Here is a 72,089-nt window from a genome sequence, read left to right on the forward strand (position 1 = left end):
GCGGAATCTGAAAATTATGAACTTAAGCACAACTACAAGCCGGGGTTAGCGTTAGAAGTAAAACCGAGTCCGAAAGAGAGGGCGAAAACAAATCAATCAAAGAAATAGAGTGGATGTGAAAGTGCATTCATCCCTTGTGTGAGTTTTGGTGATTTGGATAACAACACATTTAAAAGACTAACAAGTTTGCTAAGTGTTGAACAGGAAATTCAGTATGACGAACATACTTGAATAGTGTATAATGATCAGTGAACAAAGGTTCAACACAAGGTTAAATAACCAATGGGACAATGTAAATGGATATAATATGATCTCAATATTGGTTTGAATATATGGACAAGACCTGAGAAATCACTACATAGATATGATCAGAATAGAGGATTAAGTGATTAAGAGGATTGGTTAAGCCAAAGTGGATAAGATATGAGGAATCATGAATTGGCTTGACCATATTACTACCAGTCCATATATGCTTCTATGAGAATCAAACTAGAGCTTGATTGTTTTTAACAGTTATATCTAGAAGACATTCAAGCAAGGTTCACAATATTGAAGAAATGATTCTCTGAATGGATGCTCAATATGATGTGACTTAAGAATGGCTTGATAGGGTGAAGATAGCAAGGAAAGGGCTTCGAGGAACTAAGCGAAGGTGAAGGCCAAGCGATGGCTTGTGGATCGAGGTACCATGGCTAAGGTGAAGAAGGGAGTACTTGCACTAAGTCGATGAACTAATCAGCTATGAAGAGTTATAACATGTTGATGCATCAGTAAGGTGACTTGAAGCCATGATTTGAACTCATACATGGTGATATGGTACAAGTCACAGGGTTTGAGTTGTGTTTGCTTCAAAAGGTGAGACAAAGATGTTTGTGATCCTTATGAAGCAACGCCATGGAGAAATCACACATGAGACACCAATGACTCAAGGAGTTTACTTAATTAATTTTATTTAACTTGAGTATAGGAATCGTCATACTATAAAGGGGATCCAAAAAGAAGGTTGGTGTTTGCCAAAGCTCAAACCTCTATATTCAAAAGCTATTTTTGAAAAACAAAAATCTCTTTAACATTCTATGGTAGACCATGGTTAGGTTTGAGAAACCTAGAGTGTTCTTGTTGAAAAGCAGTTGAACTTCTTCAACTACAGCTGAGCTGAACTTCACCTGAGTTGAGCTTCTTCAGCTGCAGCTGAGCTGAACTTTAGCTGAGTTGAGCTTCTTCAGCTACAGCTGAGCTTTTCAGCTGGGCTGAACTTCAGCTGAGTTGAGCTTCTTTAGCTGCAGCTGAGCTGAACTTCAGTTGAGTTGAGCTTCTTCAACTGCAGCTGAGCTTTTCAGCTGAGCTAAACTTCAGCTGTGTTGAGCTTTCTCAACTCTAGCTGAACTTCAACTTCAACTGGGTCCAGGCAGGTTCAACCGGGGTCCAAGGCAAGTTCAACCGGGGTCCAGAGAGGTTCAACCGGGGTCCAGGAAAAGTTCAGCCGAGGTTTTTTCCCCGGACCTCACTGGTCAAAACCGGTTGAATCGGTCCTAGGGGAGGTTCAACCGGTGTCAGGGTCACCTGACCGGTCTGACCTCCTGACTGGCAGTCTGACTGCCAGTCTGACCCCCAGGCGGTTGAACCGGCCCTAGGGGTGGTTCGACCGGTGTCAGGACCTGTTTTTGCAATCTGACCTGCAGTCTGCCAGTCTGACTAGCAGACTGACTGTCAGCCTGCCCCAGGCGGTTGAACCGGTCCTAGGGGCGGTTCAACCGGTCCTCCACAGCCAAAATCAGTCCAACGGCTAGTTTTGAAGCCCACCTATATATACTCACACCTACCTCTCTCCCCACACAAGAGCACGATTTGAACTCCATTTCCAACTTGAGAAACACCTCCCACTCTCTCTCACACATCTCTTGCCTCTCCCATTTCAAATCTTTGGAGAGAAATCTTTGAGTGAGCTTGAGAGCTGCGGTTTGTGTGCTTCATCTCTAAATCTCTCTCGCTCTTCTTCATTCGAGCTTTGGTACTACATCGAGTTCTTTGTGGATTCATTACTCTTGGAGCTTCTAGCTCCTAGACGACTAGGTGTGTCTTGTGAGTCTCCAAATCTTGTGAAAGACCACAAGAAAGTTTGTATTACCCGCTCGTTTGAGCAAAGATTAGTGTGTGGGCTTGACCTTTGTGGTCGGCAAAGGGAGGATTAGGGTTGAAAGAGACCCGGCTCTTTGTGGGCGCCTCAACGAGGAAGTAGGGCACCCTGGTGGTGTGACCGAACCTCGGGATAAATCTTGTGTCTCTTGTGTTCTTGCTCATTGTGTTTGTTTGTGTTTTTCGTTCTCTCACCATTCCGTGAAAGATTTGTTTATATCATTTTGGTGTGTGAATTTTGAGAAGTGCCCTTTGTTGGGGCGAAGGCAAAGACGCCACCCTTCGCTCGAGGCCTTCGCTGCAGCCGCTGGTTCGACGGAGACAAAGCGGGCAGGGACACCCTTCGCAGGACTCGGCACTTTGACGAAGGCCTGCGGCGACGTCCTGCCACGGCGCGTCCTCGTTCAGTCCCAAGGCCCACGTGTGATCTGGCCCATTGTAACGGGCCCCGCGTGGCCGCCTCTGTATTACGGGCCTAACTTGTAAAGGAATACTTGTAATTACGGTTTGTAACCCTGCTTTATGGGAATATTCTGGGGATAAAATAGGTGTCTGGGGGCACATGCGTCCTTAACACAAGACGCTGGGCACTCAGATACCTATAAATACCCCCGCACAGTGCCCGTGAGAGGCTAGAAAAACAGAGCTATTGCCCCCGTGCACGTAACCCTGTTGTCACCACTGTTCACCCTTGTTGGCCTTCTTACTGCCGAGAGCGAGTGCCAACATTCGGCGCCCACCGTTCGTGCTACGACAAAACCACCCGCGATGGCACCCAAGAGAGCTAACCCCAAGGCTGACGAGGCTGCGAAGGCAGCACTGCTGGCCGCAAGAAAGGGCAAGGCCCTCGTCCTCACCCAATCCACCCACCAAGAGCCCACTGAAGACAATGTTCCCCACACCGGCGAAGACGACACCTTCCGCACCTGCGGAACCGAAGGACAGTCACAGCCGCCCCCAGGCTTCGCCCCACTGGAAGGCGCGGACCTCACCGAGGACGGTGAGGTCCTCGGCGTCTCAACAGAAGAACAGCTGCAGCTGCGCGCCCTGCGCCTCAGGAACCGCAATCTCCAGAGGCAGAAAGAGATACTGGAGGCCAAGCGCCAGCGTGTGTCCGCATTAGCCAAAGTGCGGCAAATGATACGCGACGAGGAGCAGAAAGCCCAAGACCTCGAGCGCGAGATCGCGCTGATGCAGCGCGAAGGCCACCTCGGTCTACAGCAAGAGCCACCCCTCCAACAGCGCACACAACCGGAGGACACGCGCGAAGGCCACCTCGGCCGGCAGCATGGCCCACCCCTGCAGCACCGGGCACAGCCGGAGAACCCGCGTTTCCCCCAGCATGACTACGTCTCCCAGCACGGCGCGCCATTCCAAGGGGTCAACTACCTCGACGAGCGAAGTCCCCTGGCGCCACACCTACAAGTGACGCCTTGGCCAGCTAACTTTCGAGCGGGGGCATACCCCAAGTACAACGGCAGCACCGACCCGGCGCAGTACATCATGAGTTATCAAGTCGCCGTTGCATCAGCCGGAGGAGACGACGCCACAATGGCGAAGTCTTTCATCATCGCACTAGAGGGCCCAGCACTCACCTGGTTCACCAGATTGCCTCCGCTGTCCATTGATTCGTGGAGAAGTCTCAGGGACAAGTTCCTCCTCAACTTCCAAGGCTACCGTCCAGACACCGACGCTTTGGCCGAGCTCTCGCTTTGCAAACAGCTGGAAAAAGAGACTGCGTGAGTATTACCGCAAGTTCTTAACACTCAAGTCACAGCTGCCCTCTGTCGACGATCAGATCGCTATCCACTACGCCATCAATGGCCTTCGGGCTGGCGTCCTCTACAGCCATTGTATCAGAGATCCACCAAAGAGCTTGCAGGAGCTATATCAGCTCTTCGAAAAATATGCCAAATCCGAAGAGCTCCACCAGCGCAAGGTTGAGTCACAGCGGAAGCCCAAAGATGCCCCGCAGTCCAGCCGCACCTGGACGAGGACTCCGCAACCAGACTCCGGTCGAGATGGCCGCAGTCAACAGCAAGTGCACAACATCGTCAACCAACAACCTGCTGCTGATCCCCCTCGCCGCCAGGAATATCCCCCCCAGGGCCGCGGAAACGGAACTCACGGTAGGGGTCGAGGGCGGGCGCAACAGCCGCCGCGCCGATTCTATTGCCTTTTCCACGGCGAAGACTGCGCCCACCAGACCAAAGACTGCCCCGAGACGAAGGCCACCAGAGACAGAATGGCGCGGGCGCAGCCAGCCGACAATCCCAGAATTGTCGCGCATAATTACCAGCCACCCCTCCACCATATATTCACGCTCCCGCTCCGCATCCACCGCACCACGCTTACCAACACCATCAGGAAGTACAAATCGTACCTCCTCCACCCCCACCACCACACCAGCAACATCAGAACATCCCCCATGCCCCAAAGCAGGAAGACTTCGCCGATCAACCATATCGCGGAGTCATTCACATGATAACAGGGGGGTCTAGCACTGACTTCGACACCAAGCGGCAGAAGCGGGACCACTACCGCAGCATCAACCATGTCGCCGTCACTGGCCCAGTCGTGCAGACGAAGTGGTCCCACATACCGCTAACCTTCGACGCACGAGACGTCGACCTGCGCAGCGCCCCCCACATCGACGCTATGGTCATCAATTGCAGCGTGGCAGGCTGGGACTTACACAAAGTCCTAGTCGACAACGGCAGTCAGGCGGACATCATCTTCCTCCACGCCTTCGACCGCATGGGTATAAGCCACAGCTTGCTGAAGCCTTCGGACAACCCGTTGTATGGTTTCGGCGGCAAGGGCACCTTTCCAGTTGGCAAGATAGAGTTGCCCCTCTCCTTCGGTGTAGCGCCCAATGCCCGAAGTGAGCAAGTAACCTTCGACATTGTCGACATGGTATATCCATACAACGCCATCATGGGCCGGGGCTCCATCAACAAGTTCGAAGCTGCCATCCACGGGTTGTACCTATGTATGAAGATACCAGGCCCGCTAGGCGCCATCACAGTCTACGGCAACCAGCAGACGGCGCGCAACATTGAGCGGGACTTCGTGCCCGGTCAGAGAAACGTACACTGTCTCACGACCCAGCGCGAGGTCCCTGCGCCGGCCAGCCCAACCGACAAGCAGCACGACAAGGCGCAGTTGCAGTGCCAAGACGGGACCAAGACTGTCCCCCTCGATCAGGCCACACCCAAGCAGACAGTAACTATCAGCGAAGACCTCACCTCACTTGAAGAAGAGAAACTTCTCTGCTGCCTGGCCAAGAATAAAGATGTCTTCGCCTGGTCTGCCCTCGATCTGGTCGGAGTCAGCCGAGCCATAATTGAGCACAGCTTGGGCATTGACCCTTCGGTGCGACCCAAAAAGCAGAAGCTTCACAAAATGTCAGACGAAAAGACAGAGGCCGCCAAGGCGGAGGTGCATCGCCTCCTGGAGGCTAAATTCATCGAGCCGGTGGCTTACCCCACGTGGCTCTCCAATGTTGTGATGGTGCAGAAAAAAGCGGAAAATGGCGCATGTGCATAGACTTCACCAGTCTCAATAAGGCCTGCCCAAAGGACAATTTCCCGTTGTCGCGGATCGACAAAATAGTCGATAGCGCGGCCGGATGCGAGGTCATGTCCCTCCTCGACTGCTTCTCCGGCTACCACCAGATATACATGAAGGAGGAAGACAAGGCTAGCACCAGCTTTATAACACCCTTCGGCACTTATTGCTTTGTCAGAATGCCGGAGGGTCTCAAGAATGCCGGATCCACCTTCTCCAGACTCACCAAAACAGTGCTCGAGGGGCAGGTCGGCAGAAACATATTCACATATGTGGACGACATCATCGTCGCCAGCAAGAATAAGGAGGACCATCTCGCCGACCTAGCAGAGACATTCGCGAACATGCGAGATGCACGACTCCGCCTAAACCCGGAAAAGTGCATTTTCGGTGTTCGCCAGGGCAAGATATTGGGCTACCTGGTGTCCCGCCGCGGCATCGAGGCCAACCCAACCAAGATCCAGGCCATCGTCGATATGTCGCCTCCGCAGTCCGCCAGGGACGTCCAGCGCCTGACAGGCAGGATGGCAGCTCTCAACAGATTCATCTCCAGGTCCGCCGAGCGAAGTCTCCCCTTCCTCAAAACACTCCGCGGCGCGAAGGACTTCGCTTGGGGACCGGAGCAAGCAGCGGCCTTCGCCTCACTAAAACAGTACCTGTCGGAGCTGGCCATCCTCACGAGCCCCGACTCCTCGCTCCCCTTATTGCTCTATGTCGCGGCTTCGCCGCACGCAGTCAGCGCGGCACTGGTACAGGAGCAGACAGTCGAGGGCGCAGTCAGACAGTGCCCTGTCTACTATGTCTCCGAAGTCCTGACACCGTCCAAATGCAACATGACAGAGCTGGAGAAGATAGCCTACGCAGTTGTTATGTCCTCGCGCAAGCTGCGTCATTATTTTGAAGCATTCAAGGTCCGAGTCACCTCAGACAGGGGGCTCGGCGAACTATTCAGGAACCCGGAGGCATCAGTGAGGATTGCCAAGTGGGCAGCCGAACTCTCCGGCTACCACATCAGCTTCGAGCCCAGAACAGCTATCAAGTCGCAAGTCCTGGCAGACTTCGTCGTCGACTGGACTGGGCCAGTAACGCAGCCGGACCCATCCACAGAAAAGGTCTGGACTATCCATTGCGACGGTGCATGGTGTCATGCGGGGGCAGGCGTCGCTGCAGTCGTCACCTCGCCAGCCGGAGTCAAACACAGATATGCAGCACGCCTCAGCTTCGCTCTGGAATCCGACAAATGTACAAACAACATAGCAGAGTATGAAGCAGTCATCCTCGGCCTCCGCAAGCTAAGGGCCCTCGGAGTCACCACATGTATCATCAAAACAGACTCCAAGATAGTTGCCGGTCAGGTCGAGAAAGACTATGCAGCAAAAGACCCCGCCCTCATGCAGTACCTCGCGGCTATACGAAGTCTCGAGAGACAATTCAAGGGATTCACCCTGCAGCATGTGGATAGGGCCAAGAACGAGGAGGCCGATGCCTTAGCCAAGGCCGCCGCCAGGGGCGAGCCCCTGCCCTCCGACGTGTTTTTTCACACCATCGGCACTCCAGCTGTCCGGAGCCCCGAAGGGCTCCAGATAACTAATGATAGCGAAGGCCACCGTATAGTCAACCTAATCATGACAGAAGACTGGAGGGCACCAATAACCCTGTTCCTACAGGGGTACTATCATCCAGCCGACGTCAGTGAGGCAAAGCGCCTCAGACATCGAAGCCGGGACTTCGCTCTGATCGAGGGCCAACTGTACAAGAAAGGGGTCAGTCTGCCAATGCTCAAATGCGTCACCGAAACCGAAGGCATGCAGATCCTACGCGAAGTCCACAGTGGCACGTGCGGCTCGCACGCAGGGCCAAGGGCCCTGGCTGCCAAGGTGATCCGTCAAGGGTTTTACTGGCCCGCAATGATCTGCGCCGCAAATCGGGTCACGAGGTCCTGCGAAGCCTGCCAGAAGTTCTCCCCTCGGTCAGGCAACCCCTCGCAATATACAAAGCTGATTGCCCATACATGGCCTCTCCAGCGCTGGGGCCTGGACATCGTCGGGCCCCTGCCCACCGCTCAGGGGAACCTTAAGTTCGCCTTCGTAGCTGTCGAATACTTCACCAAATGGATTGAAGCGAGGGCTGTTTCCACAATCACATCAAAGACTGCCCAAAAATTCTTCTGGCAGAACATCGTTTGCCGCTTCGGAGTACCGTCCGAGCTAACAGTCGACAACGGCAAACAGTTCGACAGCCAAGATTTCAAGGATTTTTGTTTTTCCATCGGCACCAAGCTTGCCTTCGCTTCAGTCTATCATCTGCAGTCCAACGGGGTCGTGGAGCGCGCCAATGGGAAAATATTCACAGCTGTCAAAAAGATGCTCCTCGATGAAAGAAAAGGCAGGTGGACCGATTTATTACCAGAGGCAGTCTGGGCGCTAAACACAACCGAGTGCAGAGCGACCGGGTTCACTCCTTTCCGCCTTCTATACGGATCGGAGGCAATGACCCCGCAAGAAATAAAGCATGGGTCCCCGCGTACAGTTCCGTCAGCCGTCCCCGACGTGGATGAGCCAACTTCAAAAGATCTCATTGACGGAGACCGGGTCTTCGCCCTACAGGCCCTAAACAAATATCAGGCCCAGACCAAAGCATGGCGCGACCGCGCAGTCATCCCGAGGGAGTTCAGCGAGGGGGACCTCATACTCATCCGAACAGCTCGGACGGAGTCCAAGGGCAAATTGGAGCCCAAGTGGGAGGGCCCCTTCATAGTCAAGTCAAAAGCTTCCCCCAGTGCTTACAGGCTCACAACGCCAAACGGCGAGGACCTAGAGCACTCCTGGAACGTCGACAACCTTCGCAAATTTTTTGTTTGACCCATTTAGGGCTGATTTCGCCCTTGTAATTCGCCGCAAACAATCTTGTACCGGCCCGCACTCTTTTCCTCCCGGGGGGTGAGGTTTTTAACGAGGCGGAGCCATATAATATATGTGAGAAAAATCCCCCGCAAAAGCATGTCGAAAAAAGACCGCAACAACGGTCTTCGGCATTCGACCAATTCGAAGTCACCGCGAGGCTAAGCGCTAGCCACCCTCGCGTGCGACCAATCCGCGCAGAAGTCGCCTAAGGGTGCAGCCGGACTTAGCACAACAAGTGCGCAAAAATCCGAAGTCTATCGCGAGGACTATCCGCGCAGAAGTCGCCTAAGGGTGCAGCCGGACTTAGCACAACAAGTGCGCAAAAATCCGAAGTCTATCGCGAAGACTATCCGCGCAGAAGTCGCCTAAGGGTGCAGCCGGACTTAGCACAACAAGTGCGCAAAAATCCGAAGTCTATCGCGAAGACTATCCGCGCAGAAGTCGCCTAAGGGTGCAGCCGGACTTAGCACAACAAGTGCGCAAAAATCCGAAGTCTATCGCGAAGACTATCCGCGCAGAAGTCGCCTAAGGGTGCAGCCGGACTAAGCACAACAAGTGCGCAAAAATCCGAAGTCTATCGCGAAGACTATCCGCGCAGAAGTCGCCTAAGGGTGCAGCCGGACTAAGCACAAGCGCGCAATAATCCGAAGCCTATCGCAAAGACTTCGCGCAAGAGCCGCCTAAGGGCGCAGCCGACCCAATACAACAAAAGCAGAAACGACACCAAGACCAATTACAATCATGCTGGCACAGCATAACCAATCACACCAGACAAAGTACACAGCCCTCGCAGGCACAGGCACGCGAGGGCACACAACTCCATTTTACAAGCCCTTACACATACACAAGCGAGGGCACCGCGCCCTACATCGTCTCAACCTTAGGAATAATCCCCATCTCTCTATAATTAAACAACATTATCCTAAGCTCCTCACCCGCAAAAAGGCTTCGCAGCTCCCCTTCCCCTGCACCAGCGGCAGCCGGCAAAGACAGCAGCTCCTGCCGACCAGCCCTGCTAACGCGAAGCCGGGCCCCTTCCTCCGCACTAATCCTACGCTTTGCAACCGCCCTTCGCCGTCGGTGCCCGGTGCTAGGACCGGGCACGTCTGGCGCGTCCGCAGCATGTGACGCAGCCTCCGCCGCAGCCACGTCCAAGGCCGCAAAATAATCCAAGTCCCCCTCCGAAGACTCCTCAGTCCACTCAACCGAGCTCCCAGAGTCAGTAAAAGCAAAAAACTCAGAAACAGACCCACCATATTCATTTCCATCTTCCGCGGTCGAAGCCGCCAAAAACTCAGTAGTAGCGGTTGCGTGCGCAGGCCCAAAATCTTGAACCTGCGCAGCAACCAAAATTCAGTACAACATCCAAAAATTCCTCAACCCTAAACACCACCTACGCCACCTGCGAAGGCCCTGCCGCTGCGGGAGCCTCCGCCGAGGCCTCCGCCGCTGCCTCCGCCCCCACCTCCGCTGGATCTTCAGCGCTCGGCACAGCAGCTGCGGGGGCATCGGGCGCGCCTTCGGCCACCTTTGGGGGAAGGTCTTCGCCGGCCGCAGCAGGTGCAGGGGCGCCTGGTGCATCTTCCGCGGTCTCCGGGGTCGGTCCCGGGGCGACTCCAGTCGCGGCCTCCGCAGGGGTCGTCTCCGGGTCAGGCGGCGCGCTGTTCAGCGCCCCGAAGTCGTCCACCCGCTCGCCGCGCTCCGCCTAAGACAAAACGCACAAAAATTCAGCAAACACACGCACAGACCGCATCCAGAAAACGCCGAGCAAACGACAACGTTACCTGAGCCCTCGCAGCCTCGGCCCGCGCCCGAACCACCTCACGACCGTATGAACCCCACATCCGGTCATAGAGGGCCCCGCCGGATTCCTTCACCACGGGGTCTTCGACCTCAAAGATATCTCGCCCAAAATCCTCATCTGCCTGGTCGAGGGCCTCAAAGTGCCGGCAGCCTTCGTGAGAGAGCGCGTTCATCGCCGCCTCGCAGGTGACCAAGGAGGTGAACGACATCAACCCCGCCAAGACAGTGGGGAGCTCCTGCAGTTCCTCCTGCACCCATTCCAGACAGCGAAGTCCGGCCTCTCGCTCCGGCACCTCGAAGTCACCCGTCCACACACCCAGCTCGCGATATGTAGTCATGAGCTGCGTGCGCGTCCGTTCGGCCTCCGCTCGCATCGCGGCCTCGACCCCCTCCGCGCGGCTCTCCAGGGCAGTAAGCCGCCACTGCAGCTCTCCGGCGAGCTCCTTGGTGATATTGCCTTCCGCCCGCGCCAGCCTAGCCTCCGCCTGAGCAGCCTGCTCTTTGGCGATGGCTTCGTTGGCCTCCCTTCTCTCCCCCGCCAGCTGGCGCCGGAAGTCAGCCTTCTCCTTCTCCAGGGCGGCCACCTTCTCCGCCAGTTTGCGGCACTTGCTGTCGGAGGCCGACTTCTCACGGACAGCGTCAGCATGTTGCGTCCGAAGTCTCTCGACCTCGGCAGACAAGGCTGCCGTAAGGGCCCCCGACGCGGTGCGGCTGGTGAAGTCAGCCACCTGCAGAACACACGTAAGGCCGTTACGTAAAAAAAAATGTGTGTATATCTCGGAGGGCGGAGAGGGAATAGCTCGGCGGACCTGACTCAGCGCCTCCGCCGCTCGACTCAACGCCTCCGTCGCTCCCTTCAGCCGGCGGGTCGCCACGCCCGCCTCGTCCCTGACCAGTGCGAGGGCAGACACCTCGCCTCCGGCGCCAAGGGCCTCTCCCCCCGCCTTCGGCGCTGGCGCAGCCGTCGCGATCGCCGCGCCAGGCATAACTAGAGCAAGCGGGCCCTCGTCTTGTGTGAATTTTGAGAAGTGCCCTTTGTTGGGGCGAAGGCAAAGACGCCACCCTTCGCTCGAGGCCTTCGCTGCAGCCGCTGGTTCGACGGAGACAAAGCGGGCAGGGACACCCTTCGCAGGACTCGGCACTTTGATGAAGGCCTGCGGCGACGTCCTGCCACGGCGCGTCCTCGTTCAGTCCCAAGGCCCACGTGTGATCTGGCCCATTGTAACGGGCCCCGCGTGGCCGCCTCTGTATTACGGGCCTAACTTGTAAAGGAATACTTGTAATTACGGTTTGTAACCCTGCTTTATGGGAATATTCTGGGGATAAAATAGGTGTCTGGGGGCACATGCGTCCTTAACACAAGACGCTGGGCACTCAGATACCTATAAATAACCCCGCACAGTGCCCGTGAGAGGCTAGAAAAACAGAGCTATTGCCCCCGTGCACGTAACCCTGTTGTCACCACTGTTCACCCTTGTTGGCCTTCTTACTGCCGAGAGCGAGTGCCAACACCCTTCTCAGATCTACTACTTTGAACCCTGTGGATCATTTAGAACATCTCATTTCCAAAGTTAACTGGGTGAATTTCGAGATCAATTTAGTTTTACCTAGTTTGCTTCTAGTTTTTGTTGAAAAAGTATTAACTTGCCTATTCCCCCCCCCCCTCTAGGCAACTTTCAATTGGTATCAGAACCTAATCCTCGTTCTAACGCTTAACCGCGTGAGGAAAAGATTATGTCGGGGGGGCTAAGAAATGAAAGTGCTTCTAAGCTTGAAAAGTTGAGGTTGCCTTGACTTCATCTTTTGGTGCAGATGTTTATCCTAGGACAATAGATCTTGCCATGAGAATCGCCGAAAGGATGTTCCTCAAAATGAAGGAAGATGAGGTGAAGAAGAAAATTGAAGAAGAAAATGATCGATGGAGACCAAACGACGAATCCACCTCTTCACAAGGTTCGTCTTTCAAATCCACTTCTCATATGTGCTTTATTGCTAATGGGAGTGACAGTGAAAGCGAAAGTGAGGATGAGGAGGAGCAAGAAAGTGGTAGTGAATATGAGGATGATCTTCAACAATTCTTCGCTCAGCTAAGCAAGAAAAATCGGATGAGCTTGCTCAAACTCATGAAAAGAGCGAAAGAACAAAAAGAAATGCTTCATAAGCAAGAAGACTTCCTCATCAGAAAAATCGAAGACTTAGAGAGGTTGACCAAAGAGCATGAGAAGTGTCGGTGTTTCGAAACCCCGGGGGGTCCCTGGACCGACGAGTGAATCGTCGCCGCGTGCCCCAGCCCAGATGGGTCGACGCGAGGCGGAACGCGAAGGGGGAAAGGAAGCAGCCGGAGGGAGGCAGGCGTGAGAGAGTGGATCCCGCGGCCTTCGTGTTAGCCCCGCGCCTGAGTCGGGTGCGCTTGCAGTAGGGGGATACAAGCGTCCACGCGGGAGTGGGAGCGAGCGGCCTTGCGCGAGCGCCGTCCGGTCCTTCTCCGCGCGGGCCAACCAACCCTCTGTAAGAGGGCCCTGGTCCTCCCTTTTATAGGCGTAAGGAGAGGATCCAGGTGTACAATGGGGAGTGTAGCAGTGTGCTAAAGTGTCTAGCGGTGGAGAGCTAGCGCCCTAAGTACATGCCATCGTGGCAGCCAGAGAGGTCTTGGCACCCAGTTCGCGTGGTGTCGTGGCTGTCGGAGGAGTGCTGGAGCCTGGCGAGAGGACAACTGTTGGGGCTGTCGAGTCCTTGCTGACGTCCTCTTGCTTCCTTAAGGGGGCTGAGAGCCACCGTCGTCACAGGGCATGCGGGGCGCCATCATTGCTCGCTTGGTGGAGCGAGCCAGATGGGACGCCGGTCTGGTTCCCCGTAGCCCGAGTCAACTCGGGGTAGGGTAATGATGGCGCTTCCTGTTGACGTGGTCGGTCCATGCCCTAGGCTAGGCGAGGTGGAGGCTCCTCCGAGGTCGAGGTCGAGGTTGCGCCCCCGGGTCGGGCGAGGCGGAGTTCGTCGTCTTCCGGGGCTGAGTCCATGTCCGAGCCCTGGGGTCGGGCGGAGCGGAGTTCGCCGTCTTTCGGGGCTGAGCCCGAGTCCGAGCCCTGGGTCGGGCGGAGCGAAGTTTGCTGTCTTCCGGGGCTGAGCCCGAGTCCGAGCCCTGGGTCGGGCGAGGCGGAGTTTCCTACGACGCCCGAGGCCGGCCTTGGCTGCTGTCAGCCTCACTCTATCGGGTGGCTCAGCAGTCGGAGCGGCGCAGGCGGCGCTGTCCTCTTGTCAGACTGGTCAGTAGAGCGGCGAAGTGACTGCGGTCACTTCGGCTCTATCGACTGGTGGGCGTGCGTCAGGATAAAGGTGTCAGGCCACCTTTGCATTAAATGCCCCTGCGATTTGGTCGTTCGGCATGGCGATGTGGCCAAGGTTGCTTCTTGGTGAAGACTGGACCTCGGGCGAGCTGTCAGTGTGCCCGTTGCTGGAGGGGGGGTCCTCGGGCGAGACGTAGGTTCTCCGGGGTCGGCTTCCCTTGCCCGAGGCTAGGCTCGGGCGAGGCACGATCGTGTCCCTTGAATGGACCGATCCTTGACTTAATCGCACCCATCAGGCCTTTGCAGCTTTGTGCTGATGGGGGTTACCAGCTGAGATTTAGGGGTCTTGAGGGTACCCCTAATTATGGTCCCCGACAGTAGCCCCCGAGCCTCCAAGGGAGTACTAATACTCGCTTGGAGGCTTTTGCCGCACTTTTTTGCAAGGGGACCAGCCTTTTTTGGTTGCATTCTGTTCCGGTGGGTGCGCGCGAGCGCACCCGCCGGGTGTAGCCCCCGAGGCCTCGGAGGAGAAGTTTTACTCCTTCGAGGTCTTAGTGCGTTTCGCAACACTTCGGCTGGTCTAGTTGTTCCCTCATGCGAGCTGGTCGTAGCCCGAGTGCACGGTCGGGTCCCAAGTTCTTGGGCTGGTATGTCGACGCTGTCAACGGTTTGGCCGGAGCCGGGTTTGCGAGAGCAGCCCTCGAGCCTCTGCACAGGGCGAGAGGACGGTCAAGGACAGACTCGTCTTTTTTACATACACCCCTGTGTCGCCTTTCCGCAAGGAGGAGGGGGGAAAGCGCCATGTTGCCCTCGGAGGGCGTCGAACATGGTGTTTCCGGTGAGCTGCTGGCGGGTAATCCGAGCGGACGCCCGTGTCCCATTTGCTAGGGGTCGGCTAGAGGCCCAGAGGCGCGCTCCAAAAGTACCTGCGGGTGATCTGCCGGACCCGGTCCCCTTTGATGGGGTCCGAGGGCTCGATGCCTCCCTCTGATGGGATTCCGTTACAAGATCGCTCCCGCTGGTCTCGGAAATGTCCTAGGGTACCTCGGGAGCGTAGCCCGAGCCTTGGTTATGTATCGAACGTACCCAGGGTCATCCCTCGCTCTGTGTCTGAGGCGACTGTGAACCCTTCGAGGGCCAGCCTACGAACCCCTGATCAGTAATGGGCGCGGAGCCCGAGTGGCCTGAGGCGACCGTTGAACCCTTCGAGGGGCCAGCCATCGAACCTCTGACCAGTAGTGGGCGCAGAACCCAATCGATCTGAGGCGGCCGTTCAACCCCTCCGAGGGGCCGGCCTTCGAACCTCTGATCAGTAGGGAGGCTCGGAGCCTGTTTCCTTCACGGAGAAGGGTCCTTTTCGGGGTACCCCCTTTCCCGGTCCCTGTTGTAAGAGAGAGAAAGAGGAAAAGAAAAAGGATGCGAAGTCGAATGACGTGGCGTACCTCTTTCGACGCGGTTATTATGGCGAAGGCGAAGCGTCGCTTGCTTCTCCCGCCTGAGGCGCCGCCTATCCCGCCGCGGAGTTAATGCGACGGGGTGAGTGGTTCGCGAGGCGGTCATTGCGCCTGCGCGCGCCGTTCGAGGAACAGATCACGGGTGCGCCGTCTTCACACCGTGAGAGAGGGCTCCCTCGCTGCCCCTGGATGGGATGTGAGCTTGGCTGACGACGTGACCGCTGCTTCTGCCCGCCTGTCACCGCCATTACTGCCGGCCCAATTCTGACCACGTTTGACCGTCGCGCTTGGCTGGCACTACAGGGTTGCCTCGAGTTGCGGTATTGACTCCGCAGTCGAGGAGGCGCGGTAGCGGTGGGAGTGGCGGTGCAGTTGCTCACACGTAGCAACCGGCGCGCCGGTTGCATGACGCGTGGGCCTGGACCTCCATGTTGGGCTCGTTGGAGTCGAAGGGGCGCGCCCACTTGGCACGGTTGCATTCCGCCTGCATGGCTGTCCGCCCTTTTACCCGCTGGTCTGGGCGAAAGTGGAGGAGTGCTTGTAACCGCCGGGTGGTTGCATGCACCGCGCGCGTGTGGCGGTTTGGCTTCTTCTCCCCTGGACCGGCTTGCATGATGTGAGGGACCCAGCCCCCGCGCCGTGGGGGGAGAATCTTGGAGCGTGTTGGAGAAGACTCAACCCGCAACGGTTGAGGGCGCAAGTGGGGAGAGTCGCCTTTAAAAGGGGGGCGACCCCCTTGGAGGGCAACCATGTCTTCGCGCTCCCCTCATGCATCGTGTCTTCCCACCTTCCGAGCCCCCGGGTGGGGGACGCCCGGAATCCTTTCGTCTTGTCGTCGGAGGAACGCAACTTCGTGGAAGTTGGTACCTTTCAGCCATCGTTCGGCTTCAAGGATTTTCATCATGCAGCCCGGCTGCATCCCCTCGCCGGTGGTCACCCAAGACGGTGACCACCAGCTTGATGGCGGGGAGAAGCGAGCCAGGCTGCAATCTTGGTCCCGCCCTCAGCTTCAAGGATGTTCATCATCCTCGCTGGGGCGGAGGCCAGGCTGAGCCGGAGCTCTACCTCCCGCACGGGCCGGCTGGTCACCTCCTCTTCCAGCTTCTGGTGGTGGAAACCATCCTCCAGCCTTGCGGAGGAGGCGTCCTCCAGCCATGCCGGGGAAGGCGAACTGTTGCTGTCCAGCTAGGATGCAACATTCCGTCCTTCTCCTCGCTTTCGTGGCGAGGACGGGAGTGGGGACCTGCCGGTGCGCCTTGCCGACCGTCGGCGTTGGTGGAGAGGCGAACGCCGCCGTCCGTGCTGATGTGGTGACAGCCGGAGGAAGCTCCCCCTCATTGAGGCCGTCGGCGCCGCCCACGGGCCGGCCCCCGGCTCTTTGGCTTTGATGTCTGTTTCGCGTCCCTTGAGTAGGGACGCGAACGAAAGCCTTCCGGTGGCCGCGTCCGTACTGGGACCATGGCTGCTGTTGTGGGGTCGGAACTGGAGTTCCATTTGTAATGGCACCTTGAGCGCCGGTGTTTTGTTCATTGCGGCTGTCGTGGCCTGAACGTGTATGTATTTTCGACACGGAGCCGTGTTTTTTCTTCATTTCGAGCACTAAGACCCGCCTTGTCGATTATCTGAACCGCTTCACCGAGCGTGAGTTGCCTCGTGCAAAGGTGACGAGTGAGGTATCCATATCCCGGAGGAGTAGGAGTCCCTCGGCTCGGTCGGCCTTGCTGTCCGAGGCCCCTCTTGCTTAGTTAAAGGAGCCCCTCGGCCGCCCTTCGATGAGTCAAAGCCGGAGGTAGCGGTGTCAGCACGGACGGAGGCAGAGTTGGCTTCGAAAAGGAGGTGTGGTTGGCCAGAGCCTGGCCGGGTCGTCCACTGGCGGAACCGACGCCGGAGTTGAGCTCCGAGGCCACAAGCTGAGCTGATGTCTTTGGGGGACAGCTGGCCGAGGCCTCGGAGTGGCCGGCCGAGCCGCCTGCTCGGGCCGGATTCTCGAAGAAGACCCTGGCGGCGATGGCCCAGGTGTGGTGCTGATGCCGTCCTTCAGAGTGGGGGCCCTCCGACCGCGTCGCCGTTCGAGGCTAGGTCAGACCCCGCCGAAGGTGTAGTTGATGCCGAGGGTGCTGCTGCCCCCTTCGGTTGTCGACGTCCGAGACTGCAGGATCAGGTTGTCTTGTAGTGTGTGTATGTTTTCTGCGGCCACCGAGGCCTAAACACACCGTCGTCGTGTTGTATAGCTGCGTTTCTTTTCCTCTTGTTTCGAGTATCTGGACTCATTTGTCGGTAACAGAATTGTTTGTGCGGGCGAGAGTTTCTTTTCACGGAAGGCGATGAGTGAGGTATCCGTATCCCGGAGGCGTAGGAATCCCTCGGGTCGGTCGGCCTTGCCGCTTACGCGCGCTCTTACTCGTTCATAGGGTTCCGTTACCGACGCAGTCGAGAAGGCCCGAAAAATCATTTCGGCAGAGGAGCTCTCGAGCATGAAGACTTGTTCGGTCCGTGGAGTCACTTATCCGAGCGTGAGTTACTTATCACAGAAGGTGATGAGTGAGGTATCCGTATCCCGGAGGCGTAGGAGTCCCTCGGCTCGGTCAGCCTTGGCTACTTACGTGTACTCCGTCGTTTTCAGGATCCACTTTTGAAGTAGTCGAAGAGCACGAAAGTCATTCTGGCAGAAAAGATTTTTTTTCTTTTTTCGAGGAAAATTTTGACGCAGAGGGGGTTGCCCCCTTCTAGCCCCCGAGGGAGGGTCGGGCTTTGCCGAGGCAAGGTCGACCCTTCCTTGACGACCAGACTTGGTGTGTGAACGAGGTATACGAGCAACTTGAAAGCATCTTAAGGGTAGAAGCGACGTAGCTGTTGGATGTTCCAAGCGTTGTCGTAGACCTTGCCTTGACTGTTGGCCAGCTTGTATGTTCCGGGCTTCAGAACCTTGGCGATGACGAACGGCCCTTCCCAGGGAGGCGTGAGTTTGTGCCGCCCTCGGGCGTCTTGTCGTAGCCGAAGCACCAGGTCGCCCACCTGGAGGTCTCGGGACCGAACCCCTCGGGTGTGGTAGCGTCGAAGGGACTACTGGTACCGCACCGAGTGTAGTAAGGCCATGTCCCGAGCCTCCTCCAGCTGGTCCAGTGAGTCTTCTCGGTTGGCTCGGTTGCTTTGGTCGGTGTAGGCCCTCGCCCTCGGGGAACCGTATTCTAGGTCTGTGGGCAAGATGGCCTCGGCCCCATAGACTAGAAAGAATGGTGTGAAGCCTGTGGCTCGGCTCGGCGTTGTCCTCAGACTCCAGACCACCGAGGGGAGTTCCATCATCCACCGCTTGCCGAACTTGTTGAGGTCATTGTAGATTCGAGGCTTGAGTCCTTGCAGGATCATGCCGTTGGCCCGCTCCACTTGCCCATTTGTCATGGGGTGTGCCACGGCAGCCCAGTCCACCCGGATGTGGTGATCCTCGCAGAAGTCCAGGAACTTTCTGCCGGTGAACTGGGTACTGTTGTCGGTGATGATGGAGTTCGGGACCCCAAAGCGATGGATGATGTTGGTGAAGAACGCCACCGCCTGTTCGGACCTAATGCTGTTTAGGGGTCGGACCTCGATCCACTTGGAGAATTTGTCGATGCCGACCAACAGGTGCGTGTAGCTCCTGGGTGCCTTCTACAAGGGGCCAATGAGGTCCAGACCCCACACAGCAAACGGCCAGGTGACGGGTATGGTCTGCAGAACCTGAGCGGGCAGGTGGGTCTGCCTCGCGTAGAACTGACACCCTTCGCAGGTGCGGACAATTCTAGTAGCGTCGGCCACCGCCGTCGGCCAGTAGAATCCTTGTCGGAAGGCGTTTCCAACGAGGGTTCGAGGTGCTGCGTGATGGCCGCAAGCCCCCGAGTGTATCTCTTGCAAGAGCTCCTGGCCTTCGGTGATGGAAATGCATCGCTGGAGGATGCCTGAGGGGCTGCGGTGATAGAGCTCCTTCCCATCTCCTAGCAAGGCAAAAGACTTGGCGCGCCGCGCCAACCGCCGAGCTTCGGCTTGGTCGAGGGGCAGCTCTCCTCGGTGGAGATATTGCAGGTATGGGGTCTGCCAGCTTTGATTAGGCGTGACCTCGCTCTGTTCCCCCTCGACACGCAGTGCCTCAACCTCGGGGGCCGAGGGTACCTCGGGCTGAGCCGAGGGCACCTCGAACCGTGCCGAGGGTACCTCGGACTAGGCCGAGGGTACCTCGGACTGAGCCGAGGGTGCCTCGGGCGGAGCCGAAGGTGCCTCGGGCTCGGGCGTGTCCTCGGTCTTGACGGAGGGTTGATGCAGGTCTCGGGAGAATACGTCCGGGGGAACTGTTGTTCGTCCTGAGGCTATTTTAGCCAGCTCATCCACAGTCTCGTTGTAGCGTCGGGCGATGTGGTTGAGCTCGAGCCCGTAGAACTTGTCTTCCAAGCGTCGAACCTCATCGCAGTAGGCTTCCATCTTCGGGTCGCGGCAGTTGGAGTTCTTCATGACTTGGTCGATGACGAGCTGCGAGTCACCGCGAGCGTCGAGGTGTCGGACCCCTATCTCGATGGCGATTCGCAACCCGTTTACCAGAGCCTCGTACTCAGCCACGTTGTTGGACGCCGGGAAGTGGAGGCGTAGCACGTAGCGTAGGTGCTTCCCGAGGGGCGAGACGAAGAGGAGGCCTGTGCCGGCCCCCGTCTTCATCAGCGACCCGTCGAAAAACATGGTCCAGAGCTCTGGTTGGATCGGAGCCGTCGGGAGCTGGGTGTCGGCCCATTAAGCCATGAAGTCCGCCAAGACCTAGGACTTGATGGCCTTCCGAGGGGTGAACAAGATCGTCTCGCCCATGATCTCCACCGCCCACTTCGCAATCCTACCCGAGGCCTCTCGGGACTGGATGATCTCTCCCAGGGGGAAGGATGACACCACAGTCACCGGACGAGACTCGAAGTAGTGTCGCAACTTCTTTCGTGTCAGGATCACCGCATATAGCAGCTTCTGGATTTGTGGGTAGCGGATCTTGGTCTCGGACAGTACCTCACTGATGAAGTAGACTGGCCTCTGGACGGGCAATGCATGCCCTTCTTCTTGTCTCTCAACCACGATCGCAGCGCTAACCACCTGGGTGGTTGCGGCGACGTAGATCAAGAGGGCTTCTCCGGCAGCGGGGGGCACCAAGATGGTCGCGTTCGTGAGGAGCGCCTTCAGGTTCCCGAGGGCTTCCTCGGCCTCGGGAGTCCAAGCGAAGCACTCAGCTTTCCTTAAGAGGCGGTACAGAGGCAGACCTCTTTCGCCGAGGCGGGAGATGAAGCGGCTCAGAGCCGCGAGACATCCCGTGACCCTCTGTATGCCTTTCAAGTCCTTGATTGGCCCCATGCTGGTGATGGTTGCGATCTTCTCTGGGTTGTCTTCGATGCCCCGCTCGGAGACGATGAACCCCAAGAGCATGCCTCGGGGGACCCCGAAGACACACTTTTTGGGATTAAGCTTCACGCCTTTCGCCTTGAGACATCGGAATGTCGCTTCAAGGTCGGAAAGGAGGTCGGAGGCCTTCCTCGTCTTGACTACGATGTCATCGACGTAGGCCTCGACCGTTCGGTCGATGTGTTCGCCAAACACATGGTTCATGCATCGCTGGTACGTTGCCCCCGCATTCCACAAACCAAACGGCATTGTAACATAGCAGTACATGCCGAAGGGTGTGATGAATGAAGTCGCGAGCTGGTCGGACTCTTTCATCCTGATCTGATGATACCCTGAGTAGGCATCGAGGAAAGATAGGGTTTCGCACCCAGCAGTGGAATCCACGATCTGATCGATGCGAGGCAGAGGGTAGGGAACCTTCGCACATGCTTTGTTTAGACCAGTGTAGTCTACACACATCCGCCATTTTTCCCTTTCTTTCTCACAAGCACAGGGTTGGCAAGCCATTCGGGATGGAATACCTCTTTGATGAACCCTGCCGCCAGTAGCTTGTGGATCTCCTCGCCTATGGCTCTGCGCTTTTCTTCATCGAATCGGTGCAGAGGTTGCTTCACGGGTCGGGCCCCAGCTCGGATATCCAGAGAGTGCTCGGCGACTTCCCTCGGTATGCCGGGCATGTCCGAGGGACTCCATGCGAAAACGTCGGCGTTTGCGCGGAGAAAGTCGACGAGCACTGCTTCCTATTTGGGGTCGAGCTCGGAACCGATCCGGATCTGCTTGGAGGCGTCGTTGCAGGGGTCGAGAGGGACGGACTTGACCGTCTCCGCTGGTTCGAAGTTCCCGGCGTGGCGCTTCACGTCGGGCGCCTCCCTAGAGAGGCTCTCCAGGTCAGCGATGAGGGCCTCGGATTCGGCGAGGGCCTCGGCGTACTCCACACACTCCACATCGCATTCGTACGCGTGTCGGTACGTGGGCCCGACGGTGATGACCCCGTTGGGGCCCGACATCTTGAGCTTGAGGTAGGTGTAGTTGGGGACGGCCTTGAACTTGGCGTAGCATGGCCTCCCCAGCACTGCGTGGTAGGTTCCTGGAAACCCGACCACTTCGAATGTGAGGGTCTCCTTTCGGAAGATGTGAGTTGTCCGAGGGGTTGAACGCGCTTCCCGGGGACGATCCCGTGGAAAGGCGCAGCGCCCGTCCGGACCGAGGACAAGATCGACCCGCAGGAGCCCGAGGGTCTCGGCGTAGACGATGTTGAGGCCGCTGCCTCCGTCCATGAGGACCTTGGTGAGCATGACGTTGCCGATGATGGGGTCGACAACGAGTGGGTATCTCCCCGGGCTTGGCACGTAGTCTGGATGGTCGGCCCGGTCGAAGGTGATGGGCTTGTCGAACCAGTCTAGGTAGACTGGCGCCGCCACCTTTACCGAGCAGACCTCCCAACGCTCTTGCTTGCGGTGCCGAGCCGAGGCATTCGCCACTTGCCCGCCGTAGATCATGAAGCAGTCGCGGACCTCGGGGAACCCTCCTGCCTTGTGATCTTCCTCCTTTGCGTCGTCGAGGGCCTTGCCACCCTCCGCGGGTGGCCCGGCCTTGTGGAAGTGTCGTCGAAGCATGGCACACTCCTCAAGGGTGTGCTTGACGGGCCCCTGATGATAGGGGCACGGCTCCTTGAGCATCTTGTCGAAGAGGTTGGCACCTCCGAAAGGTTTCCGAGGGTTCTTGTACTCGGCAGCGTCGACAAGGTCCACGTCGGTGGCGTCGCGTTTCGCTTGCGACTTCTTCTTGCCCTTCTTCTTGGCGCCGTGCTGAGTTGACGCCTCGAGAGCATCTTCTGGTGGGCGGCCCTGGGGCTGCTTGTCCTTCCGGAAAATGGCCTCAACCGCCTCCTGGCCAGAGGTGAACTTGGTGGCGATGTCCATCAGCTCGCTCGCCCTGGTGGGGGTCTTGTGACCCAGCTTGCTCACCAGGTCGCGACAGGTGGTGCCGGCGAGGAACGCGTCGATGACATCTGAATTGGTGACGTTGGGCAGCTCTGTGCGCTGCTTCAAGAATCGCCGGATGTAGTCCTGGAGAGACTCTCCCGGCTGCTGGCGGCAGCTTCGGAGATCCCAGGAGTTTCCAGGGCGCACGTACGTGCCCTGGAAATTGCCGGCGAAGGCTTGGACCAGGTCGTCCCAGTTGGAGATCTGCCTCGGGGGCAGGTGCTCCAGCCAGGCTCGAGCGGTGTCGGAGAGGAACAGGGGGAGGTTGCGGATGATGAGGTTATCATCGTCCGTTCCACCCAGTTGGCAGGCCAGCCGATAGTCCGCGAGCCACAGTTCCGGTCTCGTCTCCCCCGAGTACTTTGTGATAGTAGTCGGGGTTCGAAACCGGGTCGGGAACGGTGCCCGTCGTATGGCGCGACTGAAAGCCTGCGGACCGGGTGGTCCGGGCGAAGGACTCCGATCCTCCCCGCTGTCGTAGCGTCCCCCACGCCTGGGGTGGTAGCCTCGGCGCGCCCTGTCGTCGAGGTGGGCCCGATGGCTGTGATGATGGCGCTCGTTGCCGAGGCGACCCGGGGCCGCAGGCGCTGTGTTGCGCGTGCGCCCGGAGTGGACTGAGGCTTCCCGCATGAATCAGGAAGTCGCGGCGCGATGTTCCGAGGGGAACCCCTGCCTTCGGGAGGCAGAGCTTTTGGCCCGTCGGACCGTGGCGTCCTCCAGGAGATTCTTGAGCTCTCCCTGGATACGTCGCCCCTCGGTGGTTGATGGCTCCGGCATCGCGTGGAGGAGTATTGCCGCTGCAGCCAGGTTCTGGCCGACTCCGCTGGAATCCGGTGGCGACCTCACCCTGACGTCGTCGGCGATGCGGTGCTAGATGTCCTGGGGGAGATGACGCGCTTCTCCGGCCGGGGGTTGGACCGCCCATTCCTGCCCGATGTCCCGGTGGATCGGCACAAGCGTTCCTGCTCCCTCGTCGAGCCTGGCCTGCCTCTCGCGGATTTGCTCGACCTGTGGGTCAGGACCCCCCGCCGGGACGGGGACCACATCTAGCTCCCGAAGGATGTCAACGCGAGGCACAGGCCTAGGGGGATCACCGTTTTCCGGCATACCAAGATGGTTGCCTTCGCCGGGACCCCCTAGATCGACGTGGAAACATTCATGACTTAGGCCGCGGTCCTCGTTGTCGAGGCCGCGGCTGCCGTCGGAACAGTCGGAAAGGCAGTAGTCACATGTGGTCATGAAGTCCCGCACGGCACTGGGGTTACCAAGTCCGGAGAAATCCCAACAGAGGTCGGGCTCGCCATCTTCCTCGGACCCCGAGGGCTCATAGGTCGAGTCTGCCATCAGTCGGTCCCAGGGTGACCGCACACGATACCCCAGAGGGTTTGGACTCGTCTCTATGAGAGTGCTCACCGAAGCGGGGTCGCTTGGTGGGTCGAGGTCGAATCCAAAAGACGCGAGATGGGAATCGGTCGGTACCTTTCGGTCGACGGGCGGTGACAAGGTCGCGTCTGGGACTGACTGCACCGTTGTCTCAGGTACGGGGGTGACGCCCAGCAAGTCCTTCGCGAGCGTGCTGGCGTCGTGCGTTTGCTTGAGATTGGCGTGTTGCGGAGAGGCAGCGCTCGTCTTCATCTCAGACGCGAGATCGATGCCCGACGCGCCCTCCGTTGGGGCGCCGGCGCTGTCGACTCGCTTGACAGCCAACGAGGTGTCGCTTCCCGCTTGGCCTTGGTCGCCCCGCCTCCTCCTCCGTCGGTGGGGGAGGAGACGGGACAAGCCCGAATGTCGTCCTTCCACCACGTGGGGAAGGCGTCGTCGATTCCCTCGCCGGCGAGCGGGTTGTCGACCGCCATTGTCGCTGTCGCGCGGCGGGGAAAGGAGTATCATGTCGTAGCTGCCGTCGAGGGACATGAACTCAAGATTCCCGAAACGGAGCACCATCCCGGGCCGGAAAGGTTGTTGGAGACTGCCCATCTGGAGCTTGACGGGAATCTGTTCGTCAACACGCAGCAGGCCCCTACCTGGCGTGCCAACTGTCGGTGTTTCGAAACCCGGGGGGTCCCTGGACCAACGAGTGAATCGTCGCCGCGTGCCCCAGCCCAGATGGGTCGACGCGAGGCGGAACGCGAAGGGGGGAAAGGAAGCAGCCGGAGGGAGGCAGGCGTGAGAGAGTGGATCCCGCGGCCTTCGTGTTAGCCTCGCGCCTGAGTCGGGTGCGCTTGCAGTAGGGGGATACAAGCGTCCACGCGGGAGTGGGAGCGAGCGGCCTTGCGCGAGCGCCGTCCCGTCCTTCTCCGCGCGGGCCAACCAACCCTCTGTAAGAGGGCCCTGGTCCTCCCTTTTATAGGCATAAGGAGAGGATCCAGGTGTACAATGGGGAGTGTAGCAGTGTGCTAACGTGTCTAGCGGTGGAGAGCTAGCGCCCTAAGTACATGCCATCGTGGCAGCCGGAGAGGTCTTGGCACCCAGTTCGCGTGGTGTCGTGGCTGTCGGAGGAGTGCTGGAGCCTGGCGAGAGGACAGCTGTTGGGGCTGTCGAGTCCTTGTTGACGTCCTCTTGCTTCCGTAAGGGGGCTGAGAGCCGCCGTCGTCACAGGGCATGCGGGGCGCCATCATTGCTCGCATGGTGGAGCGAGCCAGATGGGACGCCGGTCTGGTTCCCCGTAGCCCGAGTCAGCTCGGGGTAGGGTAATGATGGCGCTTCCTGTTGACGTGGTCGGTCCATGCCCTAGGCTGGGCGAGGTGGAGGCTCCTCCGAGGTCGAGGTCGAGGTTGCGCCCCCGGGTCGGGCGAGGCGGAGTTCGTCGTCTTCTGGGGCTGAGTCCATGTCCGAGCCTGGGGTCGGGCGGAGCGGAGTTCGCCGTCTTCCGGGGCTGAGCCCAAGTCCGAGCCCTGGGTCGGGCGGAGCGGAGTTCACCGTCTTCCGAGGCTGAGCCCGAGTCCGAGCCCTGGGTCGGGCGAGGTGGAGTTTCCTATGACGATCGAGGCTGGCCTTGGCTGCTGTCAGCCTCACTCTGTCGGGTGGCTCAGCAGTCGGAGCGGCGCAGGCGGCGCTGTCCTCTTGTTAGACCGGTCAGTAGAGCGGCGAAGTGACTGCGGTCACTTCGGCTCTGTCGACTGGTGGGCGTGCTTCAGGATAAAGGTGTCAGGCCACCTTTGCATTAAATGCCCCTGCGATTTGGTCGGTCGGCATGGCGATGTGGCCAAGGTTGCTTCTTGGTGAAGACTGGGCCTCGGGCGAGCTGACAGTGTGCCCGTTGCTGGAGGGGGGTCCTCAGGCGAGACGTAGGTTCTCCGGGGTCGGCTTCCCTTGCCCGAGGCTAGGCTTGGGCGAGGCACGATCGTGTCCCTTGAATGGACCGATCCTTGACTTAATCGCACCCATCAGGCCTTTGCAGCTTTGTGCTGATGGGTGTTACTATCTGAGATTTAGGGGTCTTGAGGGTACCCCTAATTATGGTCCCCGACAAGAAGCTAAAGTGCTCTCATGATGATTTGGTCCAAAGGTATGAAGACATTTCAATTGAGCAAATTAAAGTTGTTAATCAATCATCATATATTGCTCAATTAGAAAATAAAAATGCTATGTTCAAGAACACGATAGAAAGGCTAAATATTGAAAATCTAGCTTTGCAAGAAAAACATGATATGCTTGTGTGCTCTCATAATAAATTTATGGATTCACATATCATGTTAGAAATGGCTCATGAGGTTGTGTTAACTAATTTGAAATCATACCAACCTCACTTATGCACATGTACTTAAATAGAAACTATATTATCATGTGCTAACAAATGTTGCTCTCAAGAAAGCCAATCTTCCATTGAGCTAAAATTTTCAGGAACAAGTAATGTTTCCTATGCAAAAGAAAACAATGAACTCAAGGAAGAAAATGAGAGGCTAAGAAGGAGCTTGACTCAATTGAAGGGAAAGTGTCATGCTCAACCTTCTCAAGATAACCGTGATAATTTGGTGAAAAAGCTTGAGAAGGGGACAACCGTAGCATGCACAAAACCCCTTCAAAAGAATACCAAGCTTTCCAAGAAGGGCATGAGCAAAATTCATGGTAAGAAAATTAATGCTCATACTATTTGCTCTAACAATGTACCTATGTGCTTCAACAAAGAAAGATCAAAGAGAAGCGATAGAAGGTGCTATGGATGCAAGGAGAAGGGTCATGAAATTGATTCATACCCCCACATGAAGAACCAAAACCTTGCACGATCAAGAAAGATGACCATCAAAAAGGATGAAAGCAAAGGGCAAATGCATTGCAAGGACTAGCACCGCATTTGTTACAACAGTCCGGTGTGCCACCAGACACTGTCCGGTGCGCCAGCCACGTCACCCAACCGTTAGGGTTCGACCGTTGGAGCTCTGACAGGTGGGGCCACCGGATAGTCACTGTTCACTGTCCGGTGCGCCTTCTGGCGCCTGCTCTGACTTCTGCGCGCGCAGTTGCACTATTCACTGTAGACTTTTGCAGACGATCGTTGGCGCAGTTAGCCATTGCTCCGCTGGCACACCGGACAGTCCGGTGTTACACCAGACAGTCCGGTGAATTATAGCGGAGTGGCTCCCCAAATTCCCGAAGCTGAGCAGTTCAGAGAGGATCTCCCTGGTGCACCGGACACTGTCCGGTGGCACACAGGACAGTCCGGTGCGCCAGACCAGAGCAGCCTTCGGTTGTCTTTTGCTCTTTTTATTTAAACCCTTTCTTGGACTTTTTATTGGTTTGTGTTGAACCTTTGGCACCTGTAGAACTCATAATCTAGAGCAAACTAGTTAGTCCAATAATTTGTGTTGGGCAATTCAACCACCAAAATCATTTAAGAAAAAGGTTTGACCCTATTTCCCTTTCAATCTCCCCTTTTTTGGTGATTGATGCCAACACAAACCAAAGCAAATATAAAAGTGCAGAATTGAACTAGTTTGCATAAGATAAGTGCAAAGGTTGCTTGGAATGAAACCAATAATTATTTCTACTAGATATGCATGGATGGTTTTCTTCTTATTTAAAATTTTGGACCATGCTTGCACCACAAGTTTTGTTTTGCAAATTCTTTGTAAAATTCTTTTCAAAACTTTTTGCAAATAATCAAAGGTATATGAATAAGATTAAAGAAGCATTTTCAAGATTTGAAATTTTCTCCCCCTGTTTCAAATGCTTTTCCTTTGACTTAAACAAAACTCCCCCTCAATGAAATTCTCCTCTTAGTGTTCAAGAGGGTTTTACAAATTTTTGAAGATACTAGAACTTTCTCCCCTTTTGAAAACACATTAAGATACCAATTTGAAAACTTTATTTTTAAAATTCGGTGGTGGTGCAGTCCTTTTGCTTTGGGCTAATACTTTCTCCCCCTTTGGCATGAATCGCCAAAAACGGATACTTGTGAGTGAAATATAAGCCCTTTTACTTTCTCCCCAATGGCAAACAAATAGATATGAGTGAAGATTATACCAAAGTGGAGAACTATGCGGAATACCGGCAAAGAGTAGATAATACCGATGGAGTTGAGTGGAAGCATCGTCTTTGCCGAATACTACATTTCCCTTTCAATTCTATGACTAAGCATAAGATTACACTTGAAAACACATTAGTCATAGACATAAAAGAGATATGATCAAAGGTATATAAATGAGCGATGTGTGCAAAGTATCAATCAAAGTTCCGAGAATCAAGAATGTTTAGCTCATTCCTAAGTTTGGTAAAACTTTTCTCATCTAGTGGTTTGGTAAAGATATCGGCTAATTGTTCTTTGGTGTTAATATAAGCTATCTCGATATCCCCCTTTGTTGGTGATCTCTCAAAAAGTGATACCGAATGGCTATGTGCTTAGTGCGGCTGTGCTCAACGGGATTATCTGCCATGCGGATTGCACTCTCATTATCACATAGGAGAGGGACTTTGCTAAATTTGTAGCCATAGTCCCTAAGGGTTTGCCTCATCCAAAGTAATTGCGCGCAACAATGACCTGCGGCAATATACTCGGCTTCGGCGGTAGAAAGAGCTACTGAGTTTTGTTTCTTTGAAGCCCAAGACACCAGGGATCTCCCTAGAGACTGACAAGTCCCTGATGTGCTCTTCCTAACAAATTTACACTCTGCCCAATCAGCATCGCAATATCCTAATAAATCAAATGAGGATCCCTTGGGGTACCAAACACCAAACTTAGGTGTATGAACTAAATATCTCAGGATTCTCTTCACGGCCCTGAGGTGAATTTCCTTAGGATCGGCTTGGAACCTTGCACACATGCATACAGAAAGCATAATATCCGATCGAGATGCACATAAATAGAGTAAAGATCCTATCATCGACCGGTATACCTTTTGATCTACGGATTTACCTCCTGTGTCGAGGTCGAGATGCCCATTGGTTCCCATGGGTGTCTTGATGGGCCTGGCATCCTTCATTCCAAACTTGGTGAGTATATCTTGAATGTACTTTGTTTGGCTGATGAAGGTGCCCTCTTGGAGTTGTTTGACTTGAAATCCTATGAAATACTTCATCTCCCCCATCATAGACATCTCGAATTTTTGTACCATGATCCTACTAAACTCTTCACAAGTGGATTTGTTAGTAGACCCAAATATAATATCATTAACATAAATTTGGCATACAAACAAATCTTTTGCAATAGTTTTAGTAAAGAGAGTAGGATTGGCTTTGCCGACTTTGAAGCCATTAGTGATAAGAAAATCTCTTAGGCATTCATACCATGCTCTTGGGGCTTGCTTGAGCCCATAAAGCGCCTTAGAGAGTTTATATACATGGTTAGGATACTCACTATCTTCAAAGCCTGGAGGTTGCTCAACATAGACCTCTTCCTTGATTAGTCCATTGAGGAAGGCACTCTTCACGTCCATTTGATATAGCTTAAAGCCATGGTAAGTAACATAGGCAAGTAATATACGAATTGACTCAAGCCTATCTACGGGTGCATAGGTTTCACCAAAATCTAAACCTTCGACTTATGAATAACCTTTGGCCACAAGTCGTGCTTTGTTCCTAGTCACCACACCATGCTCATCTTGCTTGTTGCGGAATACCCACTTGGTACCTACAACATTTTGGTTAGGACGTGGAACTAAATGCCATACCTCATTCCTCGTGAAGTTGTTGCGCTCCTCTTGCATCGCCAGCACCCAATCCGAATCTTTAAGTGCATCCTCTACCCTGTGTGGCTCAATAGAGGGAACAAACGAGTAATGTTCACAAAAATGAGCGACTCGAGATCGAGTAGTTACCCCCTTATGGATATCGCCGAGGATGGTGTTCACGGGGTGATCTCTTTGAATCGCCTGGTGGACTCGGGTGTGGCGGTCTTGGACCCTCAAAATCTTCCTTGTCTTGTTCATTAGCATCTCCCCCTTGATCATTGTCCTCCTCTTGAGGTGGCTCCTCTTGATCTTCATTTTCATCATCTTGAGCTTTATCCTCATCTTGAGTTGGTGGAGATGCTTGCATGGAGGAAGATGGTTGATCTTGTGCTTGTGGAGGTTCTTCCGATTCCTTAGGACACACATCCCCAATGGACATGTTTCTTAGCGCGACGTACGGAGCCTCTTCATCATCTAGCTCATCAAGATCAACTTGCTCTACTTGAGAGCCGTTAGTCTCATCAAACACAATGTCACAAGAAACTTCAACTAGTCCAGTGGACTTGTTAAAGACTCTATACGCCCTTGTGTTTGAATCATAACCAAGTAAAAAGCCTTCTACAGCCTTAGGAGCAAATTTAGATTTTCTACCTCTTTTAACAAGAATAAAGCATTTGCTACCAAAGACTCTAAAATATGAAACATTGGGCTTTTTACCGGTGAGGAGTTCATATGATGTCTTCTTGAGGATTCGGTGAAGGTAGAGACGGTTGATGGCGTAGCAAGTGGTGTTGATTGCTTCCGCCCAAAACCGGTCCGAAGTCTTGTACTCATCAAGCATGGTCCTTGCCATGTCAAGTAGAGTTCTATTCTTCCTCTCCACTACACCATTTTGTTGTGGCGTGTAGGGAGAAGAGAACTCATGCTTGATGCCCTCCTCCTCAAGAAAGCCTTCAATTTGAGAATTCTTGAACTCCGTTTCATTGTCGCTTCTAATCTTTTTGATCCTTAAGCCGAACTCATTTTGAGCCCGTCTCAAGAATCCCTTTAAGATCTCTTGGGTTTGAGATTTATCCTGCAAAAAGAATACCCAAGTGAAGCGAGAATAATCATCCATAATAACTAGACAGTACTTACTCCCGCCGATGCTTATGTAAGCTATCGGGCCGAATAGATCCATGTGGAGCAGCTCAAGCGGCCTGTCAGTCGTCATGATGTTCTTATGTGGATGATGAACACCAACTTGCTTCCCTGCTTGACATGCGCTACAAATCCTGTCTTTCTCAAAATGAACATTTGTTAGTCCCAAAATGTGTTCTCCCTTTAGAAGCTTATGAAGATTCTTCATCCCAACGTGGGCTAGTCGGCGATGCCAGAGCCAACCCATATTAGTCTTAGCAATTAAGCAAGTATCGAGTTCAGCTCTATTAAAATCAACTAAGTATAGTTGACGCTCTAATACTCCCTTAAATGCTACTGAATCATCACTTCTTCTAAAGATAGTAACACCTATATCCGTAAAAAGACAATTGTAGCCCATTTTGCATAATTGAGAAACTGAAAGCAAGTTATAATCTAAAGAATCTACAAGAAAAACATTGGAAATATAATGGTTAGGTGATATAGCAATTTTACCAAGTCCTTTGACCAAACCTTGATTTCCATCTCCGAATGTGATAGCTCTTTGGGGATCTTGGTTTTTCTCATAGGAGGAGAACATCCTTTTCTCCCCAGTCATGTGGTTTGTGCACCCGCTATCAATGATCCAACTTGAGCCTCCGGATGCATAAACCTACAAAACAAGTTTAGGCCTTGTTCTTAGGTACCCAAATGGTCTTGGGTCCTTTTACATTAGAAACAAGCACATTGGGTACCCAAACACAAGTCTTGGAGCCCTTGTGTTTGCCCCCAACATATTTGGCAACTACTTTACCTGATTTGTTAGTTAAAACATATGATGTATCAAAGGTCTTAAATGAAATGTTAGGTTCATTAGATGCAATAGGAGATTTCTTCTTAGGCATTTTGACATGGGTAGAACGCCTAGAGCTAGAAGCCTGATTTTTATAAATAAAAGCATGGTGAGAAACAGAATGAGTCTTCTTAGCATGAATTCTCCTAATCTTATCCTCAGGATAACCAGCAGGATATAAAATATAGCCCTCGTTATCCTGAGGCATGGGAGCCTTGCCCTTAACAAAATTAGACAATCTTTTAGGGGCATTAAGCTTGACATTGCCTCCCTGTTGGAAGCCAATGCCATCCTTGATGCCAGGGCGTCTCCCACTATAAAGCATGCTACGAGCAAATTTAAATTTCTCATTTTCTAGTTCATGCTTAGCAATTTTAGCATCTAGTTTAGCTATATGATCATGAATAGCATCAACATTAACATCTCTACATCTAGTGCAAATAGAAACATGACTGACAGTAGATGTAGAGGGTTTGCAAGCATTTAATTCATCAATCTTAGCATGTAAAATAACATTCTCATGTCTAAGATTGGAAATAAAAACATTGCAAACATCTAATTTCTTAGCCTTAGCAATTAATTTTTCATTCTCACTCTTAAGGCTAGCAAGAGAGGCATTCAATTTATCAATCTTAGCAATCAAGCTAGCATTATCATTTCTAAGATTGGCAATTGAATCATCACATACATTTGATTTCTCAACCTTAGCAATCAAATTAGCATTCTCAATTCTCAGGTTAGAAATGGTGTCATGGCAAGTGTTTAGCTCACTAGTTAATTTTTCACATTTTTCTACCTCTAGAGCATAAGCATTTTTAACTTTAACATGCTTCTTGTTTTCCTTAATAAGGAAGTCCTCTTGGCTATCCAAGAGTTCATCCTTCTCATGAATAGCACTAATCAATTCATTCAACTTTTCTTTTTGTTGCATGTTTAGGTTGGCAAAAAGGGTGAGCAAGTTATCCTCATCATCACTAGAATTATCCTCATCACTAGAAGTTGCATACTTAGTGGAGGATCTGGATTTTACCTTCTTCTTGCCGTCCTTTGCCATGAGGCACTTGTGGCCGATGTTGGGGAAGAGAAGACCCTTGTTGACGGTGATGTTTGCAGCGTCCTCGTCGGTGGAGCTCTCGCCGGAGTCCCACTCCCGACAAACATGGGCATCGCCGCCCTTCTTCTTGTAGTATCTCTTCTCCTTCTTCTTCCCCCTCTTGTCGTCGCCCCTGTCACTGTCACTAGAAATAGGACATTTTGCTATAAAGTGACCAGGCTTACCACACTTGTAGCAAACTTTCTTGGAGCAGGGCTTGTAGTCTTTCCCCCTCCTTTGCTTGAGGATTTGGCGGAAGCTCTTGATTATGAGTGTCATCTCCTCGTTGTCGAGCTTGGAGGCGTCGATGGGAAGTCTACTTGATGTAGACTCTTCTTTCTTCTCCTCCGCCGCCTTGAATGCGATGGGTTGTACCTCGGGTACAGAGGAGGCGCCTTGCTCGATTTTCTTGGAGCCTTTGATCATCAATTGAAAGCTCACAAATTTTCCTATCACTTCCTCAGGAGACATTAGCTTGTATCTAGGATCACCACGAATTAATTGAACTTGAGTGGGATTAAGAAATACGAGTGATCTAAGAATAACCTTGACCATTTCATGGTCATCCCATTTGGTGCTCCCGAGGTTGCGCACTTGATTCACCAAGGTTTTGAGCCGGTTGTACATGACTTGTGGCTCCTCTCCTTGGTTGAGCATGAAACGACCGAGCTCCCCCTTGATCGTCTCCCTTTTGGTGATCTTGGTCACCTCATCTCCCTTGTGCATGGTTTTGAGCATGTCCCAAATCTCCTTGGCGCTCTTCAACCCCTGCACCTTATTATACTCCTCTCGACTTAGAGAGGCGAGGAGTATAGTGGTGGCTTGGGAGTTGAAGTGCCGAATTTGGGCAACCTCGTTCGAGTCATAGTCTTCATCCCCTACGGATGGTACCTGTATCCAAACTCAACAACATCCCAAATGCTAGTGTGGAGTGAGGTTAGATGGTGCCTCATTTTGTCACTCCACATATTATAATCTTCACCATCAAAAACGGGTGGTTTGCCTAATGGGACGGAAAGTAAAGGAGTACATTTGGAAATGCAAGGATAGCGTAGGGGGATCTTACTAAACTTCTTGCGCTCATGGCGCTTAGAAGTGACGGACGGCGCGTCGGAGCCGGAGGTGGAGGGCGACGAAGAATCGGTCTCGTAGTAGACCACCTTCTTCATTTTCTTCTTCTTGTCGCCACTCCGGTGTGACTTGACGCGGGGAGGAGATTCCTCCTTGTGCTTGGTACCGGACTCCCTTGATGGAGCCTTCCCGTGGCTTGTAACGGGCTTCTTGCCGGTCATGACCTCCTTCTTGGCGTGATCTCTCGATATCACTTCGAGCGGTTAGGCTCTAATGAAGTACCGGGCTCTGATACCAATTGAAAGTCACCTAGAAGGGGGTGAATAGGCGGAATCTAAAAATTATGAACTTAAGCACAACTACAAGCCGGGGTTAGCGTTAGAAGTAAAACCGAGTCCGAAAGAGAGGGCGAAAACAAATCAATCAAAGAAATAGAGCGGATGACACGGTGATTTGTTTTACCGAGGTTCGGCCCTCGAAGGCATAGTCCCCATTGAGGTGGTCACAAAGACCAGGTCTCTTTCAACCCTTTCCCTCTCTCAAATGGTCACCTAGACCGAGTGAGCTTCTCTTCTCAATCAATCGGGACACTAAGTCCTCACAAGGACCACCACACAATTGGTGTCTCTTGCCTTGATTAAAATGACTTGGGAACAAGAAAGAAGGAAGAAGAAAAGCGATCCAAGCGCAAGAACTCAAATGAACACAAATATCACTCTCTCACTAGTCACTATTTGATTGGAATGATCTTTGGACTTGGGAGAGGATTTGATCTCTTGTTTGTGTCCTGGAGTGAAGTCTAGAGCTCTTGTATTGAATGCAATGGCTGAAAACTTGGATGCCTTGAAGTGTGGTGGTTGGGGGTATTTATAGCCCTAACCACCAAAGTGGCCGTTGGAGATGGCTGTTGTCGTATGACACACCGGACAGTCCGTTGTGCCACCGAACACTGTCCGGTGCGCCAGCCACGTCACCCAACTGTTAGGGTTCGACCGTTGGAGCTCTGACAAGTGGGGCCACTAGACAGTCCGGTGGTGCACCGGACAGTCACTATTCACTGTCCGGTGTGCCTTCTAGCGCCTGCTCTGACTTCTGCGTGCGCAGTTGCACTGTTCACTATAGACTTTTGCAGACGACCGTTGGCGCAGTTAGCCATTGCTCCGGTGGCACACCGGACAGTCCGGTGGTACACCGGACAGTCCCGTGAATTATAGCGGAGTGGCTCCCCAAATTCCCGAAGCTGAGCAGTTCAGAGAGGATCTCCCTGGTGCACCGGACACTGTCCGGTGGTGCACCGGACAGTCCGGTGCGCCAGACCAGGGCAGCCTTCGGTTGTCTTTTGCTCTTTTTATTTGAACCCTTTCTTGGACTTTTTACTGGTTTGTGTTGAACCTTTGGCACCTGTAGAACTCATAATCTAGAGCAAACTAGTTAGTCCAATAATTTGTGTTGGGCAATTCAACCACCAAAATCATTTAGGAAAAAGGTTTGACCCTATTTCCCTTTCACTTAGCATCGCAAGTTCCCGCGAAGTAGTTCCCCTATGTGCTCATAAGCAGCTATGGCCTTAGGGAGCAAGGATAATATGTCATTTTAGGGTTTTAGTCACTTGGCGCCACAAGGGCCCTGGAGAGATCTCTGCCTTGGCCCTTGAGCTGAGGTAGCTCTAGAGTAAAGAGGTGATACCTACAGTCATAGACGAGCCCTTTGTACCATAAGGGTTGAAAGGGAAATGTGTTATATGCCTTTTCTATCTTGGTTTTGGTGATTATTGCTCAACACAACCCCTGACTACTAACTAGTTTGTTATGTGTGTGCTTGCAGGTTCATAAGTTAAGTCCTAACTACCTTCAGGAATATTTTTTAACACCTTAGAGGCTTTGGAATGAGGGATTTTGGAAAAGGTGCATTTGGAGCCTAGTTTGAGCCTAGAACAAAATTCTGAGTTGGAGTCAAGAAAAATGTCATCGATGACTTAGACCAGTTGGACATACTCTAAATAAGTTCGTCTAAGTTATAGGAAGGTTCTCAAAATCATCCAAATTATTTGGAAGGAGGTATGCAAAAAAGTTGTCAAATTCCAGCTATTCTGGGCGCATGGGACCCTTCTTCCAAAGGCGTCTCCAGGTGGCTTTGGTGACCTAGCACACCGGACCAATCCAGTGGTGCACTGGACCACTTTACCAGAGAGCACACAGAAGTGTAGTTCTAGCGTGGCGCACCAGTGTCATGCTAGACCATTTTTCTAGACAACTCTACAAAAGAAGCCTGAAACACCTTAGCACGCGAGACCGGTCCGGTGTGCACCGGACCAGTTAGGTCCAATGGGAAGTTTCAACTTTCAACGGTCGGCTTCAATGGCTAGCTGATGTGACAAGGTCTAGTGGTACACCAGACAGGTTCGGTGAGTCCTCAGAAGGCAGCGCTAGAGAAGATCCCATTGATTGAGGTTGCCGTTGGTCGGATCGATCTGATGCAGCCAAGCAAAGAGCAGATTTTGTGGATTTCTAGCAACGGCTATTTAGAGGTTTGGGGACTATAAATACCCCCCCCCCCAACCAGCCTAATCGACACAAGAATCACCTCTAGAGCTGAGAACATTCTCATACACTTGTGCAACACATCCACTCGATTTGAACTGAGATAGTGATTTTAGAGAGAGAGTGCTTGAGCGATCTGATTTCTTGGTGGTGGTGGTGTTGTGTTTTTGCTCTTGATTGTTGGTGATACTCTGTTGTAAAAGATAGTAAGAGGATCCAGACTTTGTGGAGTTGATGAGTACATGGACGTCAACTATATGGTTAAGGCCTAATCAATCATAGATTCCCAAGCTCAAGAGAAGATGACGTCCAAGAATCACCTCTAGAGCTGAGCAACATTCTCATACACTTGTGCAACACATCCACGCCATCCCAAGAGATCCAAGCACTCGATCTGAACTGAGATAGTTTAGGGAGAGAGTGCTTGAGCGATCTAATTTCTTGGTGGTGGTGGTGTTGTGTTTTTGCTCTTGATTGTTGGTGATACTCTGTTGTATAAGATAGTAAGAGGTTCCATAGCTCTAGACTTTGTGGAGTTGATGAGTACATGGATGTAAACTATATGGTTAAGGCCCAATCAATCATAGATTCCCAAGCTCGAGAGAAGACGTCCAGAATTTGCCAGAAATCAGCGACGCCTGTTTCTTGGCCTAAAGGCCTTATACATCCTAGAGTTGCTTGACCACCCCCTTGGCCACCGCCTGAGTCGAGGATGACTCCAATTCAAGTGGGGAGGATGATCAGGACATCACTCCCATACAAACAATGCATGGATTGACAACACGAGCACATGCACGGTAAATCTCCAAGTTCGTTCTAACCTAGTCAATTATGTTTTAGAGATTATGCTTGGTGCCATAGATATTTTGATGATCAGAAACCTTGGAGAGTACCAACAAGGACTTGAGAAAGGTCAAGATATCAAGGAGGAGAAGCTAGGACGTTCACAACAAGAGAAAGTCAAGCCCGATCCAACTTTGTCTCCACCTCGGAGTTCAGGACCAGTCTGCACTAAAACAGACACCCAGGATGCATCTGAACTCCAATTAGGTTGGTCTTTATATGGATGGAAATATAAGGAGATAAGATTTCCAGCCCAACTGGTACCACCTTAAAATTCATCCGGAGTCAACAAGAATCGTCGTAACATGCCAGCGTTCAGATTCTGTTTTGGTGCTGCGACATCGTCTATTGGGCCATTGGGCCGTGTATCGTGTTGGAGCCCATTAGGGGTAGCTCCAGGGGTTGTGCACGCCCTTAAGCTCTATTTTAACAGCAGCGACTGCCATATTAGTGTTGGGGGTTTTGCTCAGATCATATCTATCATCGAACAGTTCGTTGTTCATCGGTTTGTGAGACCCCAACTCGTAATCAACACAGCTTTGGTTGCGTTCTACTTGTTCCTGCTTGTGTTCTTGATTGTGCTTGCAGGGATAAGCCTTCGTGGCGAGGCCACTCATGTGTAATGGGTGATAACCAATGGAGCAGTGGTGTAGTGATTGCGCGGATCCGTTCGCTCGGAGCCTTGGATCATCAACGCTGAGATCTCCACCCAATCAAGTTATCATACCTCATGGAAGATCGCCGCCACTTTAGTGTTGATGTCGTCCAACTTTGCTCCCCTTCTTGAAATTGACCCTGTTTTTGTAAAACATACAAAGAAGGACAAGTGGAACTGGACGTGATATGGTTAGCTTTAACATAGCCCTCTAATTGATCATATTGTTTTATGAAAAAAGGAGATTCCATATTTGAACAAATATATACTCGATGTACCATATATTCTCCTTTCCAATTATATCTTCCAATAACATGATATGTATGTTTAGATAACCATGGCAAATCAACAGTAAAAGAAAGTTTCTCCTCTAAATTATTTAATTTACATAGAACTTCAAATTCAATATAGCCCAAAGTATCTAAACAAGGTAACAATTTTAGCTCATCATGCAAACTAGTTACAGGATTGAATGTTCTAATTTTGGCACAATTAATAGGATCATAAGCAACAACATCAAGTTTGTTCTCAAGTTGTGGCATATAAGTAATAGAAGAATCATCACACAACTCTTCTTTACCACAAGAATTACTAGTACAATCATCATGTAATAAAGGTAACTCAAGTTTATTTGGAGGCATGTCATCATTGGAAGAAACAAATCATTCTCTCATAATCATTTTTATATTTGCCCAAGTTTGTGGTTTATCAGATGGAGTTAAGGACTCCAACCAAGATAAAGCAGAATGTGTCAAAACACTAGTTGCCTTTTTTATTTTTTTCTGTTCACACATAAAGTAGTTTGCAAAAAGACAATCTATCTTAGTTTCCCACTCAATATATTTTTCAGCGTCTATACCATCATAGGATGGAAAAACATTAATAGAATCACCTGCAGAAGAAATTGTAAGTTGTGGTAGACGAGTCTCCATCGTGTCCATCTGTTCAACAAGTCATGAAACTCCCTTCAACCTTTTAGTGTTCATGTTGAGTGCATCACACATAGCTCTCATCATGTCACGGAGCTCTAGATAAAATGTTCCTGTCATTGTTAGTACAAAACAGAAACAAAGCAACAAGCAAAATGAGTGAATCCTACAATTGCTCTCAAGGATGGTGGTGGAACACAGTTTGTGAAGCGTCTTACCCTGCTCTTAAAAGGTTCTTACCAGCACTACAGGTGGCAAACGGTGACCAATGTGATAGGCCAAAGAGCATGGGTGTGATTGCAAAGGAGTACCTGTTCTACTCGAGAGAAAGGTGGAGTTATGGGAAGGCTCACTAAATATCTATTTGTGCTACACAACTCAGTAACAAATAGCAATGTTGAATAAGTGTCCAAAGTACTCGTCTTAGGTGCTGGCCTAGAGAATATATTAGAACAGTTGGAGGAAGACACAAAGGAGGTAACAAGGATCTAGGTACAGCAAGGAAACAAGATGGAAATAAGATAAACCACAGAGTTGCACAGAACAATGGTGTTTCTCTTTATGTGTTACTCTTTTTTCTCTTTTCCTCTTTTTTCTCTTTTTCCCTAATTTTTGCACTAGTCGTTTTTGCGATTTTTTCAAATAATTTGTTATATTTTTCACTTTTGCAGCAACACATAAGAAGTAAACACACCGAGTTTTAGATTTTTTTTGCACAAAGGCGCGTCCTCTGGAATTTCAGCAAATTTGCCCTAAAATCGGATTAAACGTTTGGAAAATGAGAACTCTTATTTCCAAGCCAAATATGGGGATTTTAAAAATGGCAAATTCGGCAAAGCCGGGGAGAATCAGATGCGAAATTTAATTCAATGCGATTTGAAAAAAAAAATGGGCCCGATTCGAGTTTTGAGGCAAAAGTTATGGTCGTTTTAAGTTTGGACTTCGAATTAGGGTTTCTAGCGAGGTGCTGGAAGGGTGCGGGCGGTTTTGTGGGTATGGTCGGTTTGGGTGATTGGGTTGGTTTATCGAGATTGAGTTTGTTGAATGATAGTGGAGGTGATGACCAAACTGACCCCCAAAAAATCTAACCCAACAACCTAATTAGGGTTTTTGGCGAGGCAAATGAAGGGTGAATAGGGTCAGTTTTGTGGATAGATTGGTTTGTCGAGATTGAGTTTGTTGGGTGGCAGCAGATGATAATTATCAAACTGACCTAAAACAAATCTACACCAGCACAAGACCTTGACCTAGGACACGAACTCAGAATTGCGGACTCCAAAACTGAATTGTGCAAAGGCTAAGGCGATGGTTTTAGGTTGGGATAAATGGATCGTAATTTTTTTGTTTTTTGTAAGTTATAGGACGAAAAAACAAATCTAAAGGTAAGATTATACCTCACGGTCAACCTGAATCTTCATACCACTTGATAGAAGGGGAAGGCCTGATCTTCCGTGAGGTATGATAACTTGAATGGGTAGAGATCTCGACGTTGATGATCCAAGGCTCCGAGCGAATGGATCCTCACAATCACTACACCACTGCTCTATTGGTTATCACCCGTTACACATGAATGACCTCGCCATGAAGGCTTATCCCTGCAAGCGCAATCAAGAACAAAGCAAGAACATGTAGAATGCAACCAAAACTGTGTTGATTACAAGTTGGGGTCTAACAAACCGATGAACAGAGAACTGTTCGATGACAGATTGGATCTAAGCAAAAACCCCAACCCTAATGTGGCAGAGGCTGCTATTAAAATAGAGGTTAGGGCGTGCAAAACACCTTGAGCTACCCCTAATGGCCTCCAACACGATACACGACCCAACGACCCAATAGACGATGTCGCAGCACCAAAACAGAATGTGAACGCTGCCTTGTTTCGACGATTCCCATTGACTCCGGATGAATTTTAAGGTGGGACTAGTTGGGTTGGAAATCTTATCTCCTTATATTTCCATCCATATAAAGCCCAACCTAATCGGAGTTCAGATGCATCCTAGGCGTACGTTTTAGTGCAGACTAGTCCTAAACTCCGAGGTGGAGACAAAGTTGGGTCGGACTTGACTTTCTCTTGTTGTGAACGTCCTAGCTTCTCCTCCTTGATATATTGGTCTTGCTCAAGTCCTTGTTGGTCCTATCCAAGGTTCCTAATCATCAAAACATCCATGACACCAAGCATAAGCTCTAAAACATAATTGACTAGGTTAGAACGAAGCTGGAGATTTAGTTGTCGTGCATGTGCTCGTGTTCTCGATCCATGCATTGTTTGTATGGGAGTGATGTCCTCGTCATCCTCCCCCACTTGAATTGGAGTTATCCTCGACTCATGCGGTTGCCAAGGGGGTGGCCGAGAAACTCTAGGATGTACAAGGCCTTTAGGCCAAGAAATAGGCGTCGCTGATTTCTAGTAGATTCTGGACATCATCTTCTCTTGAGCTTGAGAATCTATGATTGATTGGGCCTTAACCATATAGTTGACATACATGTACTCATCAAGAGTGCCTTGCAGAGACTCTATCTCTTTCTAGTGGATCTGAAAGCTCAAGTTTGATCGATGGGTCACTTGATAGGGTTGAGAGAGACCTAGTCCTTTGGGACACCTCAACACGGATGTAGATTCTTCGGAACCGAACCTCGACAAACAAATTATGAGTCTCTCGTGTTGTTTACCTTTTTGTTGAAATTTGTTCTTGTCTCTCTCCCTCTCTAAGTTTTCTTGATTGTACTTTGATTTGTACCACTAGAGTTGCTCTCAAAGCAAATTCTATATTCATAAGAGCAACAAGTCGTAGAGAATTTCTTCTCATTTCTCCTCTCCATATTGATTATATTGATCTAATCTCTGATTTGAGATTTAGTTTGTTTTAAGTGTTGAATTTTCAGGTGTTGCTTATTCAACCCCCTCTAGGCAATCTAGGGTATTGGGCGCACTTCTCTATAGTCCCCTTAGGATATATGTCACTCCTAAGAATTTAGGACCCTTAGCACTGCAAGGGCATGATTGGGTTTTGCTTGGCCCCAATATAATGGTAGCCCTGAGGACCTCAAGGGAGCGCATGTTGAGAGCATAGAATATGTTAGGATAATCCTACATGCAATCTAAAATAAAAGGGATGAAATTTACCTTGTCATGGGGCACTCTTACACCAGATTTAGTGTAGGCTTTTAATTTTACTCCTAAAACCTCTTTTGGGCCTTGGCATATGTGAAAGTCGCCTAGAGGGGGGTGAATAGGGCGAAACTAAAATTCTCAAAAATAATCACAACTACAAGCCGGGTTAGAGTTAGAAATATAATCGAGTCCGCGAGAGAGGGTGCAAAACAAATCGCAAGTGAATAAGGAGTGTGACACGTGGATTTGTTTTACCGAGGTTCGGTTCTTGCAAACCTACTCCCCGTTGAGGTGGTCACAAAGACCGGGTCTCTTTCAACCCTTTCCCTCTCTCAAACGGTCCCTCGGACCGAGTGAGCTTTCTCTTCTCAAATGTTTGGAACACAAAGTTCCCACAAGGACCACCACAAGATTGGTGTCTCTTGCCTCAATTACAAGTGAGTTTGATCGCAGTGAAGAATCAAAGAAGAAAGAAAGCAATCCAAGCGCAAGAGCTCGAAAGAACACAAGCAAATCTCTCTCACTAATCACTAGGGCGTTGTGTGGAGTTTGGAGAGGATTTGATCACTTTGGTGTGTCTAGAATTGAATGCTAGAGCTCTTGTAAGTAGTTGAAGTGGGAAAACTTGGATGACTTGAATGTGGGGTGGTTGGGGGTATTTATAGCCCCAACCACCAAACTAGCCGTTTGGTGGAAGCTGTCTGTCGTATGGCGCACCGGACAGTCCGGTGCACACCGGACATGTCTGGTGCGACAGCCACGTCACCAGGCCGTTAGGGTTCCGACCGTTGGAGCTCTGACGCTGGGCCCGCCTGGATGACCGGTGGCGCACCGAACATGAACTGTAGGGTGTCCGATGCGCCAGCATGGGCGTGTCTGACCCCTGCGCGCGCTGGCGCGCATTTAATGCGCTGCAGGTAGCCGTTGGCGCCTGAAGTAGCCGTTGCCCCGCTGTTACACCGGACAGTCCGGTGTACACCGGACATGTCCGGTGAATTTTAGCGAAGCGGCCGTTGCAAATTCCCGAGACTGGCGAGTTCGGAGCCGCGTCTCCTTGGAGCACCGGACACTGTCCGGTGTACACCGGACAGTCCGGTGAATTATAGCGCGCCGGCTCTGAGAATTCCCGAAGGTGAAGAGTTTGAAGTTGATCTTCCCTGGTGCACCGGACACTGTCCGGTGGCACACCGGACAGTCCAGTGCGCCCGACCAGGGTGCCTTCGGTTCTCCCTTTGCTCCTTTGCTTGAACCCTTTTTCTTGGTCTTTTTATTGACGTACGGTGAACCTTTGTACCTGTAGAACTTATAAACTTGGGCAAACTAATTAGTCCAATTATTTGTGTTGGGCAATTCAACCACCAAAATTAGTATAGGAAATAGGTGTAAGCCTAATTCCCTTTCAATCTCCCCCTTTTTGGTGATTGATGCCAACACAAACCAAAGCAAATATAGAAGTGAATAATTGAACTAGTTTGCAAAGTGTAAGTGCAAAGGTTACTTAGAATTGAGCCAATAAATATTACTTACTAGATATGCATGGATTGTTTCTTTATTTTTAACATTTTGGACCACGCTTGCACCACAAGCTTTGTTTTTGCAAATTCATTTTGTAAATCCTTTTCGAAGTCCTTTTGCAACGTAGTCAAAGGTAAATGAATAAGAATTTTGCAAAGCATTTTCAAGTTTGAAATTTTCTCCCCTTGTTTCAAATGCTTTTCCTTTGACTAAACAAAACTCCCCCTCAATAAATTCTCCTCTTAGTGTTCAAGAGGGTTTTAAGATATCAATTTGAAAATACTACTTTCTCCCCCTTTAGAACACAAAGAGATACCAATTTGAAATTTACCAATTGAAAATCATCGATTTTTTAGAATTAGGGTGGTGGTGCGGTCCTTTTGCTTTGGGCTCATACTTTCTCCCCCTTTGGCATGAATCGCCAAAAACGGATACTTTGAGTGAGATATAAGCCCTTTGATAACTACTTTCTCCCCTTTGGCAAATAAAACATATGAGTGAAGATTATACCAAAGACGGAGAGTGAAGCGGAGCGACGGCGAAGGATAAGTAGTAGAGTGGAGTGGAAGCCTTTGTCTTCGCCGAAGACTCCAATTCCTTTTCAATATACCTATGACTTGGTTTGAAATACACTTGAAAACACATTAGTCATAGCATATATCAAAGAGACATGATCAAAGGTATACTTAAGAGCTATGTGTGCAAATTAGCAAAAGAGATTTCTAGAATCAAGAATATAGAGCTCATGCCTAAGTTTGGTAAAAGTTTGTTCATCTAGTGGCTTGGTAAAGATATCGGCTAATTGATCTTTAGTATTAATATATGCAATCTCGATATCCCCCTTTTGTTGGTGATCCCTAAGAAAATGATACCGAATGGCTATGTGCTTAGTGCGGCTATGCTCAACGGGATTATCCGCCATGCGGATTGCACTCTCATTATCACATAGAAGAGGAACTTTGGTTAATTTGTAACCATAGTCCCGCAGGGTTTGCCTCATCCAAAGCAATTGCGTGCAACAATGGCCTGCGGCAATGTACTCGGCTTCGGCAGTAGAAAGAGCGACCGAATTTTGCTTCTTTGAAGCCCAAGACACCAAGGATCTTCCCAAGAACAGGCAAGTCCCTGATGTGCTCTTTCTATTAATATTACACCCCGCCCAATCAGCATCCGAATAACCAATCAAATCAAATGTGGATCCCCGAGGGTACCAAAGCCCAAACTTAGGAGTATAAGCCAAATATCTCAAGATTCGTTTTACGGCCGTAAGGTGGGATTCCTTAGGGTCGGATTGGAATCTTGCACACATGCATACGGAAAGCATAATGTCCGGTTGAGATGCACATAAATAAAGCAATGAACCAATCATCGACCAGTATACCTTTTGATCCACGGACTTACCTCCCGTGTCGAGGTCGAGATGCCCATTGGTTCCCATGGGTGTCTTGATGGGCTTGGCATCCTTCATTCCAAACTTGGTTAGAATGTCTTGAGTATACTTTGTTTGGCTAATGAAGGTGCCCTCTTGGAGTTGCTTGACTTGGAATCCTAGAAAATACTTCAACTCCCCCATCATAGACATCTCGAATTTCTGTGTCATGATCCTACTAAATTCTTCACATGTAGATTCGTTAGTAGACCCAAATATGATATCATCAACATAAATTTGGCATACAAACAAATCATTGCCAAGAGTTTTAGTGAATAAAGTAGGATCGGCCTTGCCAACTTTGAAGCCATTAGCAATAAGGAAATCTCTTAGGCATTCATACCATGCTCTTGGGGCTTGCTTGAGCCCATAAAGCGCCTTAGAGAGCCTATAGACATGGTTAGGGTACTCACTATCTTCAAAGCCGGGAGGTTGCTCAACATAGACCTCCTCCTTGATTGGTCCATTGAGGAAGGCACTCTTCACGTCCATTTGATAAAGCTTGAAGCCATGGTAAGTAGCATAGGCTAATAATATGCGAATTGACTCAAGCCTAGCTACGGGTGCATAAGTTTCACCAAAATCCAAACCTTCGACTTGGGAGTATCCCTTGGCCACAAGTTGAGCTTTGTTCCTTGTCACCACACCATGCTTGTCTTGCTTGTTGCGGAAGACCCACTTGGTTCCTACAACATTTTGGTTAGGACGTGGAACTAAATGCCATACCTCATTCCTAGTGAAGTTGTTGAGCTCCTCTTGCATAGCCATCACCCAATCCGAATCTTGTAGTGCTTCCTCTACCCTGTGTGGCTCAATAGAGGAAACAAAAGAGTAATGCTCACAAAAATGTGCAACACGAGATCGAGTGGTTACCCCCTTATGAATGTCGCCGAGGATGGTGTCGACGGGGTGATCTCGTTGGATTGCTTGGTGGACTCTTGGGTGTGGCGGCCTTGGTTCTTCATCCTCCTTGTCTTGATCGTTTGCATCTCCCCCTTGATCATTGCCGTCATCTTGAGGTGGCTCATCTCTATGATCTTCTCCTTCATCAACTTGAGCCTCGTCCTCATTTTGGGTTGGTGGAGATGCTTGCGTGGAGGAGGATGGTTGATCTTGTGCATGTGGAGGCTCTTCGGATTCCTTAGGACACACATCCCCAATGGACATGTTCCTTAGCGCGATGCACGGAGCCTGTTCTTCACCTATCTCATCAAGATCAACTTGCTCTACTTGAGAGCCGTTAGTCTTATCAAACACAACGTCACAAGAAACTTCAACAAGTCCTGAGGACTTGTTAAAGACTCTATATGCCCTTGTGTTTGAGTCATATCCTAGTAAAAAGCCTTCTACAGTTTTAGGAGCAAATTTAGATTTTCTACCTCTTTTAACAAGAATAAAACATTTGCTACCAAAAACTCTAAAATATGAAATATTTGGCTTTTTACCTGTTAGGAGTTCATAGGATGTCTTCTTGAGGATTCGGTGTAGATATAACCGGTTGATGGCGTAGCAGGCGGTGTTGACCGCCTCGGCCCAAAACCGATCCGGTGTCTTGTACTCATCAAGCATGGTTCTTGCCATGTCCAATAGAGTTCGATTCTTCCTCTCCACTACACCATTTTGTTGTGGGGTGTAGGGAGAAGAGAACTCATGCTTGATGCCCTCCTCCTCAAGGAAGCCTTCTATTTGTGAGTTCTTGAACTCCGTCCCGTTGTCGCTTCTAATTTTCTTCATCCTTAAGTCGAACTCATTTTGAGCCCGTCTCAAGAATCCCTTTAAGGTCTCTTGGGTATGGGATTTTTCCTGCAAAAAGAACACCCAAGTGAAGCGAGAATAATCATCCACAATAACTAGACAGTACTTACTCCTGCCGATGCTTATGTAAGCGATCGGGCCGAATAAATCCATGTGTAGGAGCTCTAGTGGCCTGTCACTTGTCATGATGTTCTTGTGTGGATGATGAGTGCCAACTTGCTTCCCGGCTTGACATGCGCTACAAATCCTGTCTTTCTCAAAATGAACATTCGTTAATCCTAAAATGTGCTCTCCCTTTAGAAGCTTATGAAGATTCTTCATCCCAACATGGGCTAGTCGGCGGTGCCAGAGCAAACCCATGTTAGTCTTAGCAATTAAGCAAGTGTTGAGTTCAGCTCTATCAAAATCCACCAAGTATAGCTGACCCTCTAACACTCCCTTGAAAGCTATTGAATCATCACTTCTTCTAAAGACAGTGACACCTATATCAGTGAATAGACAGTTGTAGCCCATTTGACATAATTGTGAAACGGAAAGCAAATTGTAATCTAAAGAATCTACAAGAAAAACATTGGAAATGGAATGGTCAGGAGATATAGCTATTCTACCCAAACCTTTGACCAAACCTTGGTTTCCATCCCCGAATGTGATCGCTCTTTGGGGATCTTGGTTTTTCTCGTAGGAGGAGAACATCTTCTTCTCCCCTGTCATGTGGTTTGTGCACCCGCTGTCGATGATCCAACTTGAGCCCCCGGATGCATAAACCTACAAAACAAGTTTAGTTCTTGACTTTAGGTACCCAAACGGTTTTGGGTCCTTTGGCATTAGAAACAAGAACTTTGGGTACCCAAACACAAGTCTTGGAGCCCTTGTGTTTGCCCCCAACAAGCTTGGCAACTACCTTGCCGGATTTGTTAGTCAAAACATAAGATGCATCAAAAGTTTTAAATGAAATGCTATGATCATTTGATGCACTAGGAGTTTTCTTTCTAGGCAACTTAGCATGGGTTGGTTGCCTAGAGCTAGATGTCTCACCCTTATACATAAAAGCATGGTTAGGGCCAGAGTGAGACTTCCTAGAATGAATTCTCCTAATTTTGCTCTCAGGATAACCGACAGGGTACAAAATGTAACCCTCGTTATCTTGAGGCATGAGAGCCTTGCCCTTAACAAAATTTGACAATCTTTTAGGAGGGGCACTAAGTTTGACATTGTCTCCCCTTTGGAAGCCAATGCCATCCTTGATGCCAGGGCGTCTCCCATTATAGAGCATACTTCTAGCAAATTTAAACTTTGCATTTTCTAAGTTATGCTCGGCAATTTTAGCATCTAATCTTGCTATATGATCATTTTGTTGTTTAATTAAAGCCACATGATCATGAATAGCATTAATATCAACATCTCTACATCTAGTGCAAATAGAAACATGCTCAACATTAGATGTAGAGGGTTTGCAAGATTCTACAACCTTAGCATGTAATATATCATTCTCACTTCTAAGGTTGGAAATAGTAACATTGCAAACATCAAAATCTTTAGCCTTAGCAATCAAATTTTCATTTTCTACTCTAAGGCTAGCAATAGAGACATTCAACTCATCAATCCTAGCAAGTAAATCAACATTATCATCTTTAGGATTGGAAGTTGAAATAGTACAAACATGTGAATCAACCTTAGCTAACAATTTAGCATTCTCATTTCTAAGGTTGTCAATGGTCTCATGGCAAGTGCTTAGCTCACTAGATAATTTTTCACATATTTCAACTTGTAGAGCATAAGCATTTTTAACCTTAACATGCTTTTTGTTTTCCTTAATAAGGAAGTCCTCTTGAGAGTCCAAGAGATCATCCTTCTCATGAATAGCACTAATCAACTCATTTAATTTTTCCTTTTGTTGCATGTTTAGGTCGGCAAAAAGGGTACGCAAATTATTTTCCTCATCACTAGCATTATCATCACTAGAGGACTCATATTTAGTGGAGGATTTAGATTTAACCTTCTTCCTTTTGCCGTCCTTTGCCATGAGGCACTTGTGGCCGACGTTGGGGAAGAGAAGTCCCTTGGTGACGGCGATGTTGGCGGCGTCCTCGTCGGAGGAGGACTCGGTGGAGCTCTCATCGGAGTCCCACTCTCGGCAAACATGGGCATCGCCGCCCTTCTTCTTGTAGTACCTCTTCTTTTCTCTCCTCTTTCCCTTCTTGTCGTCGCCCCTGTCACTGTCACTAGATATAGGACATTTTGCAATAAAATGACCGGGCTTACCACATTTGTAGCACACTTTCTTGGAGCGGGGTTTGTAGTCCTTCCCTCTCCTTTGTTTGAGGATTTGGCGAAAGCTCTTGATGACGAGCGCCATTTCCTCATTGTCGAGCTTTGAGGCGTCGATTGGTTGTCTACTTGGTGTAGATTCCTCCTTCTTCTCCTCCGTTGCCTTAAATGCGACCGGTTGAGCCGCGGATGTGGAGGGATCATCTAGCTCGTTGATTTTCTTCGAGCCCTTGATCATATACTCAAAGCTCACAAAATTCCCGATTACTTCCTCGGGAGTCATTAGTGTGTATCTAGGATTACCACAGATTAATTGAACTTGAGTGGGGTTAAGGAAAATGAGAGATCTTAGAATAACCTTAACCACCTCGTGGTCGTCCCACTTCTTGCTCCCGAGGTTTCGCACTTGGTTCACCAAGGTTTTGAGTCGGTTGTACATATCTTGTGGCTCCTCTTCTTGGCGAAGACGGAAGCGACCGAGCTCCCCCTCGATCGTTTCCCGCTTGGTGATCTTGGTGAGTTCATCACCCTCGTGTGCGGTCTTGAGTAGGTCCCAAATCTCCTTTGCACTCTTCAACCCTTGCACCTTGTTATATTCCTCTCTACTTAGAGAGGCGAGGAGTATGGTTGTGGCTTGGGAGTTGAAGTGCTCGATTTGGGCCACTTCGTCCGTATCATAGTCTTCATCCCCTACGGATGGTACCTATACACCAAACTCAACAACATCACATATACTTTTGTGGAGTGAGGTTAGGTGATATCGCATCATATCACTCCACCTAGCATAATCTTCACCATCAAACGTTGGTGGTTTGCCTAAAGGGACGGAAAGTAAAGGTGTATGTTTAGGAATGCGGGGGTAACGTAGGGGGATCTTACTATACTTCTTGCGCTCTTGGCGCTTAGAAGTTACGGACGGTGCATCGGAGTCGGAGGTCGACTGAGAGCACCTAGAGGGGGGGGTGAATAGGTGATCCTGTAAAAGTTCAAAACTTAAGCCACAAAAACTTGTTAAGGGTTAGCACAAGTATGGCCAAGTGGCTAGAGAGAACTCAAAACACGATAACCACAAGAAAGCAATCACAGAGTTGACACGGTGGTTATCCCGTGGTTCGGCCAAGTACAAAACTTGCCTACTCCACGTTGTGGCGTCCCAACGGACGAGAGTTGCACTCAACTCCTCTCAAGTGATCCAATGATCAACTTGAATACCACGGTGTTTTTCTTTCCTTTGATCTTTTCCCGTTTGCGAGGAATCTCCACAACTTGGAGTCTCTCGCCCTTACAATTGAGTTCACAAAGAATACGGAGTAAGGTGGGAATGAGCAACGCACACAAGACTCGAAAATCAGAGCAACAACACGCACACAAGTCGCAACAAGAGCTCGCAACGCAACACACAGAGTTCACAACTCCACAAGAGCTCTATATGCTATCACAATGAAACGAATGCGTGAGATTGATGTCTTGGTGCTTAGAAGTGTTGTAGGAATGCTTGTTGTGCTCCTCCATGCGCCAAGGGGTCCCTTTTATAGCCCCAAGGCAGCTAGGAGCCGTTGGGAACAAATCTGGAAGGCCATCTTTGCCTTCTGTCTCGTGGCGCACCGGACAGTCCGGTGCACACCGGACACTGTCCGGTGCCCGATTTGTTTCCATAGAAAGCGAAGCCGACCGTTGCCGACCGTTGCAGATCTGGCGCACCGGACAGTCCGGTGCACACCGGACAGTCCGGTGCTCCCTTCCGATCGTTGGCTCGGCCACGTGTCGCGCGCCGATCGCGCGGCCGACCGTTGGCCCGGCCGACCGTTGGCTCACCGGACAGTCCGGTGCACACCGGACAGTCCGGTGAATTTTAGCCGAAGTCGCCGGAGAAAAACCCGAGAGCGGCTGGTTTGCGCTGCGCTGATCTGGCGCACCGGACACTGTCCGGTGCACACCGGACAGTCCGGTGCCCCAGCCCGAAGCAGCCTTTGGCTGTACACAGCCACTCTCCACTTCTTTTCTTTTCTTCTTTCTCCTGTTTCTAACACTTAGACAAGATGTTAGTACACAAAACTAATGTACTAAGGCTTAGAAACATACCTTTACTTGTGATTTACACTTTGTTCATCCATGAGCATATTTTCACATTTAGGCCCTTGTGTTTGCACTCAATCACCAAAATACTTAGAAATGGCCCAAGGGCACATTTCCCTTTCAATCTCCCCCTTTTTGGTGATTTATGCCAACACAACATAAAGCAAGTGGAACAAGTGCAAAATCACTTCAAATAAAAACTCAAATTGGTTTTGATTCAATTTTGGCATATATGGATCATCCTTTGCCACCACTTGGTTTGTTTTTGCAAATCAAACTCAAATCTCTATCTATAAGTCAAACACACATATTGAAGCATAAAGAGAGTCATTTCAAAAGAATTTGACCACGGATTTCAAAAACTCCCCCTTTTTCCCATAATCAACACTTCTCCCCACAAGAAGCCAACTTTTGAAAATAGAGACAATAAGAGACAATAAAAGCTTTTGACAAAACAAAAACTCTATTCTACTATTTTCAAAATCTCTCAAGTGGTAGCTGATCCATTTATCACTTTGGCCTTTATTTTCTCCCCCTTTGGCATCAAGCACCAAAACGGGATCAATCTTGGCCTATTAACCCCATTGCCTCACCAAAGTCGTCAATTAAGAGCAAATGGCAATAAGATTTCATGAGATGAACTTGGAATTCGTTACCCTCTCATCGGAGTGCAGTGGAAGTCTTTCATGATCCAAGTCCACCTTTTCCCTTTCAATCCTCCTTCGAGATTCAATCAAGCAAACTCAAGCAAATGGTTAGTCTCAAAGGGTCAAGTTGTAACACATCTCCCCCTAAACATGTGCATCACTTTGCAACGGACTTGTGAGGTCCAGGGAGTGTTTGTACAACTTGAGCACCATAATAAGCAACAAAATGCAGAATGAACATGATCAAAGGCATAAACACATGTATGCTACAATTCAATCCAAGTTCCGCGAATCTAAGATATTTAGCTCACTACGCAGCCTGCAAAAGGTCTTCTCATCTAGAGGCTTGGTAAAGATATCGGCTAGCTGGTTCTCGGTGCTAACATGAAACACTTCGATATCCCCCTTTTGCTGGTGGTCTCTCAAAAAGTGATGCCGGATGTCTATGTGCTTTGTGCGGCTGTGCTCAACAGGATTCTCCGCCATGCGGATAGCACTCTCATTGTCACATAGGAGTGGGACTTTGCTCAGATTGTAGCCAAAGTCCCGGAGGGTTTGCCTCATCCAAAGTAGTTGCGCGCAACACTGACCTACGGCAACGTACTCGGCCTCAGCGGTGGATAGGGCAACGGATGTTTGTTTCTTAGAATTCCATGACACCAGGGACCTTCCTAAGAATTGGCACGTCCCCGATGTACTCTTCCTATCGACCTTACATCCAGCATAGTCGGAGTCAGAGTATCCAACTAAGTCAAAGGTAGACCCCTTTGGATACCAGAGCCCGAAGCAAGGCGTAGCAACCAAATATCTAAGAATTCGCTTCACCGCCACTAAGTGACACTCCTTAGGATCGGATTGAAATCTAGCACACATGCATACGCTAAGCATAATATCCGGTCTACTAGCACATAAATAAAGCAAAGAACCTATCATTGACCGGTATGCTTTTTGATCAACGGACTTACCTCCTTTGTTGAGGTCGGTGTGTCCGTCGGTCCCCATCGGAGTCTTTGCGGGCTTGGCGTCCTTCATCCCAAACCGCTTTAGCAGATCTTGCGTGTACTTCGTTTGGGAGATGAAGGTGCCGTCCTTGAGTTGCTTCACTTGGAACCCAAGGAAGTAGTTCAACTCGCCCATCATCGACATCTCGAATTTCTGCGTCATCACCCTGCTAAACTCTTCACAAGACTTTTGGTTAGTAGAACCAAATATTATGTCATCAACATAAATTTGGCACACAAACAAATCACCATCACATGTCTTAGTGAAAAGAGTTGGATCGGCCTTCCCAACCTTGAAAGCATTAGCAAGTAAAAAGTCTCTAAGGCATTCATACCATGCTCTTGGGGCTTGCTTAAGTCCATAGAGCGCCTTAGAGAGCTTACACACATGGTCGGGGTACCGTTCATCCTCGAAGCCAGGGGGTTGCTCCACGTACACCTCCTCCTTGATTGGCCCGTTGAGGAAAGCGCTCTTCACATCCATTTGGAACAACCTGAAAGAATGGTGAGTGGCATATGCTAGCAAGATTCGAATTGACTCTAGCCTAGCCACAGGAGCAAAAGTCTCCTCAAAATCCAAACCTGCGACTTGGGCATAACCTTTTGCCACAAGTCGAGCCTTGTTTCTCGTCACCACCCCGTGCTCGTCCTGTTTGTTGCGGAACACCCACTTGGTTCCCACAACATTTTGCTTCGGACGAGGCACCAGTGTCCAAACTTCATTGCGCTTGAAATTGTTTAACTCCTCTTGCATGGCCAACACCCAGTCCGGATCTAGCAAGGCCTCTTCTACCCTGAAAGGCTCAATAGAAGAGACAAAGGAGTAATGCTCACAAAAATTAACTAATCGAGATCGAGTAGTTACTCCCTTGCTAATGTCACCCAGAATTTGGTCGACGGGATGATCCCTTTGAATCATCGCTCGAACTTGGGTTGGAGGTGCCGGTTGCACTTCTTCCTCCATCACTTGATTATCTTGTGCTCCCCCTTGATCAAGCGCCTCCACTTGAGGTACCTGTTCGTCATCTTTGGTTGGGGGATGCACCATAGTTGAGGAAGAAGGTTGATCTTGTTCATCTTGTTCCTGTGGCCGTACTTCTCCAATCGCCATGGTCCGTATAGCGGCCGTCGGAACATCTTCTTCATCTACATCATCACAATCAACAACTTGCTCTCTTGGAGAGCCATTAGTCTCATCAAATACAACGTCGCTAGAGACTTCAACCAAACCCGATGATTTGTTGAAGACTCTATACGCCTTTGTATTTGAGTCATAACCTAACAAAAACCCTTCTACAGCTTTGGGAGCAAACTTAGAATTTCTACCTTTCTTCACTAGAATGTAGCACTTGCTCCCAAATACACGAAAGTAAGATACATTGGGTTTGTTACCGGTTAGAAGCTCATACGACGTCTTCTTGAGGAGGCGATGAAGGTAGACCCTGTTGATGGCATGGCAAGCAGTGTTCACGGCTTCCGTCCAAAAGCACTCGGGGGTCTTGAACTCTCCTAGCATCGTCCTCGCCATGTCAATGAGCGTCCTGTTCTTCCTCTCTACCACACCATTTTGCTGTGGTGTGTAGGGAGCGGAGAACTCGTGCTTGATCCCTTCTTCTTCAAGGAACTCCTCCACTTGAAGGTTCTTGAATTCGGACCCGTTGTCGCTCCTTATCTTCTTCACTTTGAGCTCAAACTCATTTTGAGCCCTCCTGAGGAAGCGCTTGAGGGTCCCTTGGGTTTCAGACTTATCCTGCAAAAAGAACACCCAAGTGAAGCGGGAAAAGTCATCAACAATAACTAGACCATACTTACTTCCCCCTATGCTTAGATAGGCGACGGGTCCGAAGAGGTCCATATGCAGCAGCTCCAGGGGTCTTGAAGTGGTCATCACATTCTTGCTGTGATGCGCTCCTCCCACCTGTTTCCCTGCTTGACAAGCTGCACAAGGTCTATCTTTTTCGAATTGAACATTGGTTAGACCTATCACGTGTTCTCCCTTTAGAAGCTTGTGAAGGTTCTTCATCCCCACATGTGCTAAGCGGCGATGCCACAGCCAGCCCATGCAAGTCTTAGCCATTAAGCATGCATCTAGACCGGCCTCTTCTTTTGCAAAATCAACTAAATAAAGTTTGCCGTCTAATACACCCTTAAAAGCTAGTGAACCATCACTTCTTCTAAAGACAGACACATCTATATTTGTAAACAGACAGTTATATCCCATATTGCACAATTGACTAACAGATAGTAAATTATATCCTAGTGACTCTACTAAAAACACATTAGAGATAGAGTGCTCATTAGAAATTGCAATTTTACCTAACCCTTTTACCTTGCCTTGATTCCCATCACCGAATATGATTGAATCTTGGGAATCCTTATTCTTGACGTAGGAGGTGAACATCTTCTTCTTCCCCGTCATATGGTTTGTGCATCCGCTATCAATAATCCAGCTTGAACCCCCGGATGCATAAACCTGCAAGGCAAATTTAGGCTTGGGTCTTAGGTACCCAACTCATGTTGGGTCCTACAAGGTTAGTGCAAATATCCTTAGGGACCCAAATGCAAGTTTTGTCTCCCTTGCATTTTGCCCCTAACTTCCTAGCAACAATTTTATTATCCTTTCTACAAATAGCAAAGGAAGCATTTAAAGCATAATAAATTGTGGAAGGTTCATTCACTACTTTCCTAGGAGCATGAATAGCATTCTTTCTAGACACATGATGAATAGTATTTCTCTTAGGAACAACATTTCTCCTAGTAACATTTCTATCATACACATAAGAGGAACTAGGAGCAAACATGGCATGAGAGTCAAAATCATCAAAAGCATTATAACTCCTATAAGCATTTCTAGTTTGTCTCCTATCATAATACATAAAAGCATGGTTCTTTTGCACATTACTAGCCATAGGGGCCTTCCCTTTCTCCTTGGCGGGAATGGGAGCCTTATGGCTTGTTAAGTCCTTAGCTTCTCTCTTGAAGCCAAGTCCATCCTTAATTGAGGGGTGTCTACCAATTGTATAGGCATCCCTTGCAAATTTTAGCTTATCGAAATCATTCTTGCTAGTCTTAAGTTGAGCATTAAGACTAGCCAGTTCATCATTAAGCTTGGAAATTGAAACTAGGTGTTCACTACAAGCATTAATGTCAAAATCTTTACACCTAGTACAAATTTCAACATGTTCTACACAAGAATTGGATTTATTTGCTACTTCTAATTTAGCATTTAAATCATTGTTGACACCTTTCAAAGTAGAAATGGTTTCATGACAAGTAGATAGTTCAAAAGAAAGCATTTCATTTCTTTTAACTTCTAAAGCATAGGATTTTTGTGCCTCAACAAATTTATCATGCTCTTCATACAACAGATCCTCTTGCTTTTCTAAAAGTATATTCTTTTCATTCAAGGCATCAATTAACTCATTAATTTTGTCTATCTTAGATCTATCTAAGCCCTTGAACAAACATGAATAATCTACTTCATCCTCATCACTAGATTCTTCCTCACTTGAAGAAGCATAGGTAGAGTTGCGAGTACATACCTTCTTCTCCCTTGCCATAAGGCATGTGTGACGCTCGTTGGGGAAGAGGGTTGATTTGTTGAAGGCGGTGGCGGCGAGTCCCTCATTGTCGGAGTCGGACGAGGAGCAATCCGAGTCCCACTCTTTGCCTAGATGCGCCTCGCCCTTTGCCTTCTTATAATGCTTCTTCTTTTCCCTCTTGTTTCCCTTTTCCTGGTCACTTTCATTATCAGGACAGTTAGCAATAAAATGACCAAGCTTACCGCATTTGAAGCATGATCGCTTCCCCTTGGTCTTAGTCTTGCTTGGCTGTCCATTGCGACCCTTTAGCACCGTCTTGAAGCGCTTAATGATGAGAGCCATTTCTTCATCATTAAGCCCGGCCGCCTCAATTTGCACCACCTTGCTTGGTAGTGCCTCCTTGCTCCTCGATGCCTTGAGAGCAATGGGTTGAGGCTTGTGGATTGGACCGTTCAACGCGTCATCGACGTACCTTGCCTCCTTGATCATCATCCGCCCGCTTACAAATTTTCCAAGAATTTCTTCGGGCGACATTTTGGTGTACCTGGGATTCTCACGAATATTATTCACCAAATGAGGATCAAGAACAGTAAAGGACCTTAGCATTAGGCGGACGACGTCGTGGTCCGTCCATCGCGTGCTTCCATAGCTCCTTATCTTGTTGACAAGGGTCTTGAGCCGGTTGTATGTTTGAGTTGGCTCCTCGCCCCTTATCATCGCGAACCGTCCAAGCTCGCCCTCCACCAACTCCATTTTGGTGAGCAAGGTAGCGTCATTTCCCTCATGAGAGATCTTGAGGGTATCCCAGATTTGCTTGGCGTTATCCAAGCCACTCACTTTATTATATTCATCCCTGCACAATGAGGCTAGAAGAACAGTAGTAGCTTGTGCATTCTTATGGATTTGCTCATTAATGAATATAGGACTATCCGAACTATTAAAGTGCATTCCACTATCTACAATCTCCCATATGCTAGGATGGAGAGAGAATAGGTGACTACGCATTTTGTGGCTCCAAAATCCGTAGTCCTCCCCATCAAAGTGTGGGGGCTTGCCGAGTGGAATAGAAAGCAAATGTGAATTTGAACTTTGCGGAATACGAGAGTAGTCAAAAGAAAAGTTAGAATTAACCGGTTTCCTTTGTCTGTCGTGGTCGTCGTCCTTTTGGGAAGAAGAGGACTCATCGCTGTCGTAGTAGACGATCTCCTTGATGCGTCTTGTCTTCTTCTTCTTCCCATCTCTTCGCTTGTGGCCCGAGCCCGAGTCATTGGACTTGTCATCCCTTGGCTCGTTGACGAAGGACTCCTTCTCCTTGTCGTTGATCACAATTCCCTTCCCCTTAGGATCCATCTCTTCGGGCGGTTAGTCCCTTTCTTGAAGAGAACGGCTCCGATACCAATTGAGAGCACCTAGAGGGGGGGTGAATAGGTGATCCTGTAAAAGTTCAAAACTTAAGCCACAAAAACTTGTTAAGGGTTAGCACAAGTATGGCCAAGTGGCTAGAGAGAACTCAAAACACGATAACCACAAGAAAGCAATCATAGAGTTGACACGGTGGTTATCCCGTGGTTCGGCCAAGTACAAAACTTGCCTACTCCACGTTGTGGCGTCCCAACGGACGAGAGTTGCACTCAACTCCTCTCAAGTGATCCAATGATCAACTTGAATACCACGGTGTTTTTCTTTCCTTTGATCTTTTCCCGTTTGCGAGGAATCTCCACAACTTGGAGTCTCTCGCCCTTACAATTGAGTTCACAAAGAATACGGAGTAAGGTGGGAATGAGCAACGCACACAAGACTCGAAAATCAGAGCAACAACACGCACACAAGTCGCAACAAGAGCTCGCAACGCAACACACAGAGTTCACAACTCCACAAGAGCTCTATATGCTATCACAATGAAACGAATGCGTGAGATTGATGTCTTGGTGCTTAGAAGTGTTGTAGGAATGCTTGTTGTGCTCCTCCATGCGCCAAGGGGTCCCTTTTATAGCCCCAAGGCAGCTAGGAGCCGTTGGGAACAAATCTGGAAGGCCATCTTTGCCTTCTGTCTCGTGGCGCACCGGACAGTCCGGTGCACACCGGACACTGTCCGGTGCTCGATTTGTTTCCATAGAAAGCGAAGCCGACCGTTGCCGACCGTTGCAGATCTGGCGCACCGGACAGTCCGGTGCACACCGGACAGTCCGGTGCTCCCTTCCGACCGTTGGCTCGGCCACGTGTCGCGCGCCGATCGCGCGGCCGACCGTTGGCCCGGCCGACCGTTGGCTCACCGGACAGTCCGGTGAATTTTAGCCGAAGTCGCCGGAGAAAAACCCGAGAGCGGCTGGTTTGCGCTGCGCTGATCTGGCGCACCGGACACTGTCCGGTGCACACCGGACAGTCCGGTGCCCCAGCCCGAAGCAGCCTTTGGCTGTACACAGCCACTCTCCACTTCTTTTCTTTTCTTCTTTCTCCTGTTTCTAACACTTAGACAAGATGTTAGTACACAAAACTAATGTACTAAGGCTTAGAAACATACCTTTACTTGTGATTTACACTTTGTTCATCCATGAGCATATTTTCACATTTAGGCCCTTGTGTTTGCACTCAATCACCAAAATACTTAGAAATGGCCCAAGGGCACATTTCCCTTTCATCGACGTTGATGAAGTGTCGGTCTCGTAGTAGACCACTTTCCTCATCCTCTTGTGATTGTCACCTCTCCGATGCGACTTGTGGGAAGAAGATTTCTCCTTCTTCTCTTTGTGGTGTGAAGAAGACTTCTTCCCTTTGGAGGAGTCCTTCTTCTTCTCCTTCCTCTTGGTGCGGGACTCTTCCGATGAGGTGCTCCCATGACTCGTAGTGGGCTTGTCGCCGGTCTCCATCTCCCTCTTGGTGTGATCTCCCGACATCACTTCGAGCGGTTAGGCTCTAATGAAGCACCGGGCTCTGATACCAATTGAAAGTCGCCTAGAGGGGGGTGAATAGGGCGAAACTGAAATTCTCAAAAATAATCACAACTACAAGCCGGGTTAGAGTTAGAAATATAATCGAGTCCGCGAGAGAGGGTGCAAAACAAATCGCAAGCGAATAAGGAGTGTGACACATGGATTTGTTTTACCAAGGTTCGGTTCTTGCAAACCTACTCCCCGTTGAGGTGGTCACAAAGACCGGGTCTCTTTCAACCCTTTCCCTCTCTCAAACGGTCCCTCGGACCGAGTGAGCTTTCTCTTCTCAAATGTTTGGAACACAAAGTTCCCACAAGGACCACCACAAGATTGGTGTCTCTTGCCTCAATTACAAGTGAGTTTGATCGCAATGAAGAATCAAAGAAGAAAGAAAGCAATCCAAGCGCAAGAGCTCGAAAGAACACAAGCAAATCTCTCTCACTAATCACTAGGGCGTTGTGTGGAGTTTGGAGAGGATTTGATCACTTTGGTGTGTCTAGAATTGAATGCTAGAGCTCTTGTAAGTAGTTGAAGTGGGAAAACTTGGATGACTTGAATGTGGGGTGGTTGGGGGTATTTATAGCCCCAACCACCAAACTAGCCGTTTGGTGGAAGCTGTCTGTCGTATGGCGCACCGGACAGTCCGGTGCACACCGGACATGTCCGGTGCGACAGCCACGTCACCAGGCCGTTAGGGTTCCGACCGTTGGAGCTCTGACGCTGGGCCCGCCTGGATGACCGGTGGCGCACCGGACATGAACTGTAGGGTGTCCGGTGCGCCAGCATGGGCGTGTCTGACCCCTGCGTGCGCTGGCGCGCATTTAATGCGCTGCAGGTACCCGTTGGCGCCTGAAGTAGTCGTTGCCCCGCTGTTACACCGGACATGTCCGGTGAATTTTAGCGAAGCAGCCGTTGCGAATTCCCGAGACTGGCGAGTTCGGAGCCGCGTCTCCTTGGAGCATCGGACACTGTCCGGTGTACACCGGACAGTCCGGTGAATTATAACGCGCCGGCTCTGAGAATTCCCGAAGGTGAAGAGTTTGAAGTTGATCTTCCCTGGTGCACCGGACACTGTCCGGTGGCACACCGGACAGTCCGGTGCGCCCGACCAGGGTGCCTTCGGTTCTCCCTTTGCTCCTTTGCTTGAACCCTTTTTCTTGGTCGTTTTATTGGCGTACGGTGAACCTTTGTACCTGTAGAACTTATAAACTTGGGCAAACTAGTTAGTCCAATTATTTGTGTTGGGCAATTCAACCACCAAAATTAGTATAGGAAATAGGTGTAAGCCTAATTCCCTTTCAATATGGTACATGATGGAAATAGTGACAACTAGGAGACCCTGACCAAGTGGTGGCACAATGTATCAGCGGAACAAGCTAAGGAGAGCGACCCTCCACGAAAAAGCTAGTTCATTCCATAGCTTAGACACTCCTAGGGTGCTGACTAGGCATCTTGATTGGACCACTTAGCACTTGGGCTGGTTGTCAGCACCATGTTGAGTTGGCTTGCATAGAGGTACCTTGAATTTATTAAACATAAGGTCTAAACAATTGTGTTTTAGTGTAAGAGTAGGACCCCTACAGGTAAAATAAGGAAGATAAGGAAACTCTTGCATAAGTTTAAGAGGGTACATCAACTGTGATGGAACCATGAGGGCACCAATGTGATGGAACCGTGAGGGAACCAAAGAAAGAGTTACCTAAGGATAGGCTTCATAGGCTAGACGAAAATCATTCTTGCATCATTTCTTAGAGAAGGAATAAAATTATTCCATGTCGGGGCCTCACTACATTGTACTTAGCAATATTCATTCGAGTTACTGCTTAAACCTTTTTAAGGGCCTAGCTAACTACTCACGTGGGTGGTGTGTTAAGGATATATATCAAGGGTACTCGAGACGTTCCAACAAAGAAGACACCAATATGTGGGATCGATAGACTCAAACGGGCTAGGGAACTCGGACTCGACCAAAGGACTTGGACTCGGGCACCAGGGGACTCAGCCCACATGTCATAAAAGGATCCACATATGTAATACAGATAAGTAAAAATGATGATTCGTGGTAAGGGCAGTATCTTTGTAAAAGTAGCATATCTCAATTTATAAGGGAGTTCAGATTTAAAGATAAGTCTCCTTGCTTTTAGGAGAAGGTCGGTTAGGTTGATCTCCATCCTTATCTAGATAGTGGCTAGATAATATTTCTATAACAAACCACACCTCCTTGGACTATAAAAAGGGGGGGTGGTAGCGCCCATCTAGGGTAGATCATTCTATCACAACTGCATAGGCAGTAGACACCACATCGCATAGGACACAGGGTATTGTCTCACATTGAGAGCCCAATCCTATCTAAAGTCTCATGTCCTTTGTGCGTTCACCTTCAGTTCTCGATCTCGTCTGGGTACCTAGTATTGGCGTTATCGATAACTTCATTGATGAAGTAGACTAGTCACTGGACCTGGTAAGCAACATGGTGAGAGAGAGCCAACTCAAGAGGGTTAGGGCTTGGAGGGATAACAACCTCTATCAAAATATGTGCAGACTTTGTCTTCACCGCTATATGCTCACTCAATACACTTTCAGGAGATACAGTCTCCCCTACTTCTAGGTTAAAGTTATTGCAAGCCTTATCAGAGGCTAGGGCACCCTGCTTTCATCGGGGACCTTGGAAGAAATTATTGGCCTCGAGTGTTTGCAGGAGAGCCTAGAAGCTATGAGAGGCTCTAGTTTTCACTAGAGGTGAATCTAGAACCATGGTCGTGTGCTTGGTCATGCTCCACAAGCCCCAAATGGCCCTCTCTCTCCATGGTCGTGCACCTAGTTGTGTCTGTCCACCCTAGTTGACCACTCTCTCTATTTATTTTTATCTCCCTCTCTCTCTCTCCCTAGCTACAACCATGTTGATGAGTACATGGATGTCAACTATAAGATCAAGGCCCAATCAATCATAGAGTTCCAAGCTCAAGGGGAGAAAAAGTCCAGTTTATTTGTGAATCCGGTTTGGACTGCAGGAGTGGGTTGCGAAAACGGACGCCTAGGCTACATACTGACTCCATTTTTGACATTCTAGATACTGTTGGAAAGCTAAGGAGATAAGATTTCCAACCCAACTAGTTCGACATCAATATGCGGTTGGAGTTGTTCAGAATCATCATAGCAAGATGATGTCCAGATTCTGCCAGAAATCAGTGGCGCCAGTTTTTGGGCCTAAAGGCCTTATACATCCAAGGGTCACTCGGCCACCCACTTCGCCACTGTAACACCCCGTCTAATCCCTAGACCGGCGGTACTTACTCCTGGCAGCTCACTATGATCATATATTGTCCCCACAGACCAACATGAGCCTTTTGTGCGCACTTTGTCCTCACTCATGCGCACCCGAGAAAACTTCTCGGTCGGTCACCCATCCTAAATTGCTCCAAGCCAAGCACACTTAACTTGGAGGTTCTTTCGAGATAGGCTTCCAAAAAAGAAGATATACCTTGTTGGTATGGATACTCTATTAATTCTATTAAACTTTGTGCCAGGATATCACCATCCAGCCCCCTTATAAGACTGACGTCCTCGTCGGTCAACCCTAATCTAGCAACCTCCCTTCTTAGCCACGTCTGTGTGTTAGTGTCATCATATGCCATGCCATGTAACCACTCTAGGCCCACATGCGCCATGCGCCATATACCCAAACCCCCTAGCCCACACACGCCCGTGGAACCTCGAGGTCGGCTCTGATACCACTTGTAACACCCCGTCCAATCCATGGACCGGTGGTACTTACTTCTGACAGCTCGCTAGGATAATATATTATCCCTATAGACTAACACGGGTCTTTTATGCGCACTTTGTCCTCTCATGCGCACCCGAAAAAACTTCTCGGTCGGTCACCCATCCCAAATTGCTTCAAGCCAAGCACACTTAACTTGGAGGTTCTTTCGAGATAGGCTTTCAAAAAAGAAGATGCACCTTGTTGGTATGGATACTCTATTAATTCTATTAAGCCTTGGGCCAGGATATCACCATCCGAGGGGTCAGGATATCACAGCCACCGCCTGAGTCGAGGACAACTCCAATTCAAGTGGGGGAGAATGATGAGTACATTACTCCCACACAAACAATGCATGGACCGACAGCACGAGCACGTGCACGAAAGCTGAATCTCTAGGTTCGTTTTAACCTAGTCAATTGTGTTTTAGAGCTTACGCTTGGTGCCATGGATGTTTTAATGATTAGGAACTTTGGAGAGGACCATCAAGGACTTGGGAAAGTCCAAGGTGTCGAGGAGGAGCAGCATGGGCGTCCACAACATGAAGAAGATTAAGTCTGACTCGGCTACGATTCCATCTTGGGTTCTAGGACCAGTCTGCACTAAAATGGACACCCAATACGCATCCAGACTCTAACTGTGATGGACTTGATATGGTTGGAAAGATAAGAAGATTATCTAACCAACCCAACTAGTCTCACCTTAAACTTCATCCGGAGTCAATGGAAATCGTCGAAACAAGTCAACACTCAGATTCTATTTTGGTGTTGTGACACCGTCTGTTGGACCGTTGGGCCATGTATTGTGTTAAAGCCCTTTAGAAGTACCTCCAGGGGTTGTGCACGCTCCTAACCTTTATTTTAACAGCAGTCACTGCCACATTAGGATTTAGGTTTTGCTTAGATCATATATGTCATCGAACAGTATCGCCATTCATCGATTTCGTGTGTCGTGCGTCAAATTCTGATAGCGCTAAAATATCTCTACTACTCTGAAGCACAAGTTTCGTGTCGTCGTGCGTCACGCGCGAAGCACATAGATCTGTTTTTCCCCATACGTCTCGACTAACCATCAGATAATATAAGACTTACCTCTTACTTGTGAACAACCATGTAACTATCACAAGTGCTTCCCCTCCTCCTCGTTGTTGTCGTCGACGATCACGAGTGCTTCCTCATCCTCTTCGTTATTGTCGTCGTATATTAACCCCTAATTTTTCATCTCTTTCCCGTCTCTGTCTTCCTAACTAGGAAAGAGGAGCAGGTTCGAACCTTATGCTATCTCCAACAGCTTACCTATCCTCAAACACATATTCAAACTCCACTCTATAAACATTGTAGTCTACAATGCAAAACAGTGTAAAACCATGTTCTGAGTGACCATATGATAAACTGCTGCACACGGCCTTAGTTGTTGGCTCTATATTTATACCCACCTAACCAATAGAATACATAGATTTTTATGTTATTAAAACGAAATCTATCTATATGATATATAGAAACCATAGTAACGTATGGACATCTAATTGATCATTCACTCGTTCATGTACATGCGAGAAGTCCTGCAGTGAACATTGAACCACTGGTTGGTTGACAGTGTCTTACACACAACAGCATTGTGCACGATTTTTGGCGGCCACATTTATTTTCGGCGACTAGGACTAGGCCGCCGAAAATAAGTTCATATTTTCGGCAGGGAAGCTTGGCCACCGAAAATACGTTTATTTCGGCGGCCACTGACACAGTCGCCGAAAATAAGTTCTTATTTTCGGCAGCCCGGCCTAGCCGCTGAAAATAAAGTTATAAAAAACCGCCCTGACTCCTCTCTTCTCTCTTCACTCTGTTTCTCTCCACGCGCACCGACTCGTCTCCTCACCGCTGCCCGCGCCGCCCCAAGCCGCGCTGCTCGCGCCCTGCCGACTCGCCGCCCCGCAAGCTCCACCGTCGTCCTCGGCTCCCGTCGACCTTGGCTCCATTAAGGTAATTTTTTGCGTATTTTATTTTGTATTTTTGGCGGACGTTTATTTAATTGTCGCCGAAATTAGTATATTTTTGTGATTGTGTTTGTTGATTAGTGCGTTTGATTAATTTTTATGTGTTATATGTGTTAGGGAATGCATATGTGTTATATGTTTAGGGAATGCATATGTGGTTCATTAAGGCATATTGTATATGTGTTATATGTTTAGGGAATCCATATGTGGGGTTTATGGTATATGTGTTATATGTTTAATGTATATGTGGTATATGTGTTATATGTTTAGGGAATGCATATGTGGTTCATTAATGTATTAGTGGTATATGTTTTTGTTGATTAGTGTGTGTCATTAGTATTATTGTTTAGTTCGAGGCATATTGTATATGTGGTTTACGGAAGGCAATATATGTGGTATATGTGGTATATATGGTATATGTGGTTCAGTCTTATATTGTTTAGTGGCAGCGAGGTTATGCTGCCGAAATTTTTTGGGTCCTGCTAGCTTGATGTGGGTTTAGAACCTATCTTTGCCTACACATGTAGGATCAATACCCTTGACGAAGTTGAATAATGTTTTCACGATATGGTTCGGTTTAACAGTCTCAGGCATGGCTGAAGATCGTACATAGATGTATAATGGTTGGAGTAGGAATGGACATCATTCTAATGATTGGGTAGCCAATACCAAAGATTTTGTGGACCATGTATTCTCCTTGTCATTAACCGGCACTGTCAGATGCCCTTGTAGACGGCACGAAAACAGTATATTTCTTAATAAGGAAAAAGTTAGCCTAGATCTTTGTCAGTTTGGATTTATGTCCGGATATGAGGTGTGAGAACATCATGGTGAGGTAGTATCCAACCGGAATGTAGAAGAGGAGGAGAACAATGATTGGGCTGGCGATGATGCGATGCATGAGATGCTAGATTCGCTACATCCAGAATTAAACCTAAGCTCCAAGGATCCTGCCACACCAGAGGTTTCCAGATTTTTCAAACTACTAAAAGACTCTGAAGAGTCGTTGCATGAACACACAGATGTGAGTATACTCGCTTTTGTGACTCGGCTCATGGCCATTAAGTCCAAGTGTTTTTTTTCTCGAACAATTGTTACAATGAGATTTTAAAGTTATTAGGAGATGTGCTCCCAAAGCCCAATAAGTTGCCTAAAGACATGTACCATTCAAAGACAATTATCAAAGGTCTCGATATGGATTATGAAAAGATTGATGTGTGCAAAAATAATTGTATGCTTTTTATGAAGGAGCATGCGGGAAAGAAAAATGTCTGAAATGTGGACAATCTAGATTTGTGGAAGTTGTTAATGATGAGGGTGACAAGGTGATGACAGATGTTGCACATAAGCAGCTTCACTACTTGCCACTAACTCCTCGAGTGAAACGGTTGTTTCTATCTAAAAAACTGCTATGCACATGCGATGGCACAAAGAAGGTGTTCGTGATAACGATGACCTAATCGTGCACCCTTCAGATGGGGATGCTTGGAAGGCTCTTGACATGTTTGATCCAGACTTTGCAGCTGATCTGAGGAATGTTCGAATCGGCCTCGCGACCGATGGCTTCACACCTTTTGGTCAAATGGCATCATCATACTCATGTTTAGGGATGGCAATCGGGTGGGTAGTACGCGGATATATAGTTCACGAATCCATACCCGCGAGACAAAACTCAACCCATACCCGTACCCATAAACGTTCGTGGGTATGGATCCCTACCCATACCCGTACCCGTCGGGTATTCGCTATCCGACAGATACCCGTTACCCGCCCGCCCACTACAATTTTAGCATTCAACATCAAACAACAATTTTATCACATTTCAAAAACAATTATCATTCCATCGTCATCAAATGATAATTTCAGCACCAATCAACATGTCATAGATAAAAATTGAAAAATTAGAATTTAGGATAATATATTAAATCCAGATGGCCCACATGTTAGATATCCATTGGGTAACGGGTATGGATACTGGATATCCATACCCGCAAAAAATATCCGCGGATACCTTATTATATCCATAACCGTACCCGCGGATACCAAAGTACACCATACCCATATCCAATGGATAATTATCCGCGGTTATTTACCCATACCCGTACCCATTGTCATCCCTACTCATGTTGGCCCGTATTTGTTATTCCATACAACCTTCCACCTTCTCTTTGTATAAAATATGAATTTATATTTCTTTGCTTAATCATTCCTGGCCCAGACTATCTTGGAAAGAACCTCAATGTCATGTTAAAACTCTTGATTGAAGAGTTGAAGGAGCTTTGGAAAAGAGTTGAAGCATACGATGTTTTTAAAAAACAGATATTCAAACTTCGAGTTGCGTATTTGTGGTCGGTGCATGACTTCGTGGTGTATGCTATTTTTACTGGTTGGAGTACACATGGTAGATTGACATGTCCATATTGCGGTTCAGATACAGATTGCTTCTGTCTTGCTCATGGTGGAAAGATCACTTACTTTGATTGTCATCGACACTGGTTGCCGAGGAAACACCCCTTTAGGAGCGATAAGGAAAACTTTATAAAGAACACCGTGGTCACCAAAGGACCGCCTAAACGTCTTAACGCAGCTGAAATATATGCTCAGCTGAACAACCTTGTCCTAAATGAAAAGGAGGACAAGTACGAAGGATTCGGAGTGGACCACAACTGGACACATATATGTGGTCTCTTGGAGCTCCCTTATATGTTGTCATTGATTCTTGTGCACAACATTGATGTCATGCACCAAGAAAGTAATGTTGTTGAAGCCCTCATACACACCTGCATGCATTTTGAAAAAACAAAGGATAATCTGAAAGCTCGAAGAGATCTAACAATGCTTTATGACTGACCAACCCAAGTGCTCAATGACAACGGCAAGCCACCACGTGCCTTGTTCTGTCTTACCTCTAAAGACAAGATCGAGGTAATGAGATGGATGAAAAAAAAAATTCCCGATGGTTATGCTGCAGGTTTGAAAAGATCTGTGAATTTGAAAACGGAAAAACTAATTGGGTTAAAGAGCCATGACTTCCATATATTAATGGAGAGAATTATCCTTGTCATGTTTCGTGGTTACATGGCCAACGCCATGTGGCAAGCAATAGCTGAGCTAAGTTATTTCTACAGGCAGATCTGTGCCAAAGAAATAAGTAAAAATATGATGGAGAAGTTAGAGAAAGAAATACCAGTGTTGTTATGCAAGCTAGAAAAAATATTCCCACCTGGATTCTTCAATCCGATGGAGCATCTACTTATTCACATTCCATATGAGGCAAAGGTTGGTGGACCTATACAATATAGGTGGATGTATCACATTGAACGTGCACTCAAAAACCTGTGAGGCATGGTTCGAAATAAGGATAGAGTAGAAGGATGCATCGCTGAAGCTTTTTTGCTAAAGGAGGTTTCATACTTCATGAGTGTGTATTTCGCAGAGGAACATAATGTCTATGCTGCTACAATGCGATACAATGTCGATGAGGAACCTCTTGTCAGTGATGTCAACATTTTCCAATGGAGAGGCACAAGTACTAGTAAGGGCACATTCTACCACCTTAGCATGGATGAAAGAATGTCTGCATTGCTATACATGTACTCGAATATGGAAGAGATGGAGCCATATTTCATGTAAGTCTTTATTTTGCCACATAATTTCTTTGCCAAGGAGCCATATTTAATTACTTATTTGTCGTACAGTAAGTTCAACGAGGAAAATTGGACTTATTCCCATCAGCCTACAAGCAAACAACTATATACGATGTGACGACATTGGAGGCAAGGAAGACCTAAGTTTGTTGACTGGTTTCGGGAGCATGTAAACTCTTTATATTCCTTACTTTGATGTCAATTAGCCTTTTACGCGAGGTAGTCATTTTAATTGTATATTATTTGCAGTGCACAAAGACTCGTCCTCGCGTAGCCACACGTATCTTATGGGACAACTATCTTATGGGACAGTGACTTGCAGAACCTTTGGTCGATACGATGTGGATGGGTTCCGTTTTTGTTCAGACCAATTTGAAAAGTATCGTCTCGTGCAGCCACACGTAACACTGGTGTTCTGACTAGGGCACTCGATGCACTCGGAAGAGAAACTAACTATTATGGCATCATTCAAAACATCCTAGAGTTTAATTTTGCAGGGAACAAAACTTTGAAATTAGTATTCTTTCTATGTGATTGGTTTGACAGCAATAATGGGATTAGACAAAGTCAATATGGCATAATTGAAGTAAAGCACAAGGAACGACTTCGAGGCTATGATAATTTTATCCTTGGACACCAGTGCGAGCATGTCTACTATATGTCGTACCCAAATCCGAAGTTTAAAACATGGTGGGTAGTTCACAAGGTGAACCCTAGGGAACGTTTACATACTCCTTGCACTGCTGGTTATCAATTCGAAGACGAATAGGCAGATGATGTTTATCAAGAAGAAGAATTGCCAACCACTTTTACTGTCGATAAGGGTGTTGCACTAAACTCACTAGTCAGAGACTGTAATGATGTCACTGCTAATGAGTGTGTTGCACCGAAACGAAAACGAAATCCAAGGAACAAAAAAGCCACATTGCGAGCTTTGGATCGAAGAAGACTCCTTGATCGTGATTCCGATGAATTTTGATGTGTAATGCATAATTTAATTTTATTTGATGTATTATTTGATTTGTATTAATTCACTTAATTTTATGGAGCTAATTTTCTTGTTTTTCAAGATATTCTATGTTTACCGGTGTGATCGATTCGATGGAATTGCGTTCTCGTGGCAAATCTTCATCACAGGCGGGTTGTGGTAGTAGCAGCCGTAGTCGGCGCTCTATATCTAGCATGGAGGACGCTATGAGGGAGCAGCAAGAAAAGTTTCGTGAAGAGCTGCGGCAACAACAAATGACATTCCTCCAACAGCAATCAGAGTACATGGCTGCTTACAACGCATAGGCGCAACAAGCAATGAATGTGAGTGTCTAATTTATTCTCAACACGGTCGGTATTGGTCCTATAACTATTATATTGTATTTGCAACAGTCTTGGTTTCCAGAGCAGGCACAGCAGCAACCATTTGTTTTCCCTCAATTTTAGCCACCGATGCCTCAGTGGGGATTACATGCTTCGCCACCTCCACCTTAGGTGCTTCAATTTAGTTAAGACTTGTCGTTTGTATTAACCTTTCAAATCTTGACTAAACTTGATTTTGTACGGATCCGGGATCATGGGCCACAACATGCCACCACAGGTGATACCAGCTCCAGGAGGAGCTTAAGTAGGGGAGGGAGCTACTACAGGAGAGGTTAGTTTGACAAACAATTTGTTTGAATAGTGGTCATGTAAACACTGTTGTTATTAATGTCTTCTTTTTCTTTAGAATCCAAACCCGTTACACGACTTCGTCAACAAGTTTTTCGCTTCTGGAGGAAGCGGTCACAACTCCAACGATCCCGATATGTGATGGTTTGAGTTATTCGCTTCTGGAGAGAGTTATTATGTTGTAATGGACTATTTGTGAACTGTGATGTTGTATTTGTGAACTCTGATGTGGTGAACCATTTGTGAACTACAATGTGGTTGTGAAAAAGTGTGATACAATGTGGTTTAATGTTTCTGTCATTGTATTGTGATTATATTGTTGATGAAATTGCTATTGCGATTATACTGTTGATGAAATTGCTATTATGATTATACTTTTGATGAAATTGATGTTATTTTTTGCATTTTTCAAAATTTTTTCTCCGAAAATGGTAATTTTCGGCGGCCAACTCGACACCGCCGAAAATAAGCCTCTACTGTTTTCGGCGTTTTCTGTTTTCGGCGGCCCAGCCTGGCTTATTTTCGGCGGCTAGTATGTTGGCAGCCGAAAATAAGCTATTTTCGGCGGCTAGTCCCTGGCCGCTGAAAATAAAGGCTTATTTTCGGTTGATTTTTTCTGGCGGCCAGGAACCACCGAAAATAAGCCTAAAGCCGCCGAAAATAACTTATTTTCGGCGGCTCCTGGCTGCCGAAAATGACTGTAGCTGTTATAGTCGACGATCACGAGTGCTTTCTCCTCCTCTTCGTTATTGTCGTCGTATATTAACCCCTAATTTTTCATCTTTTTCACGTCTCTGTCTTCCTAACTAGGAAAGAGGAACAAGTTCGAACCTTATGCTATCTTCACCAGCTTACCTATCCTCAAACACATGATCAAACTCTACTCTATAAATATTATAGTCTACAATACAAAACAGTGTAAAACCATGTTCTGAGTGACCATATGATAAACTGCTACACACGGTCTTAGTTGTTGGCTCCACATTTATACCCACCTAACCAACAGAATACATAAATTTTTATGCTATTAAAACGAAATCTATCTATATGATATATAGAAACCATAGTAACGTATGGACATCTAACTGATCATTCAGTCGTTTATGTACATGCGAGAAGTCCTGCAGTGAACATTGAACCACTAGTTGGTTGACAGTGTCTAACACCTTCGGTCTTCAGATCGATAGGGGCTAGGAACAAGCTGAGCTCTTGTATCGACTTGGGCTAGTCATATTCACTTTCCGATATTTCTACTCATGTCGACTTTGCCAATTTAAGCTACTTGACTTTCTACCAAGTACAGCTGGGATTGATGTTTTCGTAATCCACGTAATCATGCCTTGTCTCCATCAGATCTCAGGCGGCAGTTGGCTTGGGAAAAAATTCTGTACATACTGGATATAAACACTATCTTTTATATCCTCTCACATCCACCATTTGAAGCTCCACAAAGTCAGATCAAAATTTACAAAATAATTCTTTAGTAATTTGTTTTTTCTTCTATTTATATGAACCAGCAGTTGATATATGTGATGGACTGTAAAAGAGATCATTTACATCTGGTATGTGGTATGTAAAGAATTTTTTTCGTTGGTTTGAGCTCCTTAATGGCCGAACAAAGCTAAGTCAGCGCCTGTACCATGCGACTAAATGACTAAGGGGGTGTTTGGTTAGAGGGACTAAAGATTAGTCTCTAGTTTTTAGTCTCATTTAGTCCCTTTTTTGCCAAACACTAGGACTGAAATATGGACTAAAATGATTTAGTCTTTAGTCCTTTACATATGTGCTAAAAGGGACTAAACAATATTAATTTCATATTTACCCTTCATTTAGTTCAATTGTACTAATAGCAGAAGAATGTTAAAGTCCATTTTAGTCTTCTTATAAGTCATTTAGTATATTCTTACTATTTTTAGCATCTAGAACCAAACATGCTAGGGACTAAACTTTAGTCCCTTAACTAGAGTTTAGTCCCTAGACTAAAGAAACCAAACATGGCCTAATGATATGG

Source organism: Zea mays, chromosome 1, assembly GCF_902167145.1.
Source record: "Zea mays cultivar B73 chromosome 1, Zm-B73-REFERENCE-NAM-5.0, whole genome shotgun sequence".
Classification (NCBI taxonomy): Eukaryota; Viridiplantae; Streptophyta; class Magnoliopsida; order Poales; family Poaceae; genus Zea; species Zea mays.